General features: G+C 34.0%; 4 protein-coding genes across 8 annotated transcripts; 1 reads left to right on the plus strand and 3 right to left on the minus strand.

Annotated features, from left to right (window-relative positions):
• Nucleotides 1-3,980: 3,980 nt before the first annotated feature.
• Nucleotides 3,981-13,804, minus strand: LOC109338817 (ubiquitin-conjugating enzyme E2 2-like). Of its 4 annotated transcripts, none has more exons than XM_019576142.1 (6): nt 13,794-13,804; nt 9,570-9,701; nt 9,389-9,414; nt 8,651-8,740; nt 8,488-8,576; nt 3,981-4,423 (listed from the first exon to the last, which is right to left on the minus strand). In XM_019576142.1, exons 2-6 carry the CDS (start codon nt 9,692-9,694, stop codon nt 4,295-4,297), a joined length of 459 nt encoding a protein of 152 aa, XP_019431687.1. In that variant the 5' UTR covers nt 9,695-9,701; nt 13,794-13,804; the 3' UTR covers nt 3,981-4,294. The 4 variants fall into 4 exon arrangements, with proteins under 4 accessions (XP_019431687.1, XP_019431685.1, XP_019431686.1 ...); XM_019576140.1 differs by lacking the exon at nt 13,794-13,804 and adding an exon at nt 10,154-10,292 and having other exon boundaries at nt 9,570-9,702; XM_019576141.1 differs by lacking the exon at nt 13,794-13,804 and adding an exon at nt 10,150-10,292.
• Nucleotides 13,805-27,791: 13,987 nt separating this feature from the next.
• LOC109338814 (nucleolar protein 58-like) lies at nt 27,792-29,549 on the minus strand. Its single transcript, XM_019576134.1, has 2 exons — nt 29,456-29,549; nt 27,792-28,289 (listed from the first exon to the last, which is right to left on the minus strand). Exon 2 carries the CDS (start codon nt 28,249-28,251, stop codon nt 27,925-27,927), a length of 327 nt encoding a protein of 108 aa, XP_019431679.1. The 5' UTR covers nt 28,252-28,289; nt 29,456-29,549; the 3' UTR covers nt 27,792-27,924.
• Nucleotides 29,550-33,316: 3,767 nt separating this feature from the next.
• On the minus strand, nt 33,317-38,360 carry LOC109338813 (probable serine/threonine-protein kinase PBL3). Of its 2 annotated transcripts, XM_019576133.1 has the most exons (7): nt 38,195-38,360; nt 37,886-38,062; nt 35,614-35,954; nt 35,396-35,531; nt 35,137-35,273; nt 34,674-34,797; nt 33,317-33,909 (listed from the first exon to the last, which is right to left on the minus strand). In XM_019576133.1, exons 2-7 carry the CDS (start codon nt 37,950-37,952, stop codon nt 33,488-33,490), a joined length of 1,227 nt encoding a protein of 408 aa, XP_019431678.1. In that variant the 5' UTR covers nt 37,953-38,062; nt 38,195-38,360; the 3' UTR covers nt 33,317-33,487. The 2 variants fall into 2 exon arrangements, with proteins under 2 accessions (XP_019431678.1, XP_019431677.1); XM_019576132.1 differs by lacking the exon at nt 38,195-38,360 and having other exon boundaries at nt 37,886-38,104.
• A 2,439-nt stretch (nt 38,361-40,799) lies between these two features.
• LOC109338816 lies at nt 40,800-58,450 on the plus strand. Its single transcript, XM_019576138.1, has 4 exons — nt 40,800-40,805; nt 56,651-56,803; nt 56,903-56,969; nt 57,337-58,450. Exons 2-4 carry the CDS (start codon nt 56,729-56,731, stop codon nt 58,194-58,196), a joined length of 1,002 nt encoding a protein of 333 aa, XP_019431683.1. The 5' UTR covers nt 40,800-40,805; nt 56,651-56,728; the 3' UTR covers nt 58,197-58,450.
• Nucleotides 58,451-61,104: the final 2,654 nt, after the last annotated feature.

Below are 61,104 nucleotides of genomic sequence, written 5' to 3' on the forward strand. Positions count from 1 at the left end.
AATAGTTACTAAAGCGGAAATTCGAAAAGAGTAGCAAAATTCAATTTGGCTACTCTTAGTCAAATTTGACTAGCCGAGAATTTCTGACCCATGGGCCAAATGTGTCAAATTTGAATTTGAATTGAACATTTTTAGTTCCAACAGAATTTGACCAAGCCATATTCTTATCTTGTGCCTCAATTTGAATGAGTTTGAATTCGTCTTGGCCGAGATAATTGTGGTTGTTAGACCTTTTGATCGAAATTCAAGTTATGCCGAGGTGCCACACAACCAGATTTGAACTTGCATGAGTCATTTTCAATTTGATCAGATTTTCACCGAGCCATCTTTCACCCATTCTCCTTATTTGGAATTTAAATGAAGCACAACCTAAGTTGACTGAGATATTCTTCCATTTGATCGAGCTAAATTTGAAACTTGACTTCTGGCTAGTTTTGGTGCTCATGCGTCCAACGTCCTCACTTGGCCAGGTTCGCCACCTATGTTTAGGTCATTTACTTGACCACTAATGGACCATTTTACATGAGATTAATTAAATAATCCCTCAACCCTAATTACATGAACTTATTGAAAAATAACTAATAAAATTTTGATTTAAATAAAATCATAATATACCCATGGGAAACTAATTCACAATTTATTGAAAATAACTAAAAACTATCATAATTTCCTTTCAAGAACATGGACTTCAAATGACTCTCCTACTTGTAAGATTGTCCTCCAAAAATCATAGGTTCCCTCCTTGGTTTGCATCAAGTTGGTTAGAAAATATAACATATCGTATTTTTCAAGAATCCCTCTTACCAAGAAACGAGTATCTAATAATTGAATCATTAATAATCACAATAAATATGCATAATGGATACTTAAGTTCAATTAATTGGATGAGTAAAACATGTACGCAAGATTTTGAATGATATAATTAAGGTCATTGGATGTGGTGTCATTGGATATAGTTGTGACTTGAAAGTATTATCTTAGACGTGTGTGGCTTGATTTTATTCACACGTGTTATTGGATGCAATGTCATTGGATGAACTTGTCTCTGGACACAATAACTCGTTAAGATAAGCTTAGTGGATGCATTCAACTTAAAAGAAAAACATTATAGATATTAGACACATTAATTAATCTTTTCTCAAATATTGATTCTTTGTTATATAATACTTCCCAAATTCAATTCTTTATTATCCATCAAAATATCAATAATATGGACTAATAAGTTGATTCCACTAAATTAATTTTCACTTCAAAATATAAACCACTGTAGTTTCAACTTGATGCAATATTGAGCATTCAACAAATGTTTGGGAACCAAAATACTTATATTTGGAAGACTAAAGTTACTATATAGGAAAATAGAGGATCTCATCATATTATAAGATAATTTATTTCCTCCGATCAATAAAAGTATAATATATGTACTATTTTGTTTAGTTTTAAAAATATTTTTATAGAAAATGATTAAATATGACACATATAATAATTTTAATTACCGCAAAGAGATAATTTATCTCTTTGTACCATGAGATACACTTCTGACTATTTGATAGTGACAGGTCTAGTTATAGTAATGTTTGTTGTTTAGTCAGTCTCAAGTGCATATGATCTTCTAATTGTCAATGCAAGAGCAAAACACTCACTTCTGACATTTCTAAGGCATCCACCCAAGTCAATTCCAAGCTTCTAACTTCGACTTCATATTGGTTAAACAAGATCAAGCTCTCTGAATCTGAATCTGCTGCCAAACACTCAATTTCACTCGGGTTCTTTATCTAGATTTCGAGGCAGGATGTGAGGTACAACATTTATCAAATTGTCAAAACACAAACACACACTGCCACATATATACATAGTCTTTCATTTTTTCAATTTTTCATTTTTTTTTACATCTCAACCTCTTCTTTATCCATCCTTTTGGAACTACAACAAGCTCCCTAACTTCAACCTCAATAAAAGCCCGAGACAAGGGGACCTCTTTCTCCATTTTTTTCCTCATCTTCGTGTAGAAATTATCTTTAGCAATTATAGAAGAGGTCGAGTTAGAAAGTGGTTGTTCATCTAGTTATATTTCAATATTGCTTCGATATTTGAAAGATTCACTAATGCTTTAGGTATGAACCGAGAAGACCAAATTCACAACAATTACCCTCATTCCTTTCACAACCAATATTGGAAAGTGTTGTTACCGTTTCCCACTAATGGCTTTCAACAAACCAAGTTTCAACAGAAAGTACTTAAGATTCACTATGATGTCGAGTAAGGTGTTTGAAGAGGATTTCAATTTTACTATAGAGGAAACATATAGTAGATTATCATCATGAAAACTCAACATTCTCAACAAACTTGGCAGAGTGACCCTTGCCAAGTCCATGTTGTCTTCCATACCCACATACTACATGCAATTGGCATGGCTATCACAATCTATTTGTTCAATTGCTGATACTTGCATTCTAGATTTTATCTTGGGCAAGGCTACTTAGAAAGCCATGCATATGTTGAGTTGGGAAAAATTCACTAAAAACAAATCAAATGGAAGCTTAGAGGTGAGAATGATAAGAAGTTGCATCATGTTGCTTTTAGGGAAACTTGTCTGTGCTCTACATCATGACAAGTATTGGATTTGGTTGTTTACAGAAAAATATTTTAGGCATTACACTAATATTAACTGCCCTTAGAAGAATGGCTCCCAAACTTGGAATTCTATCCAAAAGGCTCTGCAAGTTCTGAGGGATGGTTTCAAACTTAAAATTGGAGTAGGTAACATATTGTTTCGTAATCATACATGGTTGGGTATAGGACCTCTTTGCCCTATGGTAGATTATGTGAACATACAAGACATTGGGTTTAGAATTAATGATGTTTATCAAAATAACAAATGGAACCTCAACATAGTCATGAACATCATCCATCCTCATCTATAGGTCAAATTTCGTGATATTGCTCTCAATCTTCATCCCAATGCTCCTGATAATGTTATATGGAAGGACAATCTAAATGGACCATATATAGTAAAAGATGGGTATGAATGACTTATGAAAGATCATAACTCAAGTGTAATCATTGGATTCGGCAACTCAAGGCACTAGAGAACATATGATTCTTCATTTGGCAATTATGTCATGAGTCTATTCCAACAAACTTTATGAGATCAAATCATGGTCTTGAAGTAGTCCTAACTTGTTCATGCTGCTTGTGAGCTAATGAGACAATAATCCAACGCCTTCTAGATTGTCCAGACTCTAAGCTAGTGAGACAATAATCTGAAGTTCTTTCAAATTTAAGAAACTAAGAGATTAGGTTAAGGAGTATAAGAAAGATGATATAGTAGTGTTTTTGGTAACATTGTGGTGGGCTTGGTGGAATAGAAACTTCAATTGCATGGCTTGAGATAAAAAGGATATTACATATCTAACATCATCTATCCATCAATGCATTGTTGATATGGAAGAGTCAACTACACCTTTAATAGGCAACATCCTACAAAATAGTGTTGGGTTAAATGGAATCGACCGAGAGATGACTATATTGCTCTTAATGTATATGTGAGTTATTTGGGAAACCCCGAAATATTAGAGTTTGGAGGTCTTATTCATGATAATAATGACACTTGAATACTAGGTTTCTTTGGATGATTGGAAATTTTAGTTAACCTCCACACAAAGTTGATGAGGTCGTTTCATAGTCTTAAGCTGTCCATTTCTCTAATCCAAACTTGTGTGTTGCACTATCATCGCTACTATTCCACCGTTGTCATTTCTATCCAAAACTTGTTGAAGGTTGAATGGAAAGTTGATATAATAAATACTTTGAGGGAATGAAATTTATATGTCTATCAAAAAAATAACGGTCCGAGGCTGGAAGCACAATATCAGCCCAAAAAACAAACAAAAAAATCTTACTATCTATCAGCACCATAAACACCAGGCAAGTCGAGTTCTCGGTCACAATGAATGGTGGAAAACAATATTTTACACAAGTAACCATCCAATGTGAATCCATTCGAAGCTAACTTTGATAAAACCTTTTCATCATAACCAACTCAATAAAATTACAACTTTTATATTTGAACATGATGACGACAATCCAAAGTGAAGTGACACAAATATGTTTTACATTAACTGGTAAAGTGTGAAAGCTACAACCAATGAAAGATAAGATTATCCTATCATTCATATCAGCAAGGAATATAAATTTGATAACTTGGCACAGAGATTCTTGAAGGTCCACTGCAACCTAAATCATTCCTCCAAAGCTTCAGAAGACTGAATTGGCCATGTGCATGAGGATTAACTTAATCAGCTGTCCAGCTCTGCTCGACAATTTCCCTCACTCTACGGTTGTAATCGCGCTTGTTCTCACTGAACATCCGAGCAGCCTCTGAGTTTGCAGGAGAATTTGGGTTGGGATCACACAGCAATGACTGCCAAGGAGGAATTTTTACCATTTAGAAAATTATTGTAACATGCTGACTACTACATAGCACAGAGAAAAAGTAATATTAATAAAAAAATGCTATCTGAAGGGGGGAAATTCTATTAGCCTTTCGAATATGATAATTGTGCTGATGCGAAACAGTAGACTTCCGAAGATGGCCCTTTGGTTATGCAAAGTTTAGTCAAAGTTACATGGTTACTCATAGATCATTTGATTCTACTAGTTTCTATGGCTCAGCGATCCTGATCTCAACAGAAAACTTGTTTTGCTAGGCTAGCCATAGAAAGCTAGTAGTCAAAGTTATATGGTTACTCATAGATCATTTGATTCTACTCGCTTGCCCTACAAGAAGTTTTGCAAGTAGCTGAGAGAGAAGGAAAGTTTCAAGATGCAAAGTGACCTGAACCTATTCCAGCAACTGAGGGAATCGGATTCACAATAATTAGGGGAGTTGTAGCTGGTCCTTCATGAAGATCACAGTTTATCAAGAACCACCAGAACTCCCCCCATGAAAGGTGCCATGACCATGCCATTCTGCTGCAGTACGGGCAGGTCCAGTGAGTGTTAGGCCTTATAGGCAAGCCTTTTACCATAAAGATGAATAGGAGAAGCAAGTGAAGAACAAGTTGAAAACTGGTATCATTGAACGCAGTACAAGTCCCTTTTCTAGCCCAGTTTTATCAGTCAAGAACAAACATGGCTCTTGGAAAATATGTGTGGATATACAGCCAGAAGTAAAGAGAGTAGGAAACTATCCCTGAGAAGTATCTTATACCTAATATCAATGAATTACTGAATGCGCTGCACTGAACCAGTATTTTTTCAAAATTGATCTTGTGTTGGATTTCCACTAAATGGGTATTATGATTACCAAGTTTATGCCATTTGAGCCTGATGAATGCTCCATCAGCTTTTACAATCATCTATGAATTTTGTTTTCCGACCCTACATGAAGACATGTGACTACTCTCTTTTTAATGATATTTTGATAGGTAATCCTTCTCAGAGACAACATGTAGTTCATTTGGGTAAAATTTTGCAATTGCTGCTCCAACATCAGCTCTTTCCAAACAAGTTCCTTTTTAGTCACCAGACAGTGCAGTACTTGAACTATATTATCTCTTCGACCAAGGTGGTCATGAATCCATCCAAGGTTCAATGTATATTGGATTTCAGCAGGGTGAAGGAAGAGGTCTTAGCTGATCTGGATTTAACGAATGTCATAAACATGCGAAAGAAGTATCCTAATGCTACAATGGATTTTTTTCTGCGAGGAGATTTGCATTTCGCATTTCTATAAGGGCGACCAGTGATCTTGCAGCCTTCTTCCTCCATTCCCTCCTTGCTACAGGAATTTCAGTCTATTCTTATTGCAGGACATTCAGGTCTTGTACCTACAAGCAGATACCTTTAAGTTTATTTTAGAAAGGCAAGATGAAGTAGGTTATGCACTTTTTTCAGTTATGTGATCTCTTCCGACAACATATGTCAAGCTCAGACACTTCTCATCCTCAACCTCATGAGAGGAGGTATCCATGGATTTTTACAGGTCTGACTAAATGCCAATCAGTAGAGCTATCATGGTTGTGGTAGACAGATCATCTAACTGCATTCACTTTATCCATATAAAGCACCCTTTCACTTCCAAGACTGTTGCAGATAATTTTGTGAAACTGGTACACAGTTGCATGATTTTTCAAGTAAAAATGTGAGTAACAGGGGTACCCTTTGCTCCTGAACAATTTCTAGAAAGAGATGTTTCACCTTCAAGGGACTGTTAGGAAGATGAATACATCCTATCATCCCCAACCTGATGGCCAAGTTGACGTGGTTAACTGCTTTTTGGAGACTTATTTGCAGAGTTTTGCTTCTGAACAACCTATGCACTAAACATTGAGGCTTTCTTGGACTGAACATTCAAGCTGTATATGGTTACCATCCACCAGCAGTTATACAATACCTCACTGATGAGACTTCAGTAGACTCAATAACTAAGATGCTGAGTGAGAGAGATGAAGATTTTAAGCAGCTAAAGTTCAACATGACAGGCACCTTCAACGTCAGTGATTGTGTCTATGTCAAGCTTCGCTCACATGGACAGATTTCAGTAGCAGAGAGGATAAATCCTAAGTTTTCAGCACTCTGCTATGGTCCATGTCACCTATCTCATATGGGACAGGTATTCTACTAAGTGCTGTTACCTGCAATGGTATGCATACCCCACTGTGTCCACATCTCACAACTTAAAAAGATCATCGGGGATCATCAAGTGGAGTCTAAATTGCCTCATTGCTTGGAGGTCGATGAGAACACCCCTGTCGAATCTAAGGCGGACATGGGATCCTGGCTTTAAGTAGGACCAATATCCAAGGAAAGAACATGACTAAATGGCTGATCCTTCTAAGTCAGCAGAAGAGATCACTTGGGAAGAGGAGAGGAGAGCAGAGTGAGAGGCCACTATCCAAACTTCTTCCTTGAGGACAAGGCAACTTTTAAGGGTAGTGGCATTGATGGAAATGAGGATCCAAAAGCTTGCAAGTGTAGAAGGGGGTTAGTTAGTCAGAGGAAAGACTAAGGAGGGCGAGAATCGGGTAGAGGGTATTAAGTCACTTTCCTATTTTTAAGGCCAAATGACTGAGGCTAGGAAGTTTCACCGCAGTTGGGAGCAAGAGTAAGGAGGTTGAGAATCATGTATTGAGTCACTTTTTTCTATTTTAAGGCCAAATGACTGGGGCTAGGACATTTCACCACAGTTGGGAGCTCTCACTCTGATTTTCTGTATTTCTCTTAAGAGTCATGTTGGCGCATGGACTTCGAATTGTGACTCAGTATTGTAATTCTAATTCCGATTCTATTGATGCAGAATTGTAATTCTATGTGTTGGGTTGTACATGTAGAAGAGTAATTCTATTAGTTGTACATGCAGAATTGCAATTCTATTGATGCAGAATTGTGATGCTCTCACTTATAGAGTTTGGGTCATAGCTGGCACACAATTGCCAATTAGAAGAGACTTGCTTTATATCCTTTGTCTAAGTCTTAGTCCTATACTCCAATAGACTTGAATATTTTTTTCGAAAAAAATTTCCAGGTTTGAATTACTGTGTTTTTGGAACAATAACAATAGCATCTCAAGGAATGATATCTCATGTATCTTGGGAATCATTATTTGCAGCTAGTATCTCAGGTATGGAGACTGTAAATTATTGGATCCTATTTTAGGAAATCAGATTTTGATTCCTATAATCAATCAGGATTGTCTGTCACGGATATGTACAACTGTGCACAGATTTATTTCCGTATTATTTTTAGGATCAATTGTATATTATTTCCCTTTTTAGCTCTCGCCCCTTATGAGGACAATATCTCCCCTAATTTTCTGGGATAGATTAGTGTACAGCCCCTGACCCACTTTTTCCTATTTATACCTCCACATTGCAATTGATTCAATATAGTGAAATAAATCCATAGAGACTAAGCACATCACTGATATTGTGCTGCTATTTGTCCACCGTCATCGTCCGATGCACTAAAGGTGGTGTGGTACCAGATAAACAGAGGAGTTTTTATGGGTGGAGCAAGAAAAATTTATTGGTACAGACATAGAAGAAATTTTTATTGGGCGAAGAATCCTTTTAAATGAGAAGAGAGGAAAACAGAGAAACGGTTATTAAGTTCCAATTTTTCGGTGTCCATGGCCCATGGGGTGAAGTAGAGGAAAACTAAAGGGAGAAAAGAGAGGAAGATAGAGAAGAAGAATCAATTCTATGACTAATTCCATGTGCCAAACAGACATGTATCTGTTTCTTGCTGAACTTACCAGTCTCCCTATGAAAGATAGGATTCGGTTCCTATCAGTGTGAAGGAAGAAATGAATTGCTTAAAATTATGGAATTACATTTCAATCAAATGCACCACACGTTTAAGGAAGATATACATGACTTAAAAATTATGGAATTACACTCTAGTGGGGTTAATGATGTATTTATCTGTATCACGTATTGCATATTCTCTTGGAAAATATACAAAACAAAAGCATATATATTATACCTGGATAGACGTGAGTATAGCAGCTACATCATATATAGGACTCCACTGATTTTGTAATATATCCAAACAGATACTTCCATCCGCATAAACTACGCGAAGTTGAAAAATAAAATTAGTAGCTAGATTGCTAATATATTTATAATATTTTCCACCAAAAACTTACTATTTGGATGAAACATTCGAGAGACAAATCGGACAGTTGGTGGTTTGTTTGGATAATCCTCAGAAAATTGGAGAGTCAACTTAAACGTGCCTGAATAACTCAAATATGTAGTTACCCAAACATAACTAATATCATTATAATAATATCAAGAGAGGGCATATATGACATCCTAAAACATATATAGATTACACTACCAAGAGTATCCCTTTTTATTTGATTTTTGCAAACTAAAGTAGGACACAACTCATGGAAGAAGAAAGAAATTAATTGAATGCTAAATGGTCAAAGATAAGCATCTCTCAAAAAGTGTAACAATCATACAATGATATAAGCTCTAACATGCACAGTTATTTAGAGTATAAGAAGGCTATAGTAGAAAAGAATACGAACCGAAAAGGGGAAAGGGAGAACCAGAGGGAGAGAGAACCCATAAAATAAAATACCATCAAAATAAAGAGCAGCTTCTACATGCCAGTCATAGAAAAAAATATTCATTTTTAAGATAACCTAGATATCTAATGAGTTTCCAAAATCATTTTGAAGATAGCTTCAGGTTATAAACATCTAACACTTCTCTTTGCAACACACTATACAAATACCACCATCTACAAAGTAGGCTCCTCGTATACAACTCATTTTGAAAATTGTATGTAATGCACAATAAGGAAAAAGAATCTAGATGATACATGGTTTTTCCAATTATTATCACATAAGAGTTGCATGCAAGAAATCACTCACCTCCATCCCATGGAGTATCATCAGGACTGCAATCCAAAGCAGAAAACAAACCAAAAATTGCTTATCCATCCATAATCCAATAAAAACTGAGTATTCAAATGAATTAAGTACAAACCAAAAATTGCTTATCCATCCATAATCACAAAGTGATGAATCTCTATCCAAATTCCATTCAACTCACCCAAATATGACAGCATTCCACAGCATTATATTATTATCCTGTGGAGCACCACTGATTCCTGCAGGCGGATCTTGTTGCAGCCTCTTAAAATCTCTCATCAGCCTCTTCCTAGCAGGAGTCGACATCGTTCACCTAGAAACTCAAATCAATTGTATATCAAGAAAAAGGCTCAAACACAACAAACAAACCAAATATATAAGGGAAACTCAAATTCACTGGAAATGGCAGCCCAGTGGGTTCTGCAAGCGGAGAGGCTCCACTAGCAAGGAATTAAGCAAAATCCATTTATCACGTAGAAGTAAACATACAACGAAAACATTTTCGCAATCCATAGGATTGGTATTATAAGAGGGAATAATTTAAATAAAAAAAATCATGTTTTAAAAGCTAAAATATATGATGAACCCTATAAATCACAACAGCAGAAATTTCAAAGGAATACAAAATTAAAATTAAAATTAAAACATAGGGCTTTGATGTAGATCCTACAACTGTATCTCTAATAATTATCGTCCTAGACAGAATTACAAAACCATATAATTATAATTAAATTGGAGAAAAAAACCAAAAAATAGCTCACCGGGAAGGGAGAAGAATTATTGATATTTGAGAAGAGGTTTAGGTTTGAGTGAGAGGGTTATTTATAGTACGCGATTCATGAAAATTGAAAGGGGGAATAGAGTTGTCAATGTTACGGGGCAAAAGGAAGAGAAGATTGTATGAATGATTGATGAAAGTTGTTGTAGGAATCTTAATGGTCTTTAAATAGGCTTGACATAGAATTCTATTGGAGAGGCATTTGATTCATTTTGGTAGAAATTGTTTTACTTTCCATATGAAAAATGATATAACAACAATGAGTAATCGATTACTTGTCTAGTGTAATCAATTATCTAAAGCTTTTGTTTAATGAATAATCGATTACTTTATCTTATTTTTGCTAGATAATATATTACATTGTTTGGGTAACGAGCTGGTAACATGATACTTTGCTTCAACATATTGCACTCCTTCAATTGTTGTAGAAGGTAGTTTTCCAACTCGACAAACTTCAAGTGTTATACCTTTGTTATTATCGTCATAGGTGACAAAACCTTTGCTCCTTGGATTGAGAATTAAAAATTTGCTTTTGTCATCGGTCATGTGCTTAGAGCAATCAATGTCTAGATACCACATTTCATTTGTGGCATGCAAGTACTAATACAAAACAAGTTAAAAGTTTTTCTTAGGTACTCAATATGATTTGAGTCCTATAAGGTTAGCACATTTCTCAACCAATTTATATCGGACAGTTGGAATACCAACTTTTCTAATATAACATGAATTAGGTGTATGACCTATATTTTTATAATAAAAGAAAGTAGGTTGATATTGATTTATCCTTAGTTTTGTTTTAAACAACAGATTTTCATGTTAACCTTGCTGGTTTTCATAAAGACATTTTCCAACTTGTTATTTGCATGTTAGCAATTAGAATAGCCTAAACCTCTTCGATCATTAATATGTCTTTGGTTATTTAAAATGTTATCCAAGTTATGACTACTCTTTTTAAATCCATTAAGTTCTTAACTTAACTCAATTTTTGCTTCTAGAGTTTCACATTTAGGACATTCAGAAGAGTTGACCCTTAATATGCCTTTGACCTTTCTTAATATGATATTGTGAATTTTCAAAATATTAATATCGATTTTTTGTTTTAAAACAAGTTTTAAGAGTTTTATATTTTTTTTATGAAGTTCATTGAAAGGATTTTGAAGTTCATCATACGAAGGTTTATCTAAGTTTTTAGAATCACTTACATCATCGTCATCACACTAGTGAGTGTTGGGTTTGGGCTGCCTTCTAATATGGAGAAAGAATCAATTGGACAAAGTCCACTTGTCTCACTTAATCTAATTGATAGGGGTCAGATGAGGCAAGGGTGTGAAGTCAGAGTAGGCAAAAAGAGGCAATAGAAAAGTGAGAGAGAAGTTGAAAGAACTCAACCCACGAGAACTCATAGCAGTTGTGGGGGATTTGCGACTGTATCTTCGTTCATTGTTGGATCAGGCTAAAATTTGAATAGAAGGTTCACAACTTCTGGTACTTCATTCTGAACGGCTGGATCGGTGACAAGATATCTGAGGTGGTAGAAAACGAGCCAAAACAGTGGTTGTTTTTCTAGTTTTTGCTGCAACTTTGTGTTCTCATTTTCAAGCTTGTTGCTCTCTTGTATGTTGTATTGTTGAGCACGTTGTGTGCTATATTTTGGAGACACTCTTATATTCCTATTTTGATCATAGTGGAGCTTGATTGACTGGCTTGTGCCCGTGGTTTTTACTTCTCACATTGGAAAGGTTTTCCACGTTAAAATTTTGGTGTCCCTTGTGTGTTCTTAGTTACTGTATTATTTGTTCTTGTTCCTCATAGATTCTAGCAAGTTGGGGAAATTATTATCCGCTACATATACTCTGTTAGAGATTTCCCTGTCATTATGTCGAATTTCCCATTAGAGTGGCATCAGAGCTTTGTAGGGCTTGAGGTTATTTGAATTACTTGAATGATGGAGGCAAATACAGATAGAATGATATGTTTGAATGGCACTAACTATCACTTGTGAAAAGGAAAAATGAAAGATTTATTATATGTGAAGAATTTGCATATTCCTGTGTTTGCTACTGAGAAGCTAGAGTCCAAGTCTGATGAGAATTGGAGTTTTCAACATCAACAAGTTTGTGGTTTCATTCGACAATATGTAAAAGACAATGTCTACAATCACATTGCTAATGAGGAAAATGCAAAATCTTTATGGAAGAAAATTGAATCCTTGTATGCTTCTAAATCAGGGAATAATAAATTATAGTTGTTGAATTCCTTGATGAATTTGAGATACAAGGAAGGAGCTTCTATTTCAGATAACTTGAATGATTTTCAAGGTGTCCTTGGTCAATTATCAGGAATGGATATCAAGTTTAATGATGAAATGTTGGGACTATGACTACTGAATACTCTACTAGATTCTTGGGAAACATTTCGAGCTTCAATTACAAATTCAGCCCTTGATGGTATTGTCTCTTTGGAGAGTATAAAGGTTCTTAATGTGGAGATGAGAAGGAAGACACATGGTACTTCATCTCAGTCTAAGGTGTTTGTCACTGAAAACAAGAGGAGAAGTCATAGAAAGAAATCAAAAGGTGATAGAGAAAAGGGAAGACGTAAGTCCAAATCCAGATACAAGAATGTGGAGTGTCAATATTATCACAAAGCAGGGCACATATAGAATAATTATTTTCAAAGGAAAAGGGAGAACAACGATAAGAAGGGCAAACATAACGAGAAGAATCATGGTGATGATGATCGTGTTACTACTACCACTTGTGACAATCTTATTATTCTTCGTGACCATGATTCGGTTAATCTTGTATCAGATGAGAGTATATGGGTAATTGATAGTGGTGTTACACTGCATGTTACACCAAGGAAGGAGTTCTTCACATCTTACACTTCTGGTGATTTTGGAGTGTTGAAGATGGGTAATGATGGTGTGTCAACGATAGTTGGTATTGGTGATATTTGTTTGCATGCCAACATGAGAGTGTAGTTGTTGATGAGAGGAGTTAAACATGCTCTAGATGTTCGTTTCAATTTGATCTCTATGCAGATGCTTGATAATGGTGGTTATGATAATCATTTTGGTTCTGGAAAATGGAAACTCGCTAGAGGTAACTTCGTTGTGGCCATATGGGAGAAAATTTCTAAACTATATTAGACAAAAGCTTTGTTTGCTAAAGAAAGTGCGAATTCCATGGATATGGAGGCTTCTTTATGATATCGTAGACTCAGTCATATAGTGAAAAAAGGTTGATCTGTTTATCCAAAAAGGATGTACTTCCAGGATTGAATAGTGCAGAGTTGGAGAAATGTTCTCATTGCATGGCTGGTAAGCAGACTAGAGTATCCTTTAGGAAACATCCTCCCTCGAGGAAGTCAGAGTTGCTTGAATTGGTGCATTCTGATGTTTGTGGTCCATTGAAGGTAAAGTCATTTGGTGGTGCACTTTACTTTGTTACTTTTATTGATGATTGTTCAAGGAAGCTTTGGGTCTATTCTTTGAAGACAAAGGACAAAGTGCTTGAAAAGTTCAAACAATTCCATGTTTTGGTTGAGAGACATTCTAGAAAGAAGCTGAAATGCATTCGTACTGATAATGGTGGTGAGTATTATGGACCGTTTGATATTTACTACAACCAGCAAGGTATTAAACATGACAAGACTCCTCCTAAGACTCCTCAACTTAATGGCTTAGCGGAGAGGATGAATATAACTTTGGTTGAAAGAGTTAGGTGCATGCTTTCTAAACCATTGAAGACATTGATAAGATGAATTAGACCACACCCGAGGAAGATAGTAGATTGTCTGATATTGATCCATTTTGGACGCATATACATGATTTGAATACAGTTGAGAATAACATTCAAAATGGTGAGCAACATGATTATGTTGATGATCAACAGCTTGAATATGAGTTAGATATTCCCATTGATATTGGTGAAGATGAACATGATATGCCACAAGATGAGAATCTTGGTGATACTTCTGAACCACCTCAAGTTCAACTTCAGATGTCTAATAGGCAGAGGAAACCATCTGTCAGGTACCCTTCTGATGACTATGTTGTTGTGACAAATGGAGTAGAACCTGCATATTATCATGAGGTCATAGAGAATGAAGAAAATAAGAAGTGGTTGGATGCAATGCTAGAGAAAATGAAGTCCTTACATGATAATCACACTTTTGATTTGGTCATAATTCCAAAAGGGGAGAAGGTTTTGGAAACAAGTGGATTTATAGGGTGAAGCAAGAAAATAACTCTATATCTCCAAGGTATAAAGCTAGTTTGGTGGTTAAAGGTTCAGACAGAGAAATAATGTTGATTTTAGTGAGATTTTTTCTCCAGTGGTCAAGAAGTCATCCATTAGAATTGTATTGAGTTTGGTTGTTACTCTTAATTTGGAGGTAGAGCAAATGAATGTAAAAATTGCTTTCCTTCAAGGTGATTTGAAGGAAGAGATTTATATGAAACAACCTGATGGTTTTCTTGTTGAAGGGGAAGAAGACTATGTGTGTAGATTGAGAAAGAGTCTATATGGTTTAAAGCAGGTTCCACGACAACGATACAAGAAGTTTGAGTCTGTTATGTGTGAGCAAGGCTACAAGAAGAGTACTTCTGATCATTGTGTCTTCATTAGAAAGTTTGTTGATGGTGATTTCATCATTCTGTTATTGTATGTTGATGACATGCTTATTATTGAGAAAAATATTTCCATGATTTACACGTTAAAGAAGCAATTAGGCAAGTCATTTGCCATGAAAGACATGGGAGCTACTAAGCTGATTCTTGGTATAGGAATCATGCGAGATAGGCAAGAAAAGAAACTTTGGTTGTCACAGGAATACTATATTAAGAGAGTGTTATAAAAGTTCCATATGGAAAATGTTAAGGCGGTAAGCACTCTTATTGCTACTCATTTTAAGTTGAGTGCTAAACAGTATCCTTGAAATGAAGCTGAAAAATCAGATATGCAACGAGTTCCTTATGCATCTACTGTGGGAAGTTTGATGTATGCAATGGTGTGTACAAGACCAAAGATTGCATATGTTGTTGATACAGTTAGTAGATTTCTGTCAAATCCAGGTAGAGAGCATTGGAATGTTGTGAAATGGATTTTGAGGTATCTTTGTGGTACTACTACTTTGAGGATTTTTTTTGGAGGTGATAAACCTAATCTTGTGGGCTATATTGATTCTGATATGGCTGGAGACATTGATTCCAGAAAGTCCACTTCAAGTTACTTGATTAAGTTTGCAAGGGGAGTTGTAGCATGACAATCTAGGTTGCAAAAGTGCGTTTCATTGTCCACTACTGAGGCAGAGTTCATTGCCATTATAGAAGCATGCAAGGAGTTGCTTTGGGTGAAGAAATTATTGCAGGATCTTGGTTTGGTCCAAGACAAATACTTGTTATTTTGTGATAGTCAAAGTGCAATGCATCTTGGGAAGAATTCAACTTTTCCTGTTAGGTCCAAACACATTGATGTGAGGTATCATTAGATACGGGATGTTTTGGATGCTAGGTTGTTGGAATTGGCTAAGGTTCATACAGATGATAATGATGCTGATATGATGACTAAGGCCTTAACAAGGTGGAAGTTTGAAACTTGTTGTGAGATCGTCGGTTTGGCGATTCTGTCCACATAGTTGTGAGAGAGATTTGTTGGGCTTGGGCTCCCTTCCTATGTGGAGAAAAACCCAATTGGGAAAAGCCCACTTTTCCCACATAACCTAATTGATAGGGGTCAGATGAGGCAAGGGTGTGAAGTCAGAGTAGGCAAAAAGAGGCAATAGAAAAGTGAGAGAGAAGTTGAAAGAACTCAACCTGTAGGAACTCATAGAAGTTGTGGGAGATTTGCGATTGTGTCTTTGTTCACCAATGGATCGGGATGAAATTTGGACAGTGGGTTCATAGCTTCTAGTACTTCATTCTGAACGGTTAGATCGATGAGAAGTCATCTGAGGTGGTAGAAAACGAGCCAAAACCGTGATTGTTATTCTGGTGTTTGCTACAACTCTGTGTTCTCATTTTCAAGCTTGTTGCTCTATTATATGCTGTATTGTTGAGCACGTTTTGTGCTGTATTTTGGAGACACTCTTGTATTCATATTTTGATCATAGTGGAGCTTGATTGACTACTTGTGCCCGTGATTTTTACTTCTCGCATTGGGAATGTTTTCCATGTTAAAATTTCGGTGTCCCTTGTGTGTTCTTAGTTATTGCATTATTTGTTATTGTTCCTCATAGATTCTAGCAAGTTGGGGAAATTATTATTCGCTACATATACTCTATTAGAAATTTCCTTATCATTATGTTGAATTTCCCATCAGTGAGATGTCATCACTGAAAAGTGTGTTTGTTCCTCGTTCTCTTGTTCAGAGTTTGAACTAGTGTTATTATCCTTCCATGTTCTGTAGGTTCTCCTTTTTGTCTTCTTTTTTTATTTTCCTTAAAGTTATTCTTCTTTAGAGTAGGGCTGTCCACTTTGGTGTGACTAGGCTTTCTGCATTCAAAGAAGGTGAAGTTCTTTCTTCATGTTGATACTTCATAGCTTCTTATGAATCTCTTACTTGGGTCAGCCTTGGCGCCTTTGTTTCTCTTGAGAAACTTGTTACTTCTTTACTAACAGGTTCGTGTCTTCCATTTCACTCCATCCCCATCCGACTCTTCTCTACATGTGTCACACGAATCTTGGTCTTGCAATGAACTGAACCAACTCGATATTTATTTGAATCTCGATTCGTTATTTAAGTCGACAAACTTGGTTTATGAACCAAATGAGGCGAACTTCTAGAACTTGAGCACGTTAAATAAACGAGTCGAACTTGAGCTGGATGTAATTCGAATCGTTAGGTTCATGAGCTGACTTGATATATATATATATATATATATAAACTATGTTTTATGTTTACTGTTATTAGATCATGACACATGCATTGTTTTTTATGTTTATTGTTACTATATATATAAACAAGGTTATATTTATATATGTAGCCTTGTTTAGTATTTTTTTTCAATGAATCAATTATTTAAGTAGTAAAAAAGAATGATTCGAGCTAATCCTAATAGTTCGGGAAGTTTAACCGAGCCTGGTAATTTGTGAACTTTAACCGAGCCAAACTCGAGTTAAAAAAAACTCATATTGAACTCGAGTCGAGTTTTTAGCTAAGCAAATCCTTATCAAGCTGAACTGAGTTGAGCTCTAGTTCGACTCGATTCGGATCATTTTCAGCCCTACATGAATCCGCCTTTTCCTTTAAGGATATGTTTTGCGTTCCTTCTCTTGTTCTTCTTGCTATTCAAGTTAGCTTAGTTCTAACTCATGTTCCTACAATTTACCAAAAAAGCAGCCAGTGACATTTTTGAATGACTCTTATTTTCATATATGGTTATTGCCTTTGGTGGCCATGTTCTAGTTAAAGACCTAAGGACTTTAAGATGACAATCATTATTGGATAGGACTTTTTCTAGATGTATAAGGTGATTGGTTAAATCTCTTTTGGAGATCATGAATTTTCTTTCATGGCTTCATGTTGAACATCTCATACTCTTGTGATAGAGTATTGAGTCTTGACCTCTTGACTTCTTCAGTCCATTCATGAGTTGTTTCAAGATTATCCCACATTTCCTTAGCGAATTTGCAAATTAATATTCTAAAAAACTTGGTTGTGCCTTATGTAGAGGTCAGAATGTGTTTGACTTTAAGATCATAATGGACTTTATTTTGGTCCTCATCAATTCAGACCTTTTGGTTTGGGTTCCATAACACCATTTATAAATATGCTTGAAACATATGCACCATCTTCTATTGCGTTCCATATATCAAAATCTCAAGATTTTAAAAAGATTATCATACGGATTTTCCAAAAATGTAGCATTCTCCAACAAATCTTTAGTGACGATTTATGTTGGAACCTTCTCCTATAAAGGACTTAGAGGTCATCTTAGAAAGTTAGGATCTAAGGACTAATTTACTCAACCATTGCTTTAGTTCCAATTGTAAGTTTAGATGTCAAACTAAGAGGGGTGAATTAGTTTTCTGGTTTTTCGACAACTTTATACATATATTTGAAACTTTTAAAAATGTATGAATCAAATATGCAACATAAGACTAAGTTATCAAAAATCAAGTGTTGAATATGAAAGAGTAAGGGAAAAGAGATAACATTAATGTATCATGGTTCACTTTCTATCCACCGAAGGCTAGATCAAGTTCTCTTGCAAACGACAAGAGATTTGACAATGTAATGAATGTTAATCTTTACAAATCTTACACTGGGACTTTGTATCAGTTTATCACTCACCAATCTCACCAATTTATAAGTACACCACTTCTAAATTATCACTCTTTTCTTCACACACACCATATGGTGAAGTTACAGAATTTTGATAGATGAAGAACTTTGTATATGGGGCTAAGGATTGTTATAAATTGTAATACTTAAGTTTTCAATTCTTGCAAGTGAATCACTCTAATTAATACACAAATTCTCTAGTATTTCCAAATGAAATTTAAGTTCATAAAACCTTGGTATGAAATCACTTAGACAATTTTTCAGAAAATCGGAAATTTTGCTTGAATTGTTTTCAAAATGTGTGTAAAATGTTATATGACTGATTGATGAAAGTTGTTGTACAAATATGAATGTCAAAGCTCTTTAGATAGACTTCCAACTAGGAAAACATACTAATTCCATGAGGTATAAGTTGATAAGATAGGCATTGATTTGTTTTGGATCATGTTTCAATTTGAATAAGAAAATTGTTATAACAACTATGAGTAATTGATTACTTGTATAGTGTAACCAGTTACCTAAAGCTTCTGTCCAATAAGTAATTAGTTAGTCGATTGAGTAATTGGTTACTCTACCTTATTTTTGCTTAGTCACATGTTACAGTGCTTGGGTCATTAGTTACTCTATCCCAGTAACATGTTACTCAGTTCGAGTAATATGTTACTCGACCTTTTGAAACTACTTTCAACATTTTGAAATCATTTTTCAACTATGTTAACTTTTTCAAAAAAATTCTTAAGAGCATTTAAACATTACTTTAAATAAAGATATTTGGATAGAAATACCTAACTTAGAAAGCTAAAAGTCTTGTTCACATGATGATCATGCTTCTAAGTCTTAAAGTCTTCAACCATTTTTTTCCTTCTTTTTGTTGATATTGTTGTCTTCATCAAAACCTAGTCAATGTTAGGAGCAAGATCTTCTACATAAATATCAACCAAAAAGAAGAAGCCAACACCAAAGAAAAAGGATACAACCCCAAAGAAAAAAGATACAACACCTAATAAAAAGTCTACAACTCTAAGGAAAAAGGATACAACTCTAAGGAAGAAGATTACACTAGATGAAGGACATAAATCTGGAGCATCTTTTGAGGAATATGGATATGCATCAAATATTGAATATATGCATACTCTTTTTCTTCTGATGATGAAGGAAATGCTTCCAGTGCATACTCCATTTTCAATGAACATGTTGTTTTTAGACATGTGTATTTTGAGATTAGAATGGAGTTTGCCAACCTCATATTGTTTAAAAATACAGCGAAGGACTTTAACATGTTTCTTGGTAGAGAAATCAAGTGGAAGAAGAAAGATATAAGGATGGCAAAGGTAGTGTGTGAAAATACAAATTGTGCTTGGCTAGAATACTGCGCATGAGACACTAAGTTGAATTCTTACCAACTGAAAACATTTAACCTAGAACATACATGTTGTGGAACATTTTAGAACATTCAGCAAGCAGTGATTCAGTTGCAAAAAAAAATAGGAGTCAAGATTCGTGACACGACTAGATTTTAAAAACAATTCAAGCTATAAGTTTGATGAAGGAGGATTTAAAACATCATTTGGAGAAGAAAAAATCAAAAAATCCTTGAAGCTTGCTAGGGAGGCAATTTAAAGATAGGAGAAGAAATAGTATATTCAATTGTCAGATTATACAAGGCAAACAATGGATCAACTGTTAAAATGGAAATGCACCCTATTTCTAATTTACCACCTCTATTTAAACATACTATTTATATGTCTAGATGCTTTTAAAGAAATATTCGGGAATGGGTGTAGACTAACGATTGGATTTTATGGTTGTTTTTTGAAAGGGAAATATGAAGGACAACTCTTGTTTGTTGCTGGACAGGATGCTTATATTAAATTTTATATGGTTGTTTATGTTGTGGTAGATTTGGAGACCAAAGACAACTGGAAATGATGTTAGCACTTCTTGAATAGGCTCTGGTTTCATAGGACATCTATGGCTGGAACTTTGTTTCAGACCAACAGAAGGAATTGGAATATGCCATTTCTAGGGTTATGCCACATGCGCATCATATAAATTGTGTGTTGCATATTTTAAAAAACTTCATAAAATGTCTTAAGGACAAGGAGTTGAGAGGTATAGTGTAAGAACTAGCCAAATGCACCATTGTTGGTGAATACAACGCTAGTATGACAAAGTTGAAAGGGAAGCATTTAACGGTATGAACTTATTTCAACAATCTTGAGCCTAACTCATGGGTAAAAACATATTATAATCATTAGCCAAAATGGACAATATCATCAACAATATCTGTGATGTCTGAAAAGCCAAAATTGTTGAATATCGGGATAAGATTATGTTAACCATGCTGGAGAGAAGAAGTTGTTACTTGTCCAATAGAGAAGGTTGAAGAAAATTAAACTTGATAGTTTTAGGTGGACTGAAAATGTTGATAGTCATACATACAAGGTTAAATATAGGTCATTGAAGTTAGGGATCAATTTGACAAACCAGATATGCACATGTCAAGAAGGACAACTCATTTTGTTACTGTTGAAAGCCAAATTCAGGACAACCAATTTCCCTCTCAACAATAAATGTTTCATTTTATTAAAAGGTTAATTCGGGTTCCCTTGCAAGTGACTTTATTTATTTACTCCTTTTTCGGGTTCTTTTAACCATACCATGAAGGTCAGTCTCATTTCATTAAGTTAGTCATATCATTTCTTACGAAATGTTGAAATCAAAGAATAAAATGAACAAAAGAATAAAGTTAGTAGTTAACCATACCATTTCTTTTGAATGGTTGGTATAAATAATAAAACAATAAATAAATGTTAGTTGCGAAAAAGTAAATGACAGAAATTAAATGTTAGTTGCGGAAAATAAATGACAGAAAGTAAATGTTAGTTGCGGAATGTAAATGATATAAAATAAATGTTAGCAGTTAGATTTATTATTCATCGCTCTTTTATTTTCTAAGTAACAATTCATTGATTGAATTGCACTTTTTGCATATTATTCCTATGTACAAAGTTCCAAACCATGAATTGCATATTATAAGTTAACACTTTACAATTTTACACTTGCATCTCTTTCAAGATTCAATTGTAGTATAATATAGAGTTATGTCGATCCAAAAAGAATTGCATTAATAGAAGAAAATCATATAGGCATATTATAGCAAAAATAATGATTAACAACCTTTTGATGATTTTTGTGTTATGTTGCATAAGTTAACAAAGAAACATAAACTAATATTTACAAATTCTTGAGGAGAAAATTGGTTTGAAATATGGAATTATTTCTAGACTCAAATGATTTTGAAAACATAAGTCAAGTTATGTGTTATAATTTGGTTAATTCCAAACACCAAGTCTTAATCCCCATCAAGTGTCCTAATATGGAAAGATGATTTTCAAACCTTATGTAATACTCTAAATAATAATTAACTGTCACTCGTTGGAGTAGGTTGTCACACCCTACTTCATCAGGCTCTATTAACTTTATTTAGCCTTGAACATAAATTGCTTAAAATAGATGCTTTGATATGGCAAGTGAACTAATGTGTAGGTTATACTTTTTAGTTCACTTGTCAATACCTTAAGAAGAAGCATTTTGGATTTTTAAATCAAGTTTTAGGTGATCAAGCTAAAATTGCATGAAGAACTTCTTTAAGAATCAAAACTAACCAAAAGTAATCACTTGAATATATTGAAATCAAAAGTTGATACAAATGAAGAAAAGAAATAACATTACATCATAATCCAAATCCATGTCTAGGAGCATTAGCCATCTATCCAAGGATGAGATGCTTTTGGAACCAAATGACATTACAAAATTAACTTTTGCATCACATTTGCCAAGTCCTTTCTCCTCTTGAATTCTAAGAGAAAATTACAAAATTTACCTAAGAACTAGCTTGGAACTGTGGCCCCGAAGTATAAGAATTCTATAGAGAAGTAAGTGTTTTGGAGAGAAGAAGTGAAGAATGAAATGTCTTTTGAATGATGGAAGAGGGCCTCTATTTATAGGCAATCAGGTCACTACCTGGCCCTCTTGGTCCACGCCAGTAGCACCAAACCCTTCAGCATGGGTTTGGTCCTTGGCCAAGAAGCTTAGTCAACTGCTTGTTGTTTACTCACCAAAGCTACTTGCGAGCTACTTGACGAGACTATTTTGGTATTCTGAAACAGTGCTCATATGCCTTGTCAAGTGAGGTCATGCATGATGCCATCATTGCTTGGTGGCCAAGTCAAGTTGACCACTTACTGGGTCTAGCCCGCCTGGCTGCTTAGGTGTCACCACTTAGCTGCCTGCTTGAGCAGCTTGTCGTGCTCTGGCCAGGTGTGTGGTTCTAGTCTGGGTAGTCCAGGAGCATGCTGAGCTTCCTACTTCAGTAGGTTGGCTTATGCCAGGCATGAGTTTGACTTTGCCATGCTTGTGTCTACCTGAGTCAAGTTGGTGTCAGGTCAGTTGGGTGGTCCTGCTTGTCCACGTTAGACTTCTTAGTGAGCAACTTCATGTGTTTGGTCCATGTTTTGGCCAAACACTTAGCTTACAATGCGTGCATCAAAAGTGCCTTATGTGAAAACCTCATTGCTTGACTATTTTCTGAATTTTTCTTCTCTTTGATTTTTTCTAAAAAACTTCACATAAAGATTTGGAAAAGAGATGGACAAAATATACAATCAAACTATGACAATTTATCTAAAAAGTGTTGAATTGAGTTGGTTTTGCATGAATTACATATGATAAGTGTCATGAAAAGTGTATGAAAATTAGGTATTATTGGCATTTATCAACTACCTTGTGGACATTCATTTGCAACAAATGCATTCAACTATGACGATCTAGAAGACTATGCACATCACTGGGTGACATTAGATTTTTTTCAATGTGAGTTACTCATATGTCATTAACCCACTCAACAATAAGCAGATTTGGGTTTGTCAAAATCAAAATCTAAGACTTGATCTACCAAAGTTGGAGAGATCAATTGGAAGACTAAAGAAATAGAGGAGATGAGATGTTAACTCAGAAGCTGCACCTAATGGCTCAGAAAAATGCAAAGATCATGGAAGTCAACATGCCAAAAATGTAATTATCAAGGACATTATGTCAAAACTTGTAAAGATCCAAGAACAATGAGGAAGAAGCTTAAGAAGAATGAATCACGGCTACAATAGATGCAGATTGACTTACTTCAAACACAAGTAATTTACAAAAAAGTATACATTTAAATTATTTTGCATCATTTTAAATATTTGTTAAATACATGCATGTTGTTTACAGGAAAGTTATGTTGGTTAATCTAAAATAGCAACTAACACATAACCTGTAAATGTACGTATTGTTAGATACCCAATGATGCCGGTAAATATCAAAACTGAGGACTAAGTAGGGATATAATATAATGTTTAGGAACTAAAATATTTTGTTCTATTTCTTTCAGTTTGAATTTGATAACACAAAACCAATTGTCATACTAGAAGAACCACTTGTAATACTATAACCAACTTTTATACCAGAACTAGATGCAATCCCAAAAACACATCCTTCAAAGTTTAGGCCACCAAGCATCACAAGAAAAGGTGCAAAGAAGAAATGATCCATCTCATTTGATGTCTTTTAGTTTGATGAAGTCTTTTATGTAAGAATACAATGACAACTAAGAGGGGGATGAATTAATTTTCTAGACAAGGGTAAACTTTTCTCCTATTTTTTTGTTAGAGTATATTGCAGCGGAAAAGATGCAAAAAAATAACCAAGTGTAGAATCTGAAAATAAAGAGAGTAATGGAAAGAGAGAAAGTACACAATAGTTTTTATACTGGTTCACATTCTTGTCCACCGAACGCTACGTCCAGTATTCTTGCAGCATAGATATTTTTCCACTGATATTTTGAGTTGTAATTACAAATCTCTCCCCGAGACTACTAATACATTACACACTCCAAATAACTCACCACTTAGAATAAAATCAATTCTAAGCAAATACTCTTCCCATTTCCACCACACCCTATGGTGAAAATTAATTACAAGATAAATGAAGAATTTGCTAGTGCAAGGATTATCTTACAAGATATAACAATTCTATATCTTGAAATCCATAGATTCTTTCTATTCTAAGTACACAATGCTCTTTAGTGTTTAAGTTAGGAAAACTTTAGATAAAACACTTTTGTGCAACTTCAGAAAAATCAAAAAGTTAAAACTCAAGTTGAATGAACAAAGTGCATAAAATTATATGTGAAAGTTGTGCAAATTGTATGAAAGAATGGTGGCACGAAATGGATGTTTCAAGACCTTTAAATATGCTTCCAACTGGTCATCATTATGAGAAGGTAGACCTTGATTGGAATGAAACCCATTCGTTTTGGATGAAAGTTGTTCAGTTTGGATTTGAAAATTTGATCCAACAACTCTTTGTAACCGATTATTATAGGTCGTAACTGATTACCCAACCATTATGTCCAACTTAGAAATCGGTTACTCCTCAGAGTAATCGATTACTTTGTGTAATTTTTGTTAGGTAACTAATTGTAAGAACAAGATTGCAACTAAGAGGGGGGTGAATTAGTTGACTTAAAATTGTTGTAACTTTTTCTGCAAAATGTACGAGTTAATGTGCAGTGGATAATATTGCAGAAAAATAAACAAGAATAAATTAAAGAGGAAATGGAAAGAAAAGTACACAAAGATTTTATATTGGTTCACCTTCTTGTCCACCGAAGGCTACGTCCAGTACTCTTGCAACACAAGAGATTTTCCACTAAATATTATGAGTAGTAATTACAAAGTCTCACCCCGAGATCTCTAAGTACGTTACCCACTCCACTAATATTTATACCCTTGGAAAACACTTTTCCAAGTTACTCTATCCCCTTTCTATTCACACCATGTGAAAGAAAGTTTGTTGCAATGAATGAAGAATTTCAGTGATGGCTTTGGATTGCCTTTACAAGTATGAAATATTATAACATTTGCAATCCAATCAACTCTCCTTTTATACTTAGTAATAATGCTCAATAGATTTGTAAAACTTTGAAACAATTACTTCAAGTAACTCAGAAAAATTCTCTTTTGAAAGTTTAAGAACTTAGTGCAAAAGTGCAGAAAAATAGTGAGAGAATTTTTCAGAGTCGTATGAGAGTTGTATAAAAGTTCTGTCTTTATGTTGTGAGAGTTAGAGTCTTTATATAGAATTTTCAAACACCCATGGTGTCTTTCTGAAAGTGTAGGAGTTGTTTGCAGTGAAGAGATTTCATTTGGAGTGAAAACATTTCATTCTGAAATCTCATGCAACAGCCTTCAGTAATCGATTACTGATAATGGGTAATCGATTACCCAAACTCATTGTCCACTATTTATTTAAAAACGAATTAGAGTAATCGATTACACCATTTGGGTAATCGGTTCCTCAACTTTTGTAAAACTGGTAATCTGTTACTCAAAGGCAGTAATGGATTACTCTGAACAGTGTTAAGTTGGATAACTGTTTTTCTCTCACATGTAACTTGTTACTTGAAGGAAGTAACCCGTTACACATCATTTCAAAAAATGTTTTAAGTATTTTTAAAGTGTTTCATTATTCTTTAAAAATAGTTTGAGCATTACTACTTTGAGGATAGAAGTATCTATAGAGACTTAATCTAATTTTCTTGAAGCTTTAATCTTCTTTGTCTTCATAAGTATTCTTCCTTTTCTTCTTTTTGGTGATTTTGGTGTCTTCATCAAAACCTTACCAAGTTCAGGAGCAAAGATCTTCTTCACACTCATTACTCAGTTTGGTAACATGTTACTCAGTCCTAGTAACCTGTTACTTAGTGTCACACAATTCAAGTAACCTGCAACTCAGGTCCACTAACCTGTTATGCAGGTCAAGTAACTCATTTCTAAACATTTTGAAAATTGAATTCTTTTGACTAAGAGTTTCTAATTTATTTTAAAAATTGTATTTCAACTTATGGTCATTTCTACTAGATATATAAAAGATTAAGGATAGAAGTATCTAAATAGAAGACTTAAAAACTTATATTTTTGAAGTTTGATCTTCTATGTCTTCAAATTTTTCTTCCTTTTTCTCTTTTTGGTGATCTTGGTGTCTTCATGAAAACTATGTCAAGGTCAGGAGCAAGATCTTCTTCACATTTTATTATGTTGAACATTTTTTTGTTTTCATGGAACAAATGTAATTTGGTAGTCATTCATGGTTCATTTGTTATATTATTTAAATCTTTTAATTTGGTCCACCCTTTAATTGATACAATTTGATCTATATATTATGATGTCTTCAAATTTGCTTTATACATTATGTCAAAAGTTAATTTTTGTATTTGTTTTGTATGCATTTTGCCCACACTAGCAACATACAATACTAACATGATATAATTTCATTCATAATCAATGTTCAATACATACACATGACTTAAACAACATCATCTTTAAACACTTTCTAATTTGAAACATAAATCCATATAACAATAACATCAAATATAACACAAAGTATAGCAGCTGCAACCACAACTTTTCTAGACCATTTGATATGTTCATTCATCATAAGTTAAATTTCATTCACATTATCTTAAAACTCCTCCTTGTCCATTGCGTTGTCCATCACATGTTCTTGCTTCACTAGTTTAATTCTTTCCCAATCTTCAATCAACATTAAAAATTCGAATAATATTTATTTCTCTCATACAAAATAGTCAAAATGTCACAAAGGTATGGGACAAAATGAGTAAACCTAGAAATACGGACAGTGATAACCTTGAAATATGGACAAAGATAGAACTATCTCTTTGGGTCCTTTAGAGTTTTTGATATGTAGACAACAATCCTATTATAGTGGCATATTTGAGGAGGAAACTTTATACACTACGCCCTATTAGCCATAGTGGAGCTACAATGTGTGCTTAGATTAGGACTCTTATAAGTGCTCATATCGCCATAGGTTTTCATCTTCCATGGGTATGGAGATCTAGCACTGAAAAGAACGAAAGGGTTAGGGATTTTTGTTAAAGCTTATGGAAGATTGAAGACTTCAAGATTGGTAAAGAAACCCAAAACGACATCATTTTAACAAAGGACTGTAATTTTTAAAAATAAAAACACAAAAAAAGACATGTCGTCTAGTGACGTGTCAAAATCACTAGCATGGATAGAACACATATAGTCATGTCAGCAGTTAACAACATACATAAGCAATTCCATTAACAATAACTAGCATGTATAGACAAAATGACTAATGTGGTTACACGTTGAAAATGTTGGAGACTAAATCAGTAAATTAAAATTGATATGGACTAAGTTGGTAAGGTCAAAAAACATAAAAGACTGAAATGAGTAATTACTCTTATTTGTATTTCATTGAAATTATTTGATTAAAAAAATTACAAAAGCAAAGAATCTAACAATGGCAAAATTCGATACACATCATATCCACAATTATGGTATAAATATAGAGTATAAACAAAGGTTAATATTTCTTCTTCAAGCAGCTAGGGGATGAGTAGCTTCACTTGGATTTGCTGCACCTCTTTCAGCTTCTTCAAGCAGCTTCAATATTTCTTCTCTCTTAGCCACCAGTGCCTGCATTTTGGTGTCTAATTTTTCAAGCTTTAGCTTCAGTTTTGCAGGATCCGTCTTATCTTCAGGATTCTTCTTCTCTTTGCCATCCTTCTCTTTCTTCTTTTTCTTATCCTTAGATTTCTCTGCTTCTTTTCCACCACCTTCCTCGTCTTTCTCTTCCTTCTTGTCCTTCTTATCCTTCTTCTCAATTTCATCCTCATGTTTATCGTTTTCACCAGTTCCTCCCATATTATTACTAAGGATTATAGTAAAGTTTTCTTATGCTTCTGAAAGGTAGCCAACATAAATGTTAAAAGTAATTAGAAACCATTCGATATAGTGCTACATTTTACTATAACTTTAGGTATACAATTTATTTATATAATTTGCCATTCATTAAAGAATTCCATTTGAGCAACATACAAAGAAAACTTTCCCTTACAGTAAATGAAACAATTAATATAACCCACTTAGTTTTTATCTTTCATAACTACACAGATATAGAAACAAATGTGACACTAAAATTTAAGGACATCAAAATTTTGTCCTTCATTACATGTGCACAACAGTTTCCTTGATTAAATTTGACATGCTAACTTACTGTCGAGAGTACTCTCCCATTCCATTAAGATAAAAATGTATATGAAGATAATGTCTTGTAATAATTATGTGATAAATTTAGGTGTCATACTATTTTATATGGAAGAGATTAAATAAACAATTAGTTAATTAATGATCATATAATCACTTATAAAAAGTTATATGTACTCATCTTTTCAGATTGACTATCAAATAACAATCAATAGTCTTTTTGGTACATCTAATTCTTAGTCTAATCCATATCAATTATTATTATTTCTGAAATGAGAATAATATTTATACATTGTTAGTGTAAAAAATTATACATACTCATTACATTATTCATCATTTATTTAGATTACTTTTTTTAAAAGTTAATAATAATTAAATATAAATGATGGATAATACAATAACAGTATATAAAACTTATACATTATTAATAGATACATTTTTCTCTTCATAACATATTAATTGTTATTAACTCAATCATTTATTTATATATTATATATATTACACGAATCCCATAAGGAGCCACCACAATTATAGTCTTTGCCCCATAACTAAAACTAAATGTATCAATACAAAACTGTAATATCTATTTACTGATAATGTAAAAATTTATATATTGTCAGTCAATTATTTGAATTCTTTTATTTATTTTAAGATATTAATAATAATTGAAATGACTATATACATTTTTTCTCTTACGAAAATGATGGGATATAATATTAGGTTTGCGTGATATATGAATCTATTCTGTAATAAAGAAACAAAAGGTTGAAGGATTCATTTCAAAAAATGACTTTCTAAAAACAGCAATGTATAAGTAATGGTGGAAGAGGAAGTTTAAACTAAACACAAAAAAACATAGAACCTGAAAGATGGTGTCTCAATTCTTAATGATGCTCCAAAGCCTACAAAGATTTGCAAACTTAAAATTGCTTAAGCAAGTGGCATGCCAACCTCAATTTAAATGCATTGGCATAGCCAGAAATCAAAATCTCCGTCACTAATTGTGAGGCCACAATTTAAGCGCAAAACACTAGTACCCATACATTTTAAATTACATGGTTTTAAATTGTGCAAGTCATCGTTTTCCGCTTATAGCAAAAGGTTAATAGTTATTTACTTTATTTATCATGGGTGGCTGATAATTGGTTTTGTAATATAAGGTGAAATGCATCATGTTCTCATATCTAATTTTTAAAGAGGACTCGTAGCTATCAATTTTAAGTTATTTTTTCAAAGTTATGAAATGAAATATCAATAAAGTTATGGTGAAGCGAATGAGTCCTGATTTTCTCTAGTAAATAGAGTAAATCACAATATTTCAATAATTATAGACAAAATATTGATTATATGTCAATTCTATTTACACCCTAATTATGACTACTCACACCCATGTTTTAATAACTTTACACATTTATTTCTAAAATTAACCTTTATTACTCACATCCATTTTCTTCCTCATTTTTTGGGCTCCTACATTCTAGGGATGACAATGAAAACTAAATTTGGTAGTACCCATCCAAACTTAACCCGAATTTAACGAGAAAAACTCGTTGTGACCACGTTCGTGTTTGGGTTTTATCCAGTATCAACTTTTGGATTTAATTCGGGTTTGATACAGTTGATACCCTATTCTGAACCTGCCCCTAACCCATTAGAAACATGGTTAGGAAGAACCCAACCTAAATTAGAAATTAAAGTTGTGAAGCAGACAAAAAATTAAAGTTGTGTCCATTAACTAATAATGAAAATTGGCGGTTAAGGCGGGTGACCCATTGGGCATTATGAAAAAAGATGGAAAACCATATATCTAATTGTTCAGTCGAGAGAAAATTAGTGCCTTGATTTTGACCAAGATAAGGAAACTACATAAGTATTCATTAAGAAGAAAATAAATCTATGAAGCGATGACAAGGTCGAGAGTGATGAGGTAGAGATCAAATCCATGGTACGAGAACAATTATTCACTCATAAAAGACAATTAACATGCCATTTGATCATTGTAAAAGCTAACTGCAGAACTAAAATTAAATTAAAAATAGGAAATTGAAGAGCAAATTTGGATCTAAGAATTGGGAATATTTAGATCTGATTTGTGTAGTATGAAAGTGTGAAGAAACCACTATTTTTTCGTTTTATCTCTTTGTTGTGCTGTTCTTCTTTAATCGTTTTTGTTTTGTAACTCAGCAAAGATTACATTACAATCTAATTCTGTGGTGGTTAAATGTAATGATATATAAGTTCAATTCAATGACAGAGGTTTCTGAGAAATTGTTTTTACCGTAACTCGCAACAATTTTAAAGGGCATGAAATAATCATTATTGGCTGAGTCACGACCAAGTCGCTCTCTTTAAGACTTCTCATGATACTGCTAAAATCATGCAAACAAACTATCAACTACGTCATCCCCAGGATAGAACAGTCACGTTCTCTATTATACGATTTCTTACTGCACTGTAAGAATCGCTCTTGAATACACCCACAATATCGCTACCAGTGTCAATTCTCGAATTCGCACAGTAGGGCTACCCGTGCCAATCTTTTTCCACAATACTGACTGCCACTTCAGTTTTCTCAAGTGTCACAAAAAGAAGGAGGGAGAATGTTGTCGGAAATGCGATGTCGGAATATAAAGGGGAGAAAGAGAAGTTGAGAGGTAAACGCCTTCAACTTGGTACAATTATAATAAGGGAAGAAGACCTCTAATTATAACCTGAGGCCTCCAACGGTTCTTTCACCAACGGCTCTATTACCAACGACTCTATCATAATGGCCGAGATCTCCTCCAACGGCTCTTTCCTTGATGCATGTGTGTGTGTTGACTTGGTCAACACACGGTCCAAGCCCAAAAGGCCCCAAAAAATTAAATACATTAATTAATAAATAAATATTTTATTAAAAAGAATGTTGGGCCGCAACTTAAGGCTTATAAAGCCTTTCAACTTTCATCCTCCAAGCAAAGTGGGACTAGTGAGTTTTTTCATTTCACTTCAAATCATCATTCTTTCCACAAATTCCAACAGAAAATCATTTCATGGAATTATAAACAATTTGATTACATTAATTATATTCCACCCAAGTATCCAGACCAATCAAACACTAACCAACTCAAAGGGCCACTATCCATTTGTGGGTTAATAAGCTCCGACCTACATGGTTGTCGATCATGAATGGATGACATGCCTAACTGAATGAAATGACGACATTGATAAGACATAGCTTAGTCAGTACCTGAAAAACCATAGATCTCTAGTATAGAACTGACACGTCACTTGAACAACACAAACATTGCTATAGAGCTGAACACGCCACCTAAACATCGTGAGCTACCCTTTACCACGTGGCAAGGACATGCCTAATATACAACTACAATAGTCCGGACATGCAATAACATGACCAACATTGGGTAAGGCATTATGCTAGCCATAGCACAAACATAATAGGGTTGCTCGAAAAGTATAAAATCGCTCACACCAGTCTGGGCAGACTTGACATGATGACTTATCATGATTAAATCATGTCATTATGGACTATGTCATACTCAACCTCTTTATAAATAGAGGAGTCCCCTCATAAAGAAGTTTACAATTACACTCTCACTTATACTCTTCCATCCATACACTCTTATTATATTCTCTCTACATATCTTTACTCATATTTACTTGAATGTTAAACTGTCTTTATCATGTACCCATTGAGGCAGTCCAAATTCGGCTCCTTGCAAGATTCAGCAGGTAGATCAACACTCCAACCCTTCCTCCTCCACATAGAAGCACATTTGGCGGTCAAGGCAGACCCATTGGGTGTTATGAAAAAAGAGATGAAAAACCTTATATCAAAATTATTTTATTATAAAAATCTATCATTTTAGTACACATAAATGTCCACATCTTCAGAAAAACTTTTGAAGAATGGCTTCTAAACAACAAGAGAGTGAGACTATAGCATATACAAACTACACAATCTACAATGTACTTCACTCTTTTTCAAAATGCCCACATTTTAGAAAGAAAAAAACATTCCTAGTCTTGATCAACCATTACAAACAAAGATTACCCATGAAATTCCAGAAAATATAACTATATCAGTGTTACTATGTTGACAAAACAACGATTTCATTATAATTACCCAAACACAACTCAAGGAAAAAACCCATGAAGTAGGTTGAGTGAGTGGACAAAAAAAATTCCACAATAAGTTTGAGTGAGTGAATGAACAAAAAATTTCAATAAAGTTGAGTTAGTGAATGGAGATAAAATGTCCACAATAAAGAAAATCTCATTTGCAATTTTAACCTTTTTAAGTAATACATGTCAAAATTGTATGATATCTAGCAATATAATTTCAACGGCCTAATCAATATATAATTACATAGTAGATGGTAACCTATCATTTTCAAGGGTTGGAGAAAAGGTGGTTTGATGATTAGTGTGATGGGTTGGAGCGAAGGAGATTAAGAGTTCGAGTATCATCCACAACATATACTTAATATACTAACATTTGTCGGTAAAAAAAACCTACATTTTCAAGTGACCTAATTAGTTCATGCAATTTTGTGAACCTTTTCCTCCTCTTTCCATCAACAAAAAAAAAATAGTCATATAAACCTTTAATTTTGTTGAAGAACTAGAGACTTTGATAGCTCAAGCCAGAATCATCAACATGCTATTAAAACTAAAATTCTAGTCACTGAACAATTATAAAGACAACTATCACAAGAATGTCCACAAAATTAAGCTCATGTTGCTAGAACCTAATAAGACCCAGAAAAATAAGGAGATCTACATACACTTCAGTATCCAATTGAAGAGAAAATAGTTAAATACAGCAGAGTTAAATTGTCTTTGTCTCCCTAGGATAACAAGACACAGACTTCCTGTTACAGAATAGCAATGATTATATATCTCTCAAAGGGGAATTTATCATGGGACTATAAGAGATAGACAAACGGTCTCTCATCGGGCTCGAAATCGACTTCCTCTCCAATCTACATGGGCTGCTTGAAATTGAGTGTGTCATGGTTGGCAGCAGTTCTAAAGTAGATAAAACCTCAGACATCTGTGGTCTGATTTTGGCCTCACTAGTGCATTGTAATGCAAGATTTGCAGCTGTATAAGCTGCCCTTTTGGGATACTGTCCTGCTAACTTGGTGTCCATAATCCGGAGCAACTTCCTCCTATCACATAAATAGGGTCTTGACCATTCTACTAGGTTTTGTTCCTCTCTAGGTTTTGTTTTATCGACTGCACGGCGCCCTGATAGTAATTCCAGTAGCACAACTCCAAAGCTATAGACATCACACTTTGTAGTCAGCCGACCTGCACACGTCAAAGATTACATGGGGATAGCATCCAAGAAAAATTATTATGCTATTGATCTGACATCAAAAGGAAGATGTTATGAAATTGTATATGAAACTATAAGTAAACTAAATTAATCTTCTCATTGGATAAAGAATCATGGTAGGGGATAAAAGTGTCTAACACAAAGTTAAGGTGAAAAGGGAATGTTATGAATTACAGTGATTGAGAAAAGGTGAAAACAAACATATTAAGGAGAAAGTTGAAATAGTTTTTATTGTAGACAAGATGGTAGAATCACGCTTCAGATGGTTTGGATATATGTAGAGGATACAAGTAGAAGTTTGAGATTAGTCTAATTCCTAGAGTAAGAAGGAGGCCAAGGCATAGACAGAATGATTAGGAAAGATCTAGACATGAATGTTTTGTCAATGAACATGACATATAATAGAGTATTATGTGTTTATTGTTGTATTTATGACACAAATAAAAAACAAGAACCAAATCACTTATAGTGTTACTAAGAATGATAAGATAAATACTAACATCCAATGATATAAACACATGCAAAAATTGCAGACCAAAGCCATAAGCATCATCTTTGAAAATTATCTGGAAATTCATTTTCATACCGAGTGAAAATACATTGATCTCTAGTTCAGACCCCACAATTATAGAGAGTAAATGAACGCAAACAACTTTTAAGACTTAAGGAAGCTAATAAAAGCATAACTTTTTATGGAACAAAACGAATGACAACAAAAGTAAGCAAATAATCAAACCTGTAGCAATATATTCAGGAGCAGCATAGCCTTCGGTGCCCAGAACTTGAGTAGAAACATGAGAACGATCTCCAGTTGGCCCTGCTTTGGCCAGACCAAAGTCTGATAGTTTTGCATTAAATTCCTGAATTTGACCAAAAACACATTGAAATTGAGATTCATTCTAAATAAAATGTCCACAAAAATGAATAAGGAACCAAAAGTGTAAGGATACAAAGATGAGAGCTTTGACAATTGTTTTCATATTCTCGTTACATTCCTTCAATTCTTTTGTATTCATAGTAGGATTCAAGTAACCAATCTCAACTAGTAGAATTAAGGCTCGGTTGTTATTGTTTGTTTGTATTCCTTCAATATGTTTTCTTTCGATCATTAAGATTACACAAACATTCATTGCTTACAAGTAATTTTCATCAAAAGTGCCCACAAAACAATAGGAATTACTAGAGATTATCCAACATACCGAATCTAATAGAATATTAGAAGCCTTGAAATCACGGTAGATAACTTGTTGCTTAGAGTCATGCAAGAGGGTGAGACCTTGTGCAGCACCAATGGCAACTTTGATCCTTGTTGCCCAAGAAAGTGGGTGTGCTCCCCCTGAAGGCAATAGTTTCAGTGTTAGTGCAATTTGATGCCAAAGTTTGAACAAATATCCAAATATATTTGTAAAGCTTGATTTATTTACAAACTGTTAAATACAAGAACAGCATCAAACATACTGCAAAATAGATGCTTCTCCAAGCTTCCTTTCGGCATGTACTCGTAGACTAGAAGCCGATTATCCCCATCTAAGCAGTATCCGTAAAGTTTGACAAGATTTGGATGATGAAGTTGTCCAAGATAATTGACTTCGGACTGTAAATACAGAATCATGTGACTGAAATTGATTCGATGAAACTGAAAGCACAAGAATTAAGTGTAATAAAGTGCAACCTACCAGCCACTCCTTATGCCCTTGAAAACCTTCCGCTTTAAGCCTCTTCACAGCTACCATTACTCCAGATCCAGGCCTTGCAGCTCCAAGGAATTGCCCATCAATCCGCCCGATGTAGACATTACCAAATCCCCCTTCTCCTATTAGACTATCTGGATGAAAGTTTCTCGTAGCGTACTTAAGGTATTTGAAAGTGAAGGCTTTTAGATGTGGGGAGGAAAGTATGTCACCTTCAGATCTTGGAGCAGGCAGAGTCACATGTTTACCTTCGCCGCTGTATACAAGTACGGTTCGACTTAAATGACCTAAGGAATGGATGCTTGCACCAGGAACTTTAGCAGCATCTGCAAAGATAGAAAAACACAGCATAAGAGACAATCTATCTGTTATCTTGAGATAAATTATGTACAAAAAATTACTAACGGGATGCATAGGAAATTAAGACCAGGGAAAGACTTGGAAGTCTGCAGCAACAAAAAAAAAATAACATTATCAAGTATCAAATCAAAAGGAATGGGAGGAGGAGATTGCTAAAGCTCTTGCTATTCCAACTTAGGTATCACTTTCTTATACAAAACATCTTCCTATTGTTCTAAGAGATAAGCACAAAATCAGTGGAAGTTGACTTTGGTGTACCATAATATAGTTAGAATAGATATTGGTTGTGTTTGAAAGATTATCAATCAATTGAGAAGTCCAATCCCAATATCTTGATTCCCAAAGGCAATACATCGTAAACCTATATATATATACTCTGCTAATACACGACCAATTAATGTTTGAATAAAAAAAATTTGTCATCATTCCATCCTGGGTAATCACAGAAATGCCTCGAGTGGTACCGCAATCTGTTTGACGTACAATAGTGTGTTGAACGACTTCAACAAGTCTGCGTGTAAGATATCTAGATATCCCTATAAAAACTAACAAAATTGATATGGTACGAAATGGCTGCTTGACCCTCTAGTCTAGTGGTACTGAGCAACTATCCCTTCACTTCTTGAAAAAATGACTGTTAGTTGCCCATGGGTCTATCGTATCAAGATTGGTGTGCGAAGGGTGATGGAAAAGTATCCATGACACATATCAGACACTTGATACACTTTTATAGAGATTAGAGAGAGGAAAACTTAAATAAATAGACTTGAAATTACTTTTTTTGTAAGTGTAGTAAGCAGGTTTCAAAATGTTCATTGGAATATTATGGTTTGCACTGGAATATAGAGTCATAGGAAATAGTTTTCATTTATTAACAACATAGTATATTATGTGTACTAATATACCTAACTGAGTGCACTCACTCATGCAATCTCCTGGTAAGTGGTAACATCTCCTAATTCTATAAACAGATTTTTCAATGAATCAAATTTGCCTATATAAAGTATGAAACACCTTATTTAACTAAGTGATTGATGGGAACGAAAATAAGGTGGAAAATGGAAGAATGAAAAAAAATATGACTGAAGTTTGTTCAAATAACTAGTGCAACTTCACTTTCCCATTTCCACTCGTAGCCCTACAGAATTTAATTTAATTATATTGTTTCCCTGATTCTGAATTAGTACTTGTGCAAATTTTAAACATGAAAAATTAAGAAACGGTCACCATCTATTGTAGCAACATATGGTCAAGAAAAGTTTAGGAGATATGTTTTAGGAGGGGAATGAATGATAAGGAAGCCACAAAAGCCAACTTGTGAAATACACTTATGAAAGGACCTTGTAACCTTCCATTTTCTTTTCTTACCTTTCAAAAGTCAATTTATAAAGAGATAGTTAACTTTTGGAAGAGAATGAAGGAAAAAGAAAAAACTGAACATAACTCTCAAAAAAAATTCCTCAGTTTAAAAATCATCCATAAATAAATCTTTCCAAAAATCATCTCATAGATATCTATCCCATTTTATCATGGGCCAAAAACAACCCAAAATAAATAAATAACTTATAGCTCCTACTAATAAGTACTCTGTCTCTAGTATTGTTTAAAGATTCAAGAAACTTAATATTGGAAATTGTAACTTCTAGATTTTCAAGATATTAAATAAATCACTTTCCAATACTATATATATATATATTTAATTCTAAGACACTAGCTTCATAGAACATTCTCCATATTTTAATCGTCTATATGCTTGGATAACATCCAATACAAAAATTCACACTTACATGCATTTATCTATTCATCCCAAGCTCAGACAAATCAAATAATTTCCTAATGTTTTCAGAAACATTGTGCCAAAAAACATATAAAAATTGTTGAGGATGCAAAGACATACCTACGAAATTGTGGTGAGAGGACACAGAACTAACAACCTTAGAATGAGCTCGAAAACAATTTCCCATGAGTGGAACCCCACCCTCTTTGAAAACCCAATAAGAAAATTTCAAAACTTTGGTTGTTATCAATCTCCAAATTTGTTTCTTCTTCTCTTTCGGTTCTCCATCATCTTGACCTTCAAGAGAAGCAGACAACCAGATTATGGTCATGTATTATATGCAAATCATAACTACAGATAAGGATACACAAAATTTATTTATTGGAGAGAGAAACATGTTTATATGATCATAACAACTTGCAAATGCACCCGTGTTCGATGCATGAAGCACAAGATAGCGCGCACCAACGTTGTAGCTTTACGTAAATGACTCAATCATGTTGTTATAACTACATCATTCATGGCTTTCTTGTTAAGGTAATTAAGAAAGTTTTATGGGTAAATTGTGAAAATTTTAGAAAAAACAGTGAGTTATGGCTGTCACTCTTCTTCTTTGTACCACATTATGCGCTTTGCATGTCCCGGAGTTTTGGTAAATTCAGTTTTTAAATGCCATTTGTATCTCCTTCTCATGAGGAATCATTAAGTGAATTTTTATACAAATCTAAATTATCCATTTTCAATAAATTTATATAATTCTAACTATTAATATATATTAACGGTGTAAATACATCTCATCAAGGGATAACAATAGGCTTAGATAATCATGTTATTTTATTTTTGGATTTGGGCATGTCTTATACCTATAATATCTATTGGATATACTATATGTAGATCTTTGGATACTCAGCAAATTTACGGGTAACCAAAAACCCAAAATATATACTCCAAGGTAGTGGGATACTTGTCTTGACATGGTTCAAAACGTCAATATTTTCCTTTACTGTATATACTCCATTAAAGAACAGAGATCATATGTCCTTAAAGGTATTTTATTTTTTATCATACTGTATATACTCCAGATCTTAGATAAAATATAAAACTCAAATTAAGATAAGTTATAATACTGAAAACCACTTAGAAAAATGGTTACTAATGTATTATGTAATCGGTCAACCATCATGGTTGAATAGTATTATGTTTGGGCCTCCTACCATTGCCCATCCCATGAAGAGACACATTGTTTTCAAGGCCCAAAGTATGGTTGTTTGAAGGAAGAAAGCCCATTGGGAGACCCGAATAGAAGTCGGGTTAGGGCTATTGATGGATGGAGCACTAGATGGAAGAATTGGAGCGGCTTGGGCAGGAAGGAGAAACAATAAATGGTGCAGATGAAGTGGGTGCCATAGATGAGTTTTGAACCTACAATAGAGATTTATTCTATTGTGGGACTGAGACATGTGAGAGAGCGATATTGTCTAGTAAGTTTGTGAGCCAGCTTGGCCTACTGCGGGCTGCACAAGGTGTCCGCTTGGGACATGTGAGAGCCAAGATCCAATGGTGTATGAAGGAACCGTGTTTGGGTAGGGGTAATGCATAGTTCAAATTGTACTATGAAGCTAGTTACATCCTAATGTGGGTAGGTGGTGAGCCCGCAAAGCTGCTACATTTGTTTTGTATAGTCATATGATGGAAGAAGCGAAAGACACGTGGAAAATGAATTTTGCATCTAAGGGTTGAGATTGGTTTTGTGGTAGGGTCTGTGACCCACTAACTTGGTCCACCAACAGCTCCTTAAGTTCAACTGTGTGTGAATGTTTATTTTATTCACTCTATCAGAAACCAAAACATTTGCATATCTTTCACTAGCATTTGGCTCTCATGTCTGGTTTTTCTCTTCAGTATAAATTACAGGTAACATAACATATTTGGTCGTGGGGTCACCAAAATATCGACGCAAGAGGGAGACATGAAAAATCGGATGGATTTAGGCAAATGTCGACAAGGAAAGTTCATAGGCTACGAGTCCTATTTGTTTTGTCACCTAATATGGACCATAGTAGCATGGGGCTAACTTATGGGAAAGACGACGAGCTAGAGATACTTGCCGATATGGTTGTAATTTCAAAAGGACTCAATCTCCTACTTCAAATGTAACATCTTTTCTATCAGACTTTGTTTGTGCTATCATCCTTTGATGAACTCGAACAATATGTTGTTTTAAAGTGGTTAAAATTTATGTTTTGATGTGCAGAGTAGCAACCATACTCTCACTAAGGGTTGAACCATAGACATAGCGTCTGAGAGTTGGAGGTGGGCAGCCATAGACTACTTCAAATGGAGAAATACTGATTGAGGAGTGTCTGTTGTACTAATATTCCACCAATGATAGTTGCCTAAACCAAGTTCTCAATTGGAAGCAGTAAAATATCGGAGGTAAGTTTGGAAGCAACGATTAATCATTTCGGTTTGTCCATCAGATTGTGGATGGTAAGTAGAACTGAAACATATGGTAGTGTCGAGCAAGTGGAAAAACTCTTTCCAAAAGGGGTTGAGAAATTTTTTGTCTCTATACGAAATAATTGAAGGGGACACACCATGTAAGTGAACCACTTTTGTTAAGAAACGCATTGCCAAGGTTTTAGTACTGAACTTAGAATGAAGTCCCACGAAATGTGCATACTTGGATACTTGGTCCACCACAATCCAGATGATCGTGTTTCTATAAGACATAGGTAAGTGAGTGATACAATCAATAGATATATCTTCCCATATATTTTTTGGTATGGATAGTGGTTGTAGTAATCCATTTTGTTTTGCTGGAATGTACTTGTTTTACTGGCAGGTTGTGCAGTGTTGAATGAAGTCTTTGGTCTTTTGTACAATCTAGGCCAAAAATAGAAAGATGTCAATCGAGCCACAATTGGCTTAAGACCTGAATGTCTCGAAACTAGGGTGGAATGGAATTCATTGATAAGAGAGGAACGAAGACCGACAACGTCAGGTAAAAATTGTTTATGTCCATATAACAATAAACCTTGTGAGCAATAAAATTTTCTTTGCATGTTAACATCTATTTCACATTTCCGGATAAATTGTTATCCTTCTAAAGTGGTGAACTAATGACGAACTTGATTGAAAATGGTGGGAACAGGAGATGACAAGGAGTGGAAAACCAGTGGTTTATCAGTGTGACATTTGGATAGGGCATCCCTGACTTTGTTTGAGGTACTAGAGCTATATTTAATTTCATATTGAAACCCATTAAGCATAGTTTCCCATTTTTTTTTTTGCTCAAGTATATGTAGTCCTTGACTCATTAGGTGTTTTAAACTTTTTTAATGTGTGAATATTCTGAATGGTCGTCCAACCGAATACTAACACCATTTCTTAACTGATTCTATAATAACAAAGATTTCCCAGACATATGTTGAGGCGTGTTGCATGTGACAAGACATTTGTCACATGCATGGTCCATTATTAAAAATAATATTATATGAATATAATAAAATTAGTAACTAGGTGATTAAAGGAGTGCTACAACAAATTACTCTAGACATCATGAATGGTCCATTATTAAGAATCATATTATATCATCTTATATGATAGAAATTAAGAATATCTATTAAATACAAATAGAGTTATATTTAAAGGGTTATGTGGAAAAATACTTAGCATATACTTACATGATCATAGTTTCTGGAAAACCTCCTTAAAGACTATATTTGTTGTAGTATTACTTAGCTTTCCTTCCTTGTCATGTATCAAAAATTATAGTCCTTTGATGGTTTGAACTCTATAAAAAACGACATATAATTGGCCATGGCAAAAAACAAGTTGAGTTAGATATAACCCAACACTTGCTAGTGATTGACCTTGCGACTTGTTGATTGTCAAGATGGTAGCAAAGAATGATATAATAACAATAGACATTGTGCTTACACATTCCAAGTCATCATCTTCTTTAAAAGTTCGATCCACAGACTTCCCCTTTTCCACCCTAAGGTCCTGTACATATAGGTAGATATCCATTTAGTTACTAAATGTGGTTCTATTTAGTCACAAAAATATCAACACACGAGGGAGACATGAAAAACCGGGTGGATTTAGGCAGATATCGACAAGGAAAGTTCATAGACTACTGGTCCTATTTTTTTTGTCACCTAATATGGACCATAGTAGTGTGGGGCTAACTTATGGGAAAGACGGCGAGCTAGAGATACTTGCCGATATGGTTGTAATTTCAAAAAGACTCAATCTCCTACTTCAAATATAACATCTTTTCTGTCAGACTTTGTTTGTGCTATCATCCTTTGATGAGCTCAAACAATATGTTGTTTTGAAGTGGTTAAAATTTATGTTTTGATGTGCAGAGTAGCAACCACACGCTCACTAAGGATTGAACTAGAGACATAACGTATGAGAGTTGGAGGTGGGTGGCCATAGACTACTTCAAATGGTGAAATACTGATTTGGGAGTGTCTACTATACCAATATTCCACCAATGATAGTTGCCTAAACCAGGTTCTCAGTTGGAACCATTAAAATATCGGAGGCAAGTTTGGAAGCAAAGATTAATCAATTCGATATGTCCATCAGATTGTGCATGGTAAGCAGAACTGAAACATATGGTAGTGTCGAGCAAGTGGAAAAACTCTTTCCAAAAGGGTTGAGAAATATTTTGCCTCTGTAGGAAATAATATAAGGGGACACACCCTGTAAGTGAACCACTTTTGTTAAGAAATGTGTTGCCAAGGTTTTAGCACTGAACTTAGAATGAAGTCCCACGAAATGTGCATACTTTGATACTTGGTCTACCATAACCCAGATGATCGTGTTTCCATGAGACAGATGTAAGTGAGTGATGAAATACATAGATATATCTTCCCATATAATTTCTGGTATGGATAGTGGTTGTAGTAATCCATTTTGTTTTGCGGGAATGTACTTGTTTATACTGACAGGTTGTGCAGTGTTGAATAAAGTCTTTGGTTTTTTGTACAATCTAGGCCAAAAATAGAAAGATGACAATAGAGCCACAATGGGCTTAAGACCCGAAAGTCTCGAAAATAGGGTGAAATGGAATTCATTGATAAGAGAGGAATGAAGACCGACAACGTCGGTACAAAATATTTTTGCTCATATAACAATAAACCTTGTGAGAAATAAAATTTTCTTTGCATGTTAAATCTATTTCACATTTTTGATAAATTATTATCCTTCTAAAGTGGTGAACTAATCACGAATTTTATTGAAAATGGTGGGAAAAGGAGATGACAAGGAGTGGAAAACCAATGGTTCATTAGTGTGACATTTGGAGAGGGCATCCCTGACTTTGTTTAAGGTACCAGAGCTATATTTAATTTCATATTGAAACCCATTAAGCATAGTTGCCCATTTTGTTTGCTCTAGTATATGTAGGTCTAGACTCATTAGGTGTTTTAAACTTTATTGATGTGTGAATATTCTGAATAGTCATCCAATCAAATATTAACACTATTTCTTAAATGCTTCTATGATAACAAAGATTTCCCAGACATATGTTGAGGCGTGTTGCATGTGACAAGACATGTTTGCTGAAAAAGTCCAGATGATGACCTTGTTGGGACAACACTACACCAATAGGTATCGCCACTGTATTAATCTCTACATCAAAAGTGTTGGAGAAATCCAAAAGATGAGGGACATGTGTGTTTATCATTGCAGTTTGTAATGCTTTAGAGGTCGAATGAGTCGTAGACGATCATGCAAAAGTATGAATCTTTAGTATATCAATGAATGCAGTAGTGAGAGAGGTATAATCTTTGACTAATTTACAATATAACTCAGTGACACCTAAGAAACCCCTGAGTGTGTCGTGTGGGAACAAGACAAGGAATAATCCATCATAACCTGAATTTTGTGAAGGTCTGGTTGATCCTTGCCACTGAAATAATGTGACCTAAGTAGGTAACTCATGAAACACCAAAAATGTACTTGGGTAATTTACCATAAAATTGATAAAGGCTAATAGATCCAACACTGTTTGTAAATAAGAATTTTTTATCGATGAAACACCAAGGAATTTGGTGTGCATGGATGTCATTTTAGGAGGCATTGTCTTAATGAAAAGATCAAATGTTAGAAAGGTAAATGGATAGAACCACATAAAATGGGCAACACTTAGATAAATTTAGCTAAGGTAAATAAAGAAAGAATTATGAAAATGATTGCTCAATATTATTCATTATATTTTGCAACCTACTTATAACATTCTAGGATAGAACATACTAGATCTACACCACACAAGTGTCTAGATCTTACATAAAATATAAAACTGAAATTAAGTTAAGTTATAAAACTGAAAACCAGTTAGAAAACTGGTATTATATAATTTGTCAACCACCTTAGATGGATAGTATTATGTTTAGGCCTCCCATCATCATTTTTTAAAGGGAAATGAAATGAAAGGGATGGGTTAAGAGAAGATTCCTTTGTTTTAGAATTTAGTGGATTTGACGAAAGGGTTTGAAAGAATTTTTGTAATCATCTTAAACCTTCAATGTATTATTTTTTACTTACCGAATTCCAAAGTTGAGTTTTTTTTTAGGAAACAAGTCAAAATTTGTGTTCATGTCATTAATGCTTCAACTTTTATAGTAAAGAATAATTTTTTAGCTTGTGATCTACAATTATACTAGTAAGTAGCTTGTACATACGCAAGGGATAGTTATTTTTCCTTACACATGTTAATATCATATATGTTACAATGTTATTAAACAGAAATAAAATTGTGTATGCATATATATATATATATATATATATATATATAAATCAACTAAAAAATACCTACCCTTTATATTGCAATATGATATAAGAAACCTGAAATGTATATGAATATAATAAAATTAGTAACTAGGTGATTAAAGGAGTCCTACAATAAATTACTCTAGTCATCATGAATGATCCATTATTAAGAATCATATTATATCACCTTATATGATAGAAATTAAGAATATTTATTAAATACAAATATAGTTATATTTAAAGGGTTATGTGAAAAAATAGTTAGCATATACTTACTTGATCATAGTTTCTGGAAAATCTCCTTAAAGACTATATTTGTTGTAGTATTACTTGCCTTTCCTTCCTTGTCATGTATCAAAAAATTTAGTCCTTTAATGGTTTGAACTCATTTTTTTTAAGTTTTGAAGATTACATTTTCTCAAACGTTCCAATGAAGATAAATTTCTCATTTTATTCTCAAATTTGTTTTCACGTTACTTTTCAATTCTACAACTTTGTCACTCTCATTTATAGTTACATATGCGCTTCTCAATTTTGTTTAATATTTTTATGGTTCATCACATTCTCTTAATTGTTGTTGCACATATTGATTCTTTATTTATTAGAATTTCTTTATAAATTTTAACTAAACTATCTTTGTTATGGTTGTCATGGTTAAGGCATGGGAGGTGATAAATAATATAGTAGAACAAAATGATAGCAACATAAAAAAAGACATCGTTCAATAGTTTAATACAAAATGTAGCACTATTCCAAACTCCTAGTTTGAAATCATCGTGAACCAAATATTTCAATGTAATATTTAAATCCACTAGCAATAATTTAATAGTGACTCGTTACAATTTCAATAAACAAAAATGCAATCCAGTTCATCTCAAGAAAGATATATTGATTGAATGTCCTCAAATTGTACCTCTTAACATATGTTAAATGCTTTCCATTTTCAATAGCCAACTCCAAGAGAAGATTTTTTTAGAAAAATTTGCACATATAGTTATATATAATAATGTAAGTAATATATTATTAATCATTAATATATATAAAATAATTATCATTTCATTACTCACGTTGTCTATCTATTAACAATATAATCAAAAAAACTCCCGCATGCCACATGTCACTTTCTCCTTCCCTCATGCCATATGTCACTTTCTCCTTCCCTCATGCCACATGTCACTTTCTCCTTCCCTCATGCCACATGTCATTTTTTCCTTACATTTTTTCCTTTATGCCACATGTCACCTCCTCCTCACATATTTTTCTTCCTACTTTTTATATATTATATATTTTATATGCTAATAATAATTTAATATTAATTAGTGATTGGTTATGTCGCTACCTCACTAAAATTGAATGTTTACAACATCTATGTTTTGTTATGTTAAAAAGTAATAGTCATTAAACATTATATAAAATTGAAATCATTATTCACATTCAAATTATTTCTTTACATTAATCTATCTATATAATTTAATGTTTACCATTAATCTAAGAATAATTGTACTTTTTCACCTCATCAAAGTTTTTTGACATTTTTTTCACTGAATTTTAATATTACAGTTCAGATTCTTTAAATTTTAATTTTTCTATATTAACAATATAGTAAAAAAAACTCCCTTATGCCACATGTCAATTTCTCCTTACATTTTTTCTTCATGTCACATGCCACCTCCTCCTCACATTTTTTCCTTCCTACTTTTTATATATTTTATATGTTAATAATAATTTAATACTAATTGTAGAAAATTCAAATTAAAAATTATCAATTTATTTTTCTTATGTGCTTAAACATGCAAATACACAAGTAAGATGTATATTCTTAATAATATGAATGTATGAGTAATATGTACATTTTAACTATGTGAATACATGAGTAACATGTGTTTTCTTAGTAATGCGAATCATGAAAAATATATGTATTTTAATTAGTAATATAATAAATCAATTATTAGACTCTTTTTATTATTTTGATTAAATTTATCAGAAAAAATATCTGTCATATCCTAACTTAGTGTGTTTTTAATTTATGAGTTATTTTCATACAATGATTATTAGCTAAAACATAATCAAATAAATAACATTTAATTATACAATATTTGAATGCTAAAAATATATTCAAATATTTATACACAATGAACATTAATCTAAAATAAAACATAAGCATTTAAGAGATATGCTAAAAAATCCTTATGACTTTATATGATACTTATAAACGTAATCACAAAAAATATGATGCAAAAATAACTCCTTATATTTATAATTTTATATAGAGAATATAGAGGTGAGATATTATCCAATACAAATTGAATTTTATTTATTGAGTTATTTAAGAATCAAATATTTTCTATAATCACACTTTCAACATATAATGCTTATACAAACGCATTTATAATTGTTAATATTCTACATATATACTCAAAAATCAATGTTAATATTGCACATATATGAATGGAAAATATAATGTTTCAATACATGATTTATTGATATTATAAAATATATGTATATTATATTTGCATTATGCATAAACAAAGAAGCGACCCGTGCAAGTGCACGGGTACACTGCTAGTTTAGTGATTAAAATCAAAGCTTTTGTCACTGGTAGTTATTGCACAATGTTCTTGTTGCTCCTATTATAACAAATTCTCAAATCAATAAAGAAATTGGTAACCATATGAACAAATCAATTAAACAAAATCAAAGTTTAAACAAATTTGTTAATGCTAATATGATGAACTTGTGACCATCTAATAAATGTGAAATTATCCCAATATTTTTCATATAGAGCTGTCACGTAATGAGTTGGATAAGTCTGTTAAGAAATTAATATATTGTTAATAAGGGAAATAAAGAATTCTCAATTCATATCAAAGAGAGCAAATATAGAGTAATCAATTTTTCATAAATATCATTTCACTAGTCATATTTAGGTTTGGTAGATTTCTATGACCTTTGTTTCATGCCTTCTTTTTCTCCATGTACATGTAACTTCATATAATACAAAAAAACTATTGTATATTATAATAAAAAATATGACAAAATTAATTATTTACCTCCTTATTCTTCTTCTTTGTCTTTATTATTTTTTCAACTTTAGACTCCTTACTCTTGGACGGTGAACGACCTTTGCTTCTCACTTATAAGGAAGATAGTAATTTTTCACTTGATTTAGTTGCATGGTCAATGCTTGGCAGAGTAGTGGTCTTCTTACTACTATCCAAATCTATATCCTTGAGCCTTTCCTTTGCTTTATCTATCAATTCTATAAAAAAAAAACACATTTTCCACTTGCCATATATGCGACCTCATAAAAGTTAGCATACAACTTATCAAATTGTATGAGTTGCTCGTCAATCTCCAAATCATCATAGCAATTCATTACATAGTCGCGACTATGATTTATATCATTTCTCCACCGAATTAGAATGTAGTGAGAATGAATCTCTTTCACATTCTTTTCAATTAAAATCGTTGCTTTATATGCCTACAAATTATTCCCCTGAATTCAAATAAATATCAAGTGCATCTAATATCACTCTTTGTATCATTATATTGCATGATGTATGCAAAACTTTTCTCACGGCATCCGTCCTTACTCTCCCAAATATCAATGATACTAACTATGGATATTGGATCATCAACTCTAAACAATATGAAATTGAAAAAAAGCATACCTCACAGCTTATTTTGAAACAACTTGAAAATTACATTGGTATTGTTGGGAACAAGCGAGCAATCAAATACTAAAGAGTATAGAGAAAAGAGAATAACACAAGAGATTTGGTAACGAGGTTCGGCCAATTGTGCCTACGTCCCCGGAAGCGTTGAAAGGCTATCACTATGTGTTATTAGAGAATAAGAATTTTTGTTTGACTATTCTTCTCCTTGTTATATTAGGTTTACATAACATAAATATATAGCCCTTTACCCTAACCCCTTCACACCAGCCGAAGCTCATAACTTATATTGTTGTTATATAGAGATATGAACAATTGTACAACAATCTCCACATTGGCGAAGATCATCAATCTTCATCTTCCGCCATTGGGTTGGGGTGCTCCATAGTCTAGCATCAGGAAATGTTCAGTCAGCTCAGACAATACCTGAACTTGTCCATGGTAACCGGCTTAGTTAACATATCAGCTACATTTTCTGAAGTGTGAACCTTTTGCAATAGTATCTGCCCAAAAGCTACCAACTCCCTGATCTTGTGAAATTTCACATTAATATGTTTGGTCCTAGCATGATACACCTAGTTCTTTGCCAAGAAGATAGCACTTTAACTGTCACAATGCAGCGGAAGTCCACACTCATTTACCAGCCCCATAATCTGCAAGGCTTCCTTAGAAGTTTCACCAACTGCCATGTACTCTGCTTCAGTTGTAGACATAGTAACAACATACTGAACTGATGATTTCCACATAATTGGTCCACCTGCAAGGGTGAAGACAAACCTCATTGTGGACCTTCTATCATCCAAGTCTCCTACATAGTCCAAATCAACATAACCAATAACTGAAGGCTTACTCTGTTGGCTGCTAAACATGATACTGAGACCTGTAGTCCCCTTCAAATATATGAAAATTCATTTGACTGCTTTCCTGGTTTCGACATGTACTTGCATACTTGACTAACTTCTCGTGTCAAGTCTGGTCTAGTACAAACCATAGCATACATCAAGCAACCCACTGCACTAGCATATGGAACCTTTGGCATGTACTTCTTCTTTTAATCTGTCTTTGGATACTAATATAAGGGAAGCTTAAAGTGATTTGCCAATGGAGTCCTTATTACTTTAGCATTGCTCATATCAAGTCTCTTTAAAATCTTTTCAACATTGCTTTGTTAGGAGAGCCATAGTTTTCTAGCTCCCCTATCCCTATGAATCTCCATCCCAAGAATCTTCCTAGTAGCTCCTAAATCTTTCATGTCAAACTCCTTACCTAGCATGACTTTTAGCTCATTGATACCACTCAAATGATTAGCAGCAATCAACATATCATCAACATAAAGTAACAGAAAAATAAACGAACCATCGTCAAGGCTTCTCACATAAACACAGCAATCATACTCACAACGCTTATAACCAAGCTTCAACATATAAGTGTCAAACCGCTTGTACCACTGTCTGGGAGACTGCTTCAACCCATATAGAGACTTCTTCAACTTGCAAACCAAGTGACTCTGTCCAGCTGCACTGAACCCCTCTGGTTGTGTCATGTAAATTTTCTCCTCTAATTCACCATGGAGAAAGGCAGTCTTCATCACACCCATCTGATCTTAGTACATATCCCGGCTGGCTACCAAGGCAAGCACTGCCATGATAGAAGTGTGTCCCACCACTAGTGAGAAAATCTCATTATAGTCAATCCTCATCTGTTGTGAATACCCTTTTGCGACAAGCCTTGAACTTTTCCCCTTATTTTTTCTGATATTGTTGGCTTCTTCTTGTACACCCACTTGCACCCAACTGCATGCTTGTCTGGGGGCAAGGAGACAAGCTCCCAAGTTTGGTTCTTATGTAGAGACTCCATCTCCTTCATCATGGCACCCATCCATTGTTCTTTCTCCTGGCTATTTATAGTCTCTTGAAAGCTACATGGATATCCTGGACTGATATGGAGAGCAACTGAAGCCATATCCTCAAAGCCATATCTCTCTGGTGGTTTAATAGGACGCCTATCCTTGTCTCTAGCAAGTAGATAATCCTGCACACCTGAACTCTCCGCCTGAGAATCATCATGTTCTTGACTTGAACTAATGCATGGTTCCTTGCCTTTATTTACCAGAACCGTTTCATTGCTCACTAGAATCATATTTGATCCTAAAGTCTCTCCATTTGGCCTAGGCACCTCTATCAAAACTGATTGTTTCAGCATGAAATCTTCATCAAACACTACATCTCTACTCAACACCACCTTTCTAGAAACTAGATCCCAGAACTTCAACCCCTTCACACCTTTGGTGTCCAATGAAGATACACCTCTTTAACTTGGGATCAAGTTTAGATCTTTCATCACTAGGTACATGTACATAAGCTATGTGTAACATATTATAATTGACTAGGTTACCTGTCCATACTTCATCTACAACTTTACCATCCAATGGAGCATGTGGTGATCTATTGATGACATAGCATGCCATACTAAGTACATCTGCCCAAAATCTTTTAGAAAGTCCATCATTCAATCTCATACATTTGGCCCTCTCTATAAGAGTTCTATTCATCCTCTCTATAACACCATTTTGCTGAGGAGTCTTTTTCGCTGAAACGTGCCTTTGAATACCATGTTCCTCACAGAATTTCCGAAACTGTGAGCCTTTGTACTCCATACCATTGTCTGACCTCAAGTATTTGATTTTTCTACCAGTCTGGTTCTCTACTTCTACATTCCAAACCTTTAATTTGGCAAAGACTTTTGACTTATGCTTTAGAAAATATACCCAGACCTTGCGAAAAAAGTCATCAACGAAGGTAACAAAATACCTAGAACCTCCTAGGGATGCTTCTTGAGGGATCCCCGTACATCAGTGTGGACATAGTCTAGAATACCTCGAGTCCTATGTTGGCTAGCCTTGAAACTAACCCATGTCTGTTTCCCAAACATACAATACTTGCACAAATCTAGCTTGCATTTGCTGACTCCCCTCAAGAGTCCTCTTTTGTATAGTTCTGTCATGCCACGCACACTAATATGACCCAAACGCATATGCCATAATTTTCTAGCACTATGCTCTGAATCTACTGAAATCTCTTCAACCACTCCAACAACTCCACCTTCAGAGCACCTTTGCATACTCGAAGAATATCACTGTCCCCATCAGCTCTATAGCTAAATCCTTTGGAACCCAAATTCTTCTTCAAATCTAGTATGTGCCTAACCTCACATAACGTCTTCACTACACCATCATCCATCAGAATTTTGATTTATCTCATACCAATAATTCCACATGTTTTATTATTTCCGAGATACACGAAACCAAAATTGCATGCCCTGTATGTGGTGAACCATTCTCTGTTTGGCGTCATATGGTGGGAACAACCAGTGTCAAGTATCCAATCATCTCTACTATGATTTGATGATACATATAGTAGATCAACTTCACTGTTGTAACTAGAATCATCTTTCTGTGCAACATTTGTAGATGTACATACTTCATCTTTCCCCACCGGCTTGCTAGGACTCCATTCATTGGGATAATCATTTTTGTAATGCCCAATCTGTTTGCACTTATAGCACTCTACTGGTGTTATGCCCCTAGAAATTGGTCTTTTCCCTTTGACAAGACCTCCCCTACCTTGTCTCCTCCCACGCGCTTGGCTCCCTTTAACATACAGACCATCACCCTGAGACCCTTCACCTACACTCTGTCTTATTTGAGTGTGGGACAGAAGTGCAGATGTGATCTCATCCAATTTAATTGAGTCTTTTCCGTACGTCAATGTTTTCACCAAGTGTTCATAGGAATTTGGCAAAGAACACATTAATATTATTCCTTTGTCCTCATCATCAACCTTCACATCAAGTTTCTGCAAGTCATTGATCACTTGATTAAAATTGTTGAGATGTTGTTGCAAATCAACACCTTCCTACATCTTCAGGCCGTAGAGTCTCTATTTCAAATACAACTTATTTGTTAAAGACTTGGACATGAACCGCTTCTCTAAAGTCTCTCATACCTCTGTTGGTGACATCAGATCCATAACACGATACATCACCTCATCTTATAGACATGGTCGTATGATTCCTACAGCCTTCTCCTTCAACTCTTCCCAATCTAGTTGATCCAAACCATCTGGTTTATTCTCACACAGCGCCTTTGATATACCATGTTGAGCCAACACATCCTTAACCCTCCTTTGCCACAATCCAAAATTACCAATTCCATCGAACTTCCCCACCTCAAATTTGGCACATGGGTTAAGAGCCATCTAATACCAATTGTTGGGAACAAGCAAGCAATCAAATAGTAAAGAGTATAGAGAAAAGATAATAACACAAGAGATTTGGTAACGAGGTTCGATCAATTGTGCCTAAGTCCCCGTGAGCTTTGAGAGGCTACCACTATGTATTATTAGAGAATAAGGATTTGTGTTTGACTATTCTTCTCCTTGTTACATTAGGTTTACATAACATAAATATATAGCCCTCTACCCCAACCCTTTTACACCAGCCCAAGCCCATAACTTATATTTCTGTTATCTAGAGATATGAGCCATTGCATAACAGGTGTAAGTCTCCTGAATTGCTTTTCAAAGTGGAAACTTATTATCAATTAATAAGATGAATTAAGAGACTCAAAATCAACCTTATTTTCCATCTCTATCTTACTTTTCAATACACTGTCATATTGCTCAACAAATTGCCTCAATGGGGTTTTTGAGTTAACATAGTCTTTGAAAAAAGCATTCATGCTTTCACTTCTTTGGGTCGTAGACATTCCCACCCAAAATATCGATTTAACATATATTGGCACCCAACGACGACAATAAAAAATAAGAAGCTTAACCATTCAGTTTTTTGAAGACTATAATATGTAATCATTTTATGTCAACCATCGACAAAGGCTTTTATTTATATTGAATCATACACAAGGGTTTTTAATGTTTGCTTGATTTCTTTTTATTGAGCCAAGCTACCTAATTTCCCAGAAACTTTCTTCATAATATGCCAAAGGTAAAAGCGATGATGAGATTCGTAAAATACCTATACCACTCCTACTTGTATAGATCGATATTGATATGTAATTATGGCTTTTGGAGCTCAACCTCGCGTGCATTCCAACCATGATTTTAATATCCATACATATGTCTTTTTGTCCTCCCTTGATAGCCACATCCAGATAAGATGGATTGCCCATGGTGGTTCACTCCAACAAAAGGAGAAAATGACATTATATCTATTAGTCAAATAAGTACTATCAAATGATACAACATCTCCAAATGAATCATAAGTTGCCCTAGACCTTGCATCTGCTCAAAAACATTTCGTAAACGACCATTATCATCCATATCAATAACATATAATTTTTTTGAATTTCTTTGTTGTATACGAGTGAAGTATTTACGAAGTGCCTCAAAATCTCCTACTCCAAGTCTTAATTGCCTCAACTTTGCAATGTAATTTTGACAATCCTTCTCACCAAATTGTATGTTCTCATACCCTTTGGCTTCCACTACTAATGAATGGAAATTTTTGTTTAATGAAATTCCTGCACAATCATTTAATTCAAGTCTTCTTTTTGAATAAGAATTCATTTTATTATGTGACCTTTTGATATCTGGACTTTGTGGGACTTAAAGCATGCTTATGATCTTGATAAACAGAAGAAATAGTACACCCTCCTCTACTATGAACAATCACATAATTTTTTGCTTGGCACTCAGTTTTGGTCGACAATCTCACCTTAGAAGAATTTGCCTTACATACATATTTACCTCCTCTTGAACATGCAAGTGTATAATATTTGACTTCAACCTTTGTTTTTGTGCTAATTTTGTGAACACCAAATCCAACTTCATAGACATACTTGTTGTAAAAAGTGTGAAGTTTCTCTTCAGAAACTAATATCATTCCTACCTGTAGAATTTGCTCACTGAATCCAACTTCAAGCTTTTCATTTTCTTGCACAACTATATTATTTACCACCTCCATACATTAACCACGACAACCATAATAAGGTAGTTTAGTTACAACTTAAATTTATAAAGAATTGTTGCTAATAAATTTCACTATATATAATAAATAAATAATGAATCAATATATGCAACAACAATTAAGAGAATTTGATGAACATAAAAATGTTAAACAAAATTGAGAAATAGCTCTACAACTATAAATGAGAGTGATAAAGTTTTAGAATTGAAATGCAAGGTGGATTTTTTTTTTTTGACAACTGAATGAGAAGTATATCTCCTTTGTAACGTTGGACAATTAATAGAAAGAAAAGGTAATCTTAGAAACTTGAAAAAAAAAAATGCCCAAAAGGTTGCACTCATGCATTAAAGAGACAATAATTGCCATGTGTATTGTAAAAGATGCTTTCGAATGATATTTTGTAACTTGCATTCGGAGGAAATAGCATTTCTCTTTTATTTAATATAGTTGAGTACAGTGTGACGTAAAGATCCCCTACAAATCTATCTATCTATTATTACTCTATAAGAAAAAAAAGCTCATCTTTGACACATGTCAATCTCTCATAATATTTTTTCCCGCCCAAAATATTTCACCAGCAAAAGGCAAACTAAAGGTCAACAACCTCTATGTATCAATAATAAATGCACACATGTAAATCTAACAACAATGTATATCTATTTAAATTTTCCCTCTTAAATTTTTCATCATCTCTCCTATGTACATTTTCATATAAATTCTTTCTATTTCTATCCATTTTGGTTTCATTTTATTATTTCCTTATTATTCTTTCTCTTTGTTATTATCCTTCTCTTTCTCTTCCAACATTTCTCTTTAAAGTGTATTTTCAATGATTTTATTGTTTATTTTATAGATTTGTTCTTTAAAGTGCATTTTTATTGTTTTTTGTTTATGTTGTAGATATGTTCTTATTTTGTATATATGATTTTATTTTTTATTGATTTTTTTTACATTTTTTATACATTCACTTACAATATTGCATTTTATTTATTTATTTATTTTTATTATTAATCTTTTCATCATTAGAATTGAAAATTTGAAACAACAAATGAATTTGCTATTTATGTTTTCTATTTAAAGATGAATGTTTGAAAGTTGAAGTTGAGGCTTCATTGGGGCATGACCACTCTCATTGCTATTAATGATCAAAGAATTCTTAATTTTAATTTTAAGAATATTAAGAGTTTCAATATATTTTTGAACTTTTTTAACCTTCAAAAATTATATAGTATCACGTTTCAGTTTTCTTATTTTCAGTACAAAAATCAGAATTGCCATTTATTTTCCTTATGTGTTTGAACATGTTTCGACCATGCGAATGCATGAATAATATGTATGTTCTTAACAATGCGAATGTATGAGTAATATGCGTGTTTTTAACCATGTGAATGCACGATGAACATATGTTCTTAATAATACAAATGTGCAGGTAACCTGTGTTTTTACCTTACGAATGTACGAGTAATATGTGTGTTTTTAACCATGCGAACGCACATGTAATATGTGTTCTTAACAATGCAAATGTACGAGTAAATATGAAATTTTAACCATACGAACGCACTGGTAATATGTGTTTTTAACAATACAAATGTAGTATTAACATATGCGTTATTAACCATGTGAATTTACATGTAATATGTGCTATTAACCATGCAGCAAAAAATACTACCTCATGCAAATACATGGGTAACTTGCTAGTCATTTAATATAGTTGCATTCATAGAAATTCAAATATGAGTCCTTTGATTAAGCTAGAACAACACTAACCAATTAAATAACACACTTAATTGTGATAAATATGGATTTGATTCTCCTCCATATCTATCTTCAAGAATGACCAGAGTTATTTTTGTCTAGACAACATGTATCATTTATCCTCGAGAAGAGGAGAACATTTATAAACATATATAAGAGGGGGTTGATTATATATTGTAAGAAAAGAAGTGATTATTACTAATTATTAAATTAATTGTCTATAGTATTGCTCTTGTCATTTTGGAAATCCTTATCCATTTTATATTTTTAGCCTCATTTGTTTACTCATAAATAAGTAGTGCCGTTAAAATATCAGGTCAAATTTTATCTTAAAAATGCTCCATTTATATAATGATATAATAATATAAATCTGGTTTGTTTGCTTCTATAAGGTTTATGCATGACTTATTTAAAAGTGTGTTCTAACCTTTAGTCTATTTAAAACTTAATAAGACATTTAAATAGACGTAGGTGATAACAATAATTAAATTATTTATATTTAATTTTTATATCAATTTTAACGTAAAATAATTTTACTTATAATAAAATAAAGTAATATAATAAAAATATCCTAACAAACTCGAGTCCCCTCCTCTCTGAGAACTGTGTGAATAAGGCCGAGATTGCAACACAGAATGATTTTCCATTATCCATAATAACAAATTTATTTATTTTCTATCTCTCCAAGTTTTTTTCTCCTCAATCACACAAATTAGGGTTTCTTCCAATCTTGTTTTCCATAAACAAAATTCCTCTTACTTTAGCCATGGTTTCTGATTTAACCTCCCCTGCTCCTATTCCTTCATCCACCAGCACCAAGAATATGGGCAAAAAGAAAAGGGTGAGCATCAAATAATTCTTTTCCTTTTTAGGGTTATTACTATTTTTTTCACATTCTTCGTTTGCTTTTTTGAAATTCAATGCTTTTATGGTATTTCAGACCAACAGGTCCGCAAAATTGAAGCAGTGTAAGTTTGATGCACGTCGTCAACAATGGCTATCCCAAGGTATATGTATATATGTATGTATGCATGTATGTCATGTGGGCCATTTATGTGCATGTAATATTTCACACATGTTTCAATTAAATGAATCACTCTTTTCAACAATGTCTTCAATGCACATGAATTTCTTATCAAACCACTGTCACATGAATCTGCTCTGTATTTAATCACCCCACGTGAATTACAAGAGTTTTGAAGGGAATGTCTTGGTGTACTTCGATAATTTTTTGTCTTTATGTCTTTCAGTCATTGTATAAAATTTCTATATCAGGGTGTCCCTAATGTCTCTGTATCGATTCATGTAATCCCTTTTTTTGTGGTATCCATTCAATTAATCTCTTTCTTTGGATACATATTGGTGGGTGTTCAGTTGTTGCTAAGAACAAGGGTTGCAGTGATGATGATGCTCGCACTCCGATGAAAGGAAGCAAGGCTTCGTTGGAGAAACTAGAAATGAGGAGTATAGATGAAGAAGAAGATGAGGGATTGATCGACCATGGAAGCTATTCCGAATTAGTGTCGAACAGTCCCACCAGTGTTAACAATTGCATTCATTATGGGACAAATTTCACTGGTTGTTGCAGCAATGGCAGCAGTAGCAGTAGTAGTGCTAGCAGTGCTGGCTGTCGCTCTGGGAATGTCACAGAAGATGAAGGTGATGATGGATGCTTGGATGATTGGGAGGCCATGGCTGATGCTTTAGCCGCCAATGACAAGAACCAAAACCCTTCTTCGGAGTTTCCCCCTGAGGCTGAACCTGTGGTCCAAATGGTATTGCCTGGTGAACTGATTAATGGGCTGAATGCAGTGCCTCGGAATTGTAAACCAGATAGTGCTAGATTAGATTCTTGTTCCTCCCGTAACGGTCGAGCTTGGAGACCTAATGATGCTTTTCGCCCTCAGTGTTTGCCTAACCTTTCTAAGCAGCATAGTTTACCAACCCCTGATAGGCGTTGCGGAGGAGGGGTCCCCTGGGCTTTCACTGCTGCACCATTGCCCTGTCCAATTTGCTGTGAGGATCTTGATTTGACAGACGCCAGCTTTTTGCCATGTCTGTGTGGATTCTCGATCTGCCTCTTTTGTCACAAGAGGATTATCGAGGAGGATGGCCGTTGTCCTGGGTGCAGGAAGCCATATGAGTGTGAACCTATTGAGACAGAGGCAAGTGTGCATGGAGGCAGCCTGACTCTTCGGTTGGCCCATTCACGTAGCATGTTTGAGAGGTCTTGAGAGAGCCTTTGTTTCCATGAGTTGAGCAGCAGGGTCTCTCCTTTTTGCATCCCAGCAGGGTCTGTATTCCCAAATTTAGTTTTCTAGGTCTAGTTGGTGTAGTGTTATGGTTTTTGGACACCATGGAATTAAGTTGTTTCTCATTTGATGTTATGGTACATATGTTAATGTGGAATAAGTTTGCTGGTATGTGAATACATAAGGTGGTATATAAATTTCATACATTTAAAATGGATACATCATGTTGTGACTTATTTCCTATGCTTTCACAGTTTCATTTCACATCCAGTTTACAGTTTACACTTTACGTCTCTGTTGTTCTTGAACATTATCATATTTGTTGAACATGCTAACATTTCTGATTGTGTAGATGTGATATTTGTTCATGTTGCATTTTATCTAGTATGACAGGCTTGATATACTTTTGTAGGTATTTGTATTACATTCTGAGGCTAACAATAATGAATAATCATGCCCTTTTACTTCCTCATCTCTATTTTAGAATCTCTAACTGCATTAATTTTTAGAGGAAATGCTAATGATCCCGAGTAAATAACATGGTCATCATATTTTTGTCTTTCAATGGTCTTTCAGTGCAATGGCTTACTCAATCTCTAAAGGTTAGATTAATGGGAATTCTTTTGGCTTCTTATGTGATTGAATGTTGTTTGGTAAACTATGAATTCATTTGAGTCATTTATGATTATTATCTTAATATTAGTTACACTGCATTTTATTCAAGATTGTGTTGACAGTGTTACCAAAGCTCTTATAGTGATATAATTAAAATCTTAAAAAGGGAATTCTTAATCCTTTAGCAGACTGTCCTGTCTTGTGGTTTATCCCCTTGACCATCAAGCGATATGCAGATATTATTTGTTCAGTTAAGTACTAGTCATTTCTTTCCATTTGACTAAATATGTTATAGAAAGATCCTAATTTGTGCAACATGGAATATGGATAATATGCATCTTTTTAATTTCTTGACATGCTCTTTCATAAATCAGATATATGCCATGGCTAAATCTTCATCCTCATGCTCTGTTCCATTACATGAAATGGTGTTGTTCATTTACTTCTATAATGTTGTTGATGTGTTAAGCATGGTTTGTTTTCCGAATACATGTCATTTGAATTTTTTTTCCTGTTGATTCTCTTCTAGGAGCCAAGATACTTGTAGTAAGTAAAAAATTGAAGGCTGGTCACTAGTGTTTCTCAAGGTATGGGAATGTCTTTCTGGCATTGATGTGTGCTTCTTTGAAGTTTGGGTTAGTCTGTAAATGAATGCACTTGTCCTTCCTATTTCCTTGGGATTCGGGTAATTGTTGCTTTACTAGGTAATCGTTGATTTTAAGTAATCACCAACGGATAATCATCTTTACTCACCCATTCTTACTGATTCTTTCATCTTTTAATTGTCTGCATGAGTTTTAGTTCTTTTGCTTATAAATTATTAGATTTTGGTCCTACAATAGCTTTGAATGAAATAGAAGAAACAACCATCATGGTAGGTATTTAATGTTTGATGCACTTACACATAATACATAAATGTTTATAAAATCAGCATTATATTCCTTCTACAGGGTTCGGTGATATTCAATATGGAAAGTACTGATATGTTGTACATGAAATATTTTACTGTTGATAGAATGATGGACCAGTTTCTTACTTATAGGAAGTTGAATGACAGTTAAGAATACAAATATTAAAATCAAAGTCCTACTCTAAGGCCTAAGGGACATGGTTCTCCTTTTTTTAATTGGCTTATATAGCAGTTTTCTTTTGGGGAGGGGGTGGGGATTAAGTTGCCTTTTTACCTGTCTCTTTTTTATTAATAATAATATACTCATCCAACTTCTGTGGTCATATTCACTAATTGTTAACATTTATTCTCTTCACAATTTTTTGGCTCTATATCCTGCAGCTACTAGTTTGGGGTTTCCTGTAGTATAGACAATGGAACTGATCTCATAAAAGGTACTATAATTCCATGCATTTTTGGGTTGGATAGGATACTAACAGATGATGTTACTCCCTAAATGTGGTAATACTAATAAGTCATATATACACCTTTTATGGATTTGCTTTGCTAGAGTAAAATCCCATACATCCGTGGTAGGTTTGTACTGATTGTTTAATCAGTGATAAATAAAAGTTGCTGAACTAAGGTATTCATGTTACTTTGAAAGCAGAAACTACCTTAGGCAGAGGGCTATAGTTGGATGCACATATGTGAGAAAATTAACAGTTGGATGTACGCTCCTCTGGAATAACTCAGTTATCGTGACTTCGAAAAATCACTGCTCATACTTCTTTTAAGTTTGGCTTTGCTGTTAGGCATATGTGCTTGCACGCTTTTTGATGAGTGTAAAATTATGCTAATGCATGATAATATGAATATTCAATCTAAAAAATTTAAAATCTATATGGTATACATGATATGAATGAATTATTTAAATACAAATCCCCATCAACCTTAGAAATTTACATTTTCCCCAATGTAAAAATCTAAACCATGAGAAAGAAAAAAAAATTATAGGTTAGGTAGGAAGTGTTCTTGGCTTATGTGCCAGATATAAGTGGTTTGCATCATTGAGTTCAATGGATATACCTGCAAAAGAAGAGGAAAAAAAAGGTTCCCAATAGCCTATATGTCCTAGATGGACTAGGTGCAAATATTCATTTTTAAGGGGTAGTTAATAGGCTAGGTCGTGTTAGCACTTTTTTTGTAATAATATTTTTTTTGAGTTTATGATATTTTTGTGGTCGACACTATATACATTTCCTACAAAGGCTCTAAACTCAGGGAGATACTAAAGCCGACACTAAAACACTTAAATTAATAAACTAAAAATGTACATTCAACGTGGATTGCCTCTCACGAAACGCTCGTTTAACGTTATTAGCT

The sequence above is a fragment of the Lupinus angustifolius genome, unplaced genomic scaffold (assembly GCF_001865875.1).
Source record: "Lupinus angustifolius cultivar Tanjil unplaced genomic scaffold, LupAngTanjil_v1.0 Scaffold_45_19, whole genome shotgun sequence".
NCBI lineage: Eukaryota > Viridiplantae > Streptophyta > Magnoliopsida > Fabales > Fabaceae > Lupinus > Lupinus angustifolius.

Excerpts from the sequence above, each read along its gene's own strand:
- LOC109338813 (XM_019576132.1), bottom strand. The coding sequence starts at position 38,096 with ATGACCATAATCTGGTTGTCTGCTTCTCTTGAAGGTCAAGATGATGGA. Across the intron at positions 35,274-35,395 it reads GGAGAAGCATCTATTTTGCA|GGGGAGCACACCCACTTTCT; the intron begins GTATGTTTGATG and ends TATTGCCTTCAG. Across the intron at positions 33,910-34,673 it reads TCCTGAATATATTGCTACAG|GTCGGCTGACTACAAAGTGT; the intron begins GTTTGATTATTT and ends TGACGTGTGCAG.
- LOC109338814 (XM_019576134.1), bottom strand. The coding sequence starts at position 28,251 with ATGGGAGGAACTGGTGAAAACGATAAACATGAGGATGAAATTGAGAAG.
- LOC109338816 (XM_019576138.1), top strand. The coding sequence starts at position 56,729 with ATGGTTTCTGATTTAACCTCCCCTGCTCCTATTCCTTCATCCACCAGC. Across the intron at positions 56,804-56,902 it reads ATATGGGCAAAAAGAAAAGG|ACCAACAGGTCCGCAAAATT; the intron begins GTGAGCATCAAA and ends ATGGTATTTCAG. Across the intron at positions 56,970-57,336 it reads TCAACAATGGCTATCCCAAG|TTGTTGCTAAGAACAAGGGT; the intron begins GTATATGTATAT and ends GTGGGTGTTCAG.
- LOC109338817 (XM_019576142.1), bottom strand. The coding sequence starts at position 9,694 with ATGTCGACTCCTGCTAGGAAGAGGCTGATGAGAGATTTTAAGAGGCTG. Across the intron at positions 9,415-9,569 it reads TGGAATGCTGTCATATTTGG|TCCTGATGATACTCCATGGG; the intron begins GTGAGTTGAATG and ends TTTGGATTGCAG. Across the intron at positions 8,577-8,650 it reads TCGAATGTTTCATCCAAATA|TTTATGCGGATGGAAGTATC; the intron begins GTAAGTTTTTGG and ends AACTTCGCGTAG.